Source organism: Lactuca virosa, chromosome 2 (assembly GCF_052849685.1).
Source record: "Lactuca virosa cultivar CGN04683 chromosome 2, Lactuca_virosa_CGN04683_v6, whole genome shotgun sequence".
NCBI classification, from domain to species: domain Eukaryota; kingdom Viridiplantae; phylum Streptophyta; class Magnoliopsida; order Asterales; family Asteraceae; genus Lactuca; species Lactuca virosa.
Window position 1 is genome coordinate 240,056,838 of NC_136427.1, and position 72,089 is coordinate 240,128,926.

The window sequence follows — 72,089 nt, forward strand, 5'->3', positions numbered from 1 at the left end:
GGCAGATTTTCCAGATGAACTTCCAGATCCCTACTTAGATTATGCTTCCCTTCATCAGTCATCCCCATGGTAATTTTGCTCTTTTTAGATGGAGGCATCACCTTGGCAAAATCCATCTCTTCAACAACTTTGTCTTGTTGGGATTCATTCACAGGGATTTTCTTTTCAATGGGTTTCCACCTTTGCTCAAAAAACTTACTGAGGGCAACTGCCTTGACATGGACATGATTGCCTGGAGGGTTATATGTCATGGCGTTGGCGAAAGTAAGTCTTACATCAGCAAGGAAGTCCATTGGGCTTGAATATTTGTCTGATCCAAGTTTTTCTTTTATAGTCCCAAAATCCATGGGATTCTTGATCACATTAGTAATCTGGAATGTTGAATTCAATAATATCAACAGGTTTATTGAACACCCAACCATGTCGATGCAACATCAGCTTCTTCAACAAGTTCTCACACTGTTTCCTAAGAACCGGACTGAAAGTCCCCTTGTTCTTTGCACCTTGAGGTTGCATTCTTGAAGATGAAATTGTAACAGCATCAGCACTATGAAGGTCAAGTCTCTTATCAAGTGCCCTAACCTTGTCAAGCTCCATTGTCAACTGAAGTAACCATTTCTTCTTCTCAGCAAATGAAATCTTGTATAAAGGGACAACTTGCACCGGTAATGCATAGCGCAGCTTCATCCATTTCTTGCTGGTGGTACTTGAATCCCGGTGATCGGATATGTTCATGCTACCCTGCCCTGTCAACCCAGAACTACCTGCTCCGGTTGATTCAATGGTGGAATGAAATCCACCAGAATAAGCATCAGGAACTCTGCCCTTCTTTGTCATAATCCAAGTAAAACTTTACACCGAATTTACAATCAGTGTAAAGATTCTGTAATCAAAACCGATAACACTGTTCGTTTAACTCTAAACATAAACACAAGGAAAAGAAAGTACGTATTCGAATACTAATTCCCTCTACACTTAGAGCATTCGTCTCCTATTTGAATTGCTAAATGTTAGAAAATTTAAGCGTTTTGTTAGATTAATACTTTCGTTGGGGTTTTATACTGTGAGAAGGATAACGTATCACGTAATTGCTCTAAATCCAGAACGTTGATTTGCAAGAACGTTTGAGTCGTCGGTATAAACGACGCCTCTGAGGTATACCAGAATGACGTAAGCAATGACATAAGAAGCCATTAGACACATTATTGAAGACACGTGTCCTTTCGTTGTGGAAGGATGTATTTTATAATTTGTATATTATTTGTATTTGTTGGTATTTGTCATTGTCAGTAGATTAAGTGTCATATGTCGATAGGTTATATGTCACTATCGAATATGATGTCTAGTTTGTAGGATATGATTTAAAGTGTGTAACCCTCAATAGTCTAGGGGGCTATAATGTAAATAGGTTTGTCATATTGCAATCAAACGATTGCAGTTCTATTATTGTACTCGGCTCCTTTGAGCCTATAAATAGGGCATTTGCCCATATGAAATAAACAAGCTAAGTTTGAGTGTTTAAGATTTGAGTTGAGCTCAATCTTCTTCTGTTGAAATAGCTCGTCTATTTCTGAATAGCAGAACCCTATCCAAACATATCCATATATTCATATAAACATATCAAACCCAGACAATCAATTCATCGTCAATCCATTCCAACGCATCATTCAGGTATATTCTGTCTTATTTTTATTAATTCCGCCATGTCGTTAATTTTGGTATCAAAGCTACACACTTACGTTTTCATTTTGGTATCAGAGCTACACACTTACGTTTTCAATTTGGTATCAAAGCTAAGTAACGTTCTTATTATTCTTATTATCAGTTTGCATATTCAATCTATCGTTAATAAGAATATATGCATATGCAGCATCATAAACATGATAAACATCATAAACATGATAAGCATCATAAACATGATAAGCATCATAAACATGATAAACATCATAAACATGATAATGAATAACCATTGTTTTTAAATATTCATATTTAAAAAAAGTTATCAACAATTAAAATATTTATCGAAAGAAGATTTAATATCATAAATATGTCTCAAGATATTCTATTCAATTGTTATATTATTTCTCCATGATAATCTCATTCCGAGTTATTTTAACCATTAATTCTACAAAATTTGAAATTTTTATTAAAATAATACTCGTTCTTAATAATCAAATTAATCAAATTCATACTTGAAATATATATTTATGTCTAACAAAATTCTGATGAATTGTATTCCTAATAGAAATATTATTTTAAGAATACAACAAATCCAAGAATCTATAAATAATTCTAAGAAAAATCTCAAGGATTCTTACAAACCTAATAATCAAGGTACGATTTTAAACAGTAACCATATTCATGATGTTAGATATTTCATAAGAACTAGTATTAAAATCCGTTACAAGCAAATACGACGTCTAAAAACAAAACTATTTGTATTCTAAAACATATGTCTTTTAAACACTACTATTAAATAAATTTTAATCGTAACTTTAAATCTAAAACGAAACTAAACTATTATTATTATAAAATTATAATAATGAGTTTTTCAAGTCTAGATACAAATAAACAAGAATTAAAATTTTTTCGTAAAACATTGAAACAATCTAAAAAATTTCTTTTAGTCTTAAAAATAGATTCTGACATATCAATGATAAATTGTATATCTAATATTGAAGCAATACATATAATAAATAATAGTATAAATTGGAAACAAGAACAAATAAAAAATCTTGAAGATAAAATAACAAAATTAATTTGTTAAATATGATAGAAAAAACAACTACTTCACTAGAAAAAAGAAACTAAAAATTTTATATATGGAAACTTTACAAGAAAAAGTAGAAACACTAACTAAATTATTTGCAGCACTAGAAATTCCATCTGAAACGCAAGAAAATAATATAGAAATAGAAAATAATTCAGATGATAATGACGCAGAAGTAATATATGATTTTTCTTCAGATGATGAAAACCCTTATTCAAATCCATATAGAGATTCACAAAACAATTTTGGATTAAAACGAAAACAATCATATGTTGAAGATGATTATCAAAGTCAATATATTTATGGACCACCTTTATTAGAAGAAATTTTTTTATATAGACAAGGAATGGTTAAAAATAAACAAAACAAATGGGAAAAAATACCTCCTCAATACATACCTAAATTATTTACATTTCCAACAAATTCAGATATTCTTTTTATTGATTGTGACCAAAATCCTGAAGCAAAAATTCAAGAATGGAGTAATAAAATGGGAGTACAAATTCAGTTAACCGAAGAATTAAGAAATTTACACCCAAAACACTTTCTTAATTATATCATTCATAAAACACAAGGTAACGCATATCGTTTCCTTTCATCTCTTGATGAAACCGAAACAATGATGATAGCCACCACCGATGCTATGGAAACATTTAAAAATGTATTAAGCCGTCTTATTCAGGAATTCATAGGAAAACAAATTGAAGATAAAATCTCAAAAGAAGCTTTTCAATTAGAATCACTATGGCATTTAACTAATTTACGAATTTGTAATATGTGTTATTTAGAACCATTTATATGTGAATATTCTGAACATTATTATAATTTAGATTCCATTAGGAAAAAGGCAGCATTAGATATGTTTTATCAAAAATTACCATCATTAGTAAGCCAAAGTGTAATAAAAGATTTCCAAGAAGCATTATGAATGGAATGTTCTTCCATTCGGTTTAAAACAGGCACCAGCAATATATCAGCGATTCATGGATGAAACCTTAAATGGTTTAGATCATATTTGTCTTGCATATATTGATGATATAATTGTTTTTACAAAAGGAAACGAACAAACACACATTGATGCAGTCATCAAGGTTTTACAAAGAATTAAAGAGAAGGGTTTAGTTTTATCAAAAAAGAAATCAAAACTTTTTCAAACTACAGTTGAATATCTCGGTTTAAAAATTGGAGAAAATGGTCAATTATCGTTAACAGACAATATACGAGAAAAATTAAATATGTTTCCTAATAAACTTGAAAATAGAAAACAAATACAACGATTTCTTGGTTGTTTAAATTATATTGCAGAACAAGGATTTTTAAAAAATTTAGCAAAAGAAAGAAAAGTTTTACAAAAGAAAATATCAGAAAAAATACCTTGGTCTTGGACCAATACAGATACTATTTTAGTACAAAATATAAAACAAAACATTCAAGTTCTCCCTACTCTATATAATGCAAAAATAGATGATTTCTTAATCGTAGAAACAGATGCATCACAAGACACTTGGGCAGGATGCCTAAAAGCAATTATACGAGGAAAAGTATTATTGGGATTAGATAGTGAGGGAAACCTCATATCTAACTCATCAAAAGTATACAATGATAAAGCACACACTGGTATGAAAATACCATCTGAAGTAAACAATGATAAAGTATACAGTGATATGAAAATATCACCAAAAGCATACAGTGATATGAAAATATCACCAAAAGCATACATTGATACAGATGTATCATCTGAAGTATTAAAAACAGATAAATACGAGCAAAAACTATGCAAGTATATATCGGGAACATTTTCCCAAACAGAGCAAAATTACAGCACACATGAACGAGAAACACTAGCATGTCTCAGAACATTGAAAAAATGGAAAGTCGAGCTACTTCAAACCAGATTCGAATTACGCACAGATTCCAAGTATCTACTTGGCTTTTGGCGGTATAAGTTACAAGAAGATTACTGTCGAGGACGATTAATCCGGTGGCAATTACAATTACATCAATTTCATCCATATCTCAAGTATATCAAAAGCGCCAACAATCATATAGCAGACACATTGACAAGAGAATGGAAGCCATCATAGAGAAACAGTTAAAAACATTCCTACTCGATTATGAAAGAGGCACCATTCATGAAAGATTAACGTCAGCCATGACACAAGCAAACATTATTCAAAAAAACATGTCTTTTCGGAGGCGGGAGGAATGACGTAAGCAATGACATAAGAAGCCATTAGACACATTATTGAAGACACGTGTCCTTTCGTTGTGGAAGGATGTATTTTATAATTTGTATATTATTTGTATTTGTTGGTATTTGTCATTGTCAGTAGATTAAGTGTCATATGTCGATAGGTTATATGTCACTATCGAATATGATGTCTAGTTTGTAGGATATGATTTAAAGTGTGTAACCCTCAATAGTCTAGGGGGCTATAATGTAAATAGGTTTGTCATATTGCAATCAAACGATTGCAGTTCTATTATTGTACTCGGCTCATTTGAGCCTATAAATAGGGCATTTGCCCATATGAAATAAACAAGCTAAGTTTGAGTGTTTAAGATTTGAGTTGAGCTCAATCTTCTTCTGTTGAAATAGCTCGTCTATTTCTGAATAGCAGAACCCTATCCAAACATATCCATATATTCATATAAACATATCAAACCCAGACAATCAATTCATCGTCAATCCATTCCAACGCATCATTCAGGTATATTCTGTCTTATTTTTATTAATTCCGCCATGTCGTTAATTTTGGTATCAAAGCTACACACTTACGTTTTCATTTTGGTATCAGAGCTACACACTTACGTTTTCAATTTGGTATCAAAGCTAAGTAACGTTCTTATTATTCTTATTATCAGTTTGCATATTCAATCTATCGTTAATAAGAATATATGCATATGCAGCATCATAAACATGATAAACATCATAAACATGATAAGCATCATAAACATGATAAACATCATAAACATGATAATGAATAACCATTGTTTTTAAATATTCATATTTAAAAAAAGTTATCAACAATTAAAATATTTATCGAAAGAAGATTTAATATCATAAATATGTCTCAAGATATTCTATTCAATTGTTATATTATTTCTCCATGATAATCTCATTCCGAGTTATTTTAACCATTAATTCTACAAAATTTGAAATTTTTATTAAAATAATACTCGTTCTTAATAATCAAATTAATCAAATTCATACTTGAAATATATATTTATGTCTAACAAAATTCTGATGAATTGTATTCCTAATAGAAATATTATTTTAAGAATACAACAAATCCAAGAATCTATAAATAATTCTAAGAAAAATCTCAAGGATTCTTACAAACCTAATAATCAAGGTACGATTTTAAATAGTAACCATATTCATGATGTTAGATATTTCATAAGAACTAGTATTAAAATCCGTTACAAGCAAATACGACGTCTAAAAACAAAACTATTTGTATTCTAAAACATATGTCTTTTAAACACTACTATTAAATAAATTTTAATCGTAACTTTAAATCTAAAACGAAACTAAACTATTATTATTATAAAATTATAATCATGAGTTTTTCAAGTCTAGATACAAATAAACAAGAATTAAAATTTTTTCGTAAAACATTGAAACAATCTAAAAAATTTCTTTTAGTCTTAAAAATAGATTCTGACATATCAATGATAAATTGTATATCTAATATTGAAGCAATACATATAATAAATAATAGTATAAATTGGAAACAAGAACAAATAAAAAATCTTAAAGATAAAATAACAAAATTAATTTGTTAAATATGATAGAAAAAACAACTACTTCACTAGAAAAAAGAAACTAAAAATTTTATATATGGAAACTTTACAAGAAAAAGTAGAAACACTAACTAAATTATTTGCAGCACTAGAAATTCCATCTGAAACGCAAGAAAATAATATAGAAATAGAAAATAATTCAGATGATAATGACGCAGAAGTAATATATGATTTTTCTTCAGATGATGAAAACCCTTATTCAAATCCATATAGAGATTCACAAAACAATTTTGGATTAAAACGAAAACAATCATATGTTGAAGATGATTATCAAAGTCAATATATTTATGGACCACCTTCATTAGAAGAAATTTTTTTATATAGACAAGGAATGGTTAAAAATAAACAAAACAAATAGGAAAAAATACCTCCTCAATACATACCTAAATTATTTACATTTCCAACAAATTCAGATATTCTTTTTATTGATTGTGACCAAAATCCTGAAGCAAAAATTCAAGAATGAAGTAATAAAATGGGAGTACAAATTCAGTTAACCGAAGAATTAAGAAATTTACACCCAAAACACTTTCTTAATTATATCATTTATAAAACACAAGGTAACGCATATCGTTTCCTTTCATCTCTTGATGAAACCGAAACAATGATGATAGCCACCACCGATGCTATGGAAACATTTAAAAATGTATTAAGCCGTCTTATTCAGGAATTCATAGGAAAACAAATTGAAGATAAAATCTCAAAAGAAGCTTTTCAATTAGAATCACTATGGCATTTAACTAATTTACGAATTTGTAATATGTGCTATTTAGAACCATTTATATGTGAATATTCTGAACATTATTATAATTTAGATTCCATTAGGAAAAAGGCAGCATTAGATATGTTTTATCAAAAATTACCATCATTAGTAAGCCAAAGTGTAATAAAAGATTTCCAAGAAGCATTACAACAAAATAAAGTTGCAGACACCTTAGGAGCACGAATAAGCATATTAAAAGCATGGATGCAGAAAAAATGTTTAGAACAAAAAACAGCACAAGATGCAAAAATTGATTTATGTTGTGACATCCTTTCTAACAAAGTAAATCAATATGGTTGTAAAGAAAAACAACAAAGTAAAAAGAAAATTTGGAAAAAACAAACTTATAAACCCAAATATAAAGAATATTATAAACAAGGGGAAAGAAAATATTTCCGAAATAGAAAACAATATAAGCAAAAATATCAATCCAAAACAAATTATTGCCCATCGAATAAAAAAGACTGTAAATGTTGGATATGTCAAGAAGAAGGACACAAAGCTTATGAATGCCCGAAAAAGACTAAAAACGAAAAAGAAACAAATATATTAAAAATTGCATACGACCTTGGATACGAACCCATAGAAGATTCAGACATAAATTCAGATATAGATATTTATGCATATACAACTGATTCTGATTAAGATGCAGGTACATAATCCTATGGGAAAAGTATTATTGGGACTAGATAACGAGGGAAACCTCATATCTGACCCATCAAAAGTATACAGTGATATGAAAGTATCACCAAAAGCATACATTGGTATGAAAATACCATCTGAAGTAAACAATGATAAAGTATACAGTGATATGAAAATATCACCAAAAGCATACAGTGATATGAATATATCACCAAAAGCATACATTGATATGAAAATTTTCATATCAAACAATTTTCAGCAATTATTCAGGTACCCAAGAGACGCAAACATTCAATCCACATAAATACTGAAATGGAAGCAATCATGAAGCAAATCAAACACCAGTTCAAACAAAAAGAAGAGCAAGAAGCATCATTAGTCAGACAACTCGAAGCAGTCAGACGAGAAAAAGAACAACTACTACAAACAATACAAATTCTATCATCCCAATCAGTACCTAAAGAAGAAGCAGCTAGCAGTTCAACAACGAAGCAACCAAAAGAAGACATTCAAGAAATCTCATCCGATGATAGTCAGCCACAAACAATGCTCAAGTCAGAAAAACAACCTATAATACAAAATCCAGAAGAATACCCACCACTTCAAGCAGATCAAAATATAAAGAAATGGTACGTAATTTTCAACGGAGAAAACAAAGGAGTATATGACAATTGGGGAATTGCCAGTTCATATATTCTTGGAAGAAATATTATTCACAAAAGTTACAAAACAAAAAATGAAGCAGAAGCCGCATACAACGAAGCATACAAAGCAGTAATAAAAGATAACGTAGAATGTTCAAAAACAGTTCTCCTAACACCACAAAAATCTATGACCAGCTTCACACCACAAAAACCTGTATCCATCCCAAGATCCCTTAACCAATTAAATGCAAAAATTGCCCTTGAATCCATTCTATCAACCAAAGAAAAAGAAGCCATGAAAAAACCATCTGCCAAAAAATTTACCGAATTATGGGACAGCCTAATCTCATACACCGAAGTCCATTCTCTGATGGGCTTTTACCCAGTAGCCAGACGACCAGGTCCTAAAGCAGTTTTCTTAGCCGACTTATCAGATCCTATGACTTTATGGGATTATTTTATTCATGGGTTCATCGACACCATCTATCTAGAAGGCACCAATCTACACTGCATCAGCGAATTCCCTTCTGCTGTGCAAACTATCATCAGAAATTATAAAATACGCTTTGCAAAACAAGAAAGAGGATTATTCATCAAAATGCATTCTAGCTACCCAATTTTTGATGAAGAATCTCAACTAATTGTCCCAAGTATTACTTTTGCAAACATGGGAATAAGCAACGGCTCAAAACCAACAAAAGATGATCTACCCCATGAATCCCCAACACAAGAACATCTAATCTTTGCACTTGCCGGTGTTTATTTAGCATCATCACGCATTGGCAACGGTAAAGATCAAAGGTCAAGAAGCAGAGTAAATTATGCTAGTAAAACTTTCATTATCTACTCTTTAACAGACAATGAAATCACTCCGGAAGCAATGAAAGCAATTGAAACATTCGAACAACCTTTCGAAAAATTTTCTCATCAACTGGCTGAATTACCCGATGATATCAAGAAACAACTTTGCAAACATATTATGCATGCTCCAAGACACAATTGCAGTCACTGTTCAGAAAACACAGAAGAAACACCATTCATGGAAGATTAACGCCAGCCATGACACAAGCAAACATTATTCAAAAACATGTCTTTTCGGAGGCGGGAGGAATGACGTAAGCAATGACATAAGAAGCCATTATTAAAGAAGACATTATTGAAGACATGTGGCCTTTCAATATGGAAAGGAATTGTAATTATTTGTCATTTGTCTTTTATAATTATTATTGTCAAAAAGTAGTGTCTAGGATGTAACATAAAGTGTATAACCCTCAATAGTCTAGGGGCTATAATGTAAATAGGTTTGTCATATTGCAATCAAACGATTGCAACTTAATTATTGTACTCGGCTCCTTTGAGCCTATAAATAGGGCCTTTGCCCATATGGAAAAAACAAGCTAAGTTTGAGTGTTTAAGATTTGAGTTGAGCTCAATCTTCTTCTGTTGAAATAGCTCGTCTATTTCTGAATAGCAGAACCCTATCCAAACATATCCATATATTCATATAAACATATCAAACCCAGACAATCAATTCATCGTCAATCCATTCCAACGCATCATTCAGGTATATTCTGTCTTATTTTTATTAATTCCGCCATGTCGTTAATTTTGGTATCAGAGCTACACACTGATGTATTTTATAATTTGTATATTATTTGTATTTGTTGGTATTTGTCATTGTCAGTAGATTAAGTGTCATATGTCGATAGGTTATATGTCACTATCGAATATGATGTCTAGTTTGTAGGATATGATTTAAAGTGTGTAACCCTCAATAGTCTAGGGGGCTATAATGTAAATAGGTTTGTCATATTGCAATCAAACGATTGCAGTTCTATTATTGTACTCGGCTCCTTTGAGCCTATAAATAGGGCATTTGCCCATATGAAATAAACAAGCCAAGTTTGAGTGTTTAAGATTTGAGTTGAGCTCAATCTTCTTCTGTTGAAATAGCTCGTCTATTTCTGAATAGCAGAACCCTATCCAAACATATTCATATATTCATATAAACATATCAAACCCAGACAATCAATTCATCGTCAATCCATTCCAACGCATCATTCAGGTATATTCTGTCTTATTTTTATTAATTCCGCCATGTCGTTCATTTTGGTATCAGAGCTACACACTTACGTTTTCAATTTGGTATCAGAGCTAAGTAACGTTCTTATTATTCTTATTATCAGTTTGCATATTCAATCTATCGTTAATAAGAATATATGCATATGCAGCATCATAAACATGATAAGCATCATAAACATGATAAGCATCATAAACATGATAAACATCATAAACATGATAATGAATAACCATTGTTTTTAAATATTCATATTTAAAAAAGTTATCAACAATTAAAATATTTATCGAAAGAAGATTTAATACTATAAGTATGTCTCAAGAAACAGAAAACTCACCAATAGTTATTAATAACGAAGAAAATGAATCTGGATACACTTTTGATGCTTTAATTAATAAAAATAACATCAATAAAGACGCTATAAGAAAATCAAATTTCACACTATCCGAAAGACACAATTTTAGGTATAACACATTTAAAAATTTCTTTTCTAGAAAAAATATTATATATTATGGAAAAATTATAGGAGAACAAGCAATACCTATAGAATTAACTCAAGGAAATATTACTATACCCATAATAAATAAACAACAAATTAGAAATAGATTATCTCATATTAAAGAAACAGATAGAATAAAAATTGCTTATATTCATATATCAACTATTCAAATAATCTTAAAAAGTACTGTAAGTAATTTAAATACACCCATAGAATTAGAAATCAGAGATGATCGTATAATTAATAACCAAGAAAGTATTATTGCAAAAGGAGAAGGTAATTTAATTGAAGGAAAAATAAAATTTGATATTAATATTCAATTAGGATTAAGTCTTAAAGATAAAAATTTAAGTAATAGTATTACTGTACGATATAAATTATTAAGACAAAATTTTATGATAAAAGGTAATCATCCATTTACTATTACATATCAAATAAATTATGCATTAACAAATTCTCATCATAGTATTACATTTAAAACAGAAGATAGAATTTATATAGATAAATTATTTACCCCTTTATTATCCCTTGAATCACCAAATATGACTAATAATAGAATATTCAATGAAACTAATTTTCAACCAATAATAACTACTCCGTTAATAAAAAGAAGTCCAATTATAGAACCTCCATTTTCAACTATAATAGGTAGATCTTCTATTTCAGAATGTCAGCCTTCAACATCTAATGAAAATAACGATGAAAAGCTAGAAGATATTAAAGAAATGATTAGATCATTAAGTTTAAGAATATGACAGAATCATCTAGTAATTTTCTAAAATATTTTAAAACACTTGAAGGATCATATCAAAATACAAAACCATGTATACCAGATAAAGAAATGATTATAGAAATACCACAAAATTTACCACAAGGAACAATATATAACATCGGTCTTAATCCTGAAGAAGATAAATCAGTAGGAGAAAAATTAAACATAATTAATCAAAAATTAAATAATATTATAGAAGTAGAAAGTTTAATTGTATTAAAACAAATTCCTGAATTATTACAGAATTTAACTCAACAGAAAAATCTACTTGAAAAATATTTAAAAATAAAAACTATTAAAGAAGAACCACTTAATAAAAAACAGCTACTTAAAGAAAAAACCACTTACTATTAAACGACTTTTCACATGGTAAAATAAAAATTATGAGTAATAAAACTCAAGTATATTAGTTACGATAATAAATATAAAGTTGATATACTTAAAAAATTATGGAAAGATTTAGAAAAATCCACAAAACATTTAAAAGAAATTTATAAACTAATCCTAAAATGAGTAAAAGAAAAACAAATATTAACCCAAATAGTACCTTTATTACAACCAAAATACAAGATAAAGAATTAGTTTCATATATAGATACAGGAGCTACTTTATGTTTTGGAAGAAAAAAGATATTAAAAAATTGGGAAAAATTAGAAAAACCATTAAAAATAACAATTGCTGATAAATCAATTCACAAAATTTGGTTCGTAGGAAGAGATATAGATATAGTAATTGAAAAGGCACCATTTAAAACTCCAACTATATATCAACATGATTCAGGAATAGATTTAGTAATAGGAAATAATTTCCTTAAATTATATCAACCATTTATACAAACAAATGACGATATAAGTCTCAATCATCCAACAAAAGGTATTATAAAAACTGCAATTATCAAACATTATGATCTTATTAAAATAATCAAACAAGAGGTTGGCTTTCAATTACGCATATTACTAACATTTGCTAAAGAAATTGCTGAAAAACAACTCGAAGAAGTATGTAGCGAAAACCCGCTAGATCATTTAAAAAATAAAAATAATCAAGAAATAATAATATTATTAAAAAACCCTAATGATGAAGTTAATGTTCTAAATAAAATTCCATACAGCATAAAAGATGTTTCTGAATTCAAACAGGAATGCATTGAACTATTAGAAAAAGGAATCATTCGACATAGCAAGAGTCCTCATTCAGCACCTGCATTCTATGTAGAAAATAATAATGAAATAAAACGAGGCAAACGAAGAATGGTAATCAATTATAAAAAAATGAATGATGCTACTATAGGAGACTCATATAAATTACCACGAAAAGAATATATTTTAGAAAAAATAAAAGGAAATACACATTTTAGTACATTTGATGCAAAATCCGGATATTGGCAATTACGCTTACATGAAAATACGAAACCACTAACCGCTTTTTCATGTCCTCCTCAGAAGCATTATGAATGGAATGTTCTTCCATTCGGTTTAAAACAGGCACCAGCAATATATCAGCGATTCATGGATGAAACCTTAAATGGTTTAGATCATATTTGTCTTGCATATATTGATGATATAATTGTTTTTACAAAAGGAAACGAACAAACACACATTGATGCAGTCATCAAGGTTTTACAAAGAATTAAAGAGAAGGGTTTAGTTTTATCAAAAAAGAAATCAAAACTTTTTCAAACTACAGTTGAATATCTCGGTTTAAAAATTGGAGAAAATGGTCAATTATCGTTAACAGACAATATACGAGAAAAATTAAATATGTTTCCTAATAAACTTGAAAATAGAAAACAAATACAACGATTTCTTGGTTGTTTAAATTATATTGCAGAACAAGGATTTTTAAAAAATTTAGCAAAAGAAAGAAAAGTTTTACAAAAGAAAATATCAGAAAAAATACCTTGGTCCTGGACCAATACAGATACTATTTTAGTACAAAATATAAAACAAAACATTCAAGTTCTCCCTACTCTATATAATGCAAAAATAGATGATTTCTTAATCATAGAAACAGATGCATCACAAGACACTTGGGCAGGATGCCTAAAAGCAATTATACGAGGAAAAGTATTATTGGGATTGGATAGTGAGGGAAACCTCATATCTAACTCATCAAAAGTATACAATGATAAAGCACACACTGGTATGAAAATACCATCTGAAGTAAACAATGATAAAGTATACAGTGATATGAAAATATCACCAAAAGCATACAGTGATATGAAAATATCACCAAAAGCATACATTGATACAGATGTATCATCTGAAGTATTAAAAACAGATAAATACGAGCAAAAACTATGCAAGTATATATCGGGAACATTTTCCCAAACGGAGCAAAATTACAGCACACATGAACGAGAAACACTAGCATGTCTCAGAACATTGAAAAAATGGAAAGTCGAGCTACTTCAAACCAGATTCGAATTACGCACAGATTCCAAGTATCTACTTGGCTTTTGGCGGTATAAGTTACAAGAAGATTACTGTCAAGGACGATTGATCCGGTGGCAATTACAATTACATCAATTTCATCCATATCTCAAGTATATCAAAAGCGCCAACAATCATATAGCAGACACATTGACAAGAGAATGGAAGCCATCATAGAGAAACAGTTAAAAACATTCCTACTCGATTATGAAAGAGGCACCATTCATGAAAGATTAACGTCAGCCATGACACAAGCAAACATTATTCAAAAAAACATGTCTTTTCGGAGGCGGGAGGAATGACGTAAGCAATGACATAAGAAGCCATTAGACACATTATTGAAGACACGTGTCCTTTCGTTGTGGAAGGATGTATTTTATAATTTGTATATTATTTGTATTTGTTGGTATTTGTCATTGTCAGTAGATTAAGTGTCATATGTCGATAGGTTATATGTCACTATCGAATATGATGTCTAGTTTGTAGGATATGATTTAAAGTGTGTAACCCTCAATAGTCTAGGGGGCTATAATGTAAATAGGTTTGTCATATTGCAATCAAACGATTGCAGTTCTATTATTGTACTCGGCTCCTTTGAGCCTATAAATAGGGCATTTGCCCATATGAAATAAACAAGCCAAGTTTGAGTGTTTAAGATTTGAGTTGAGCTCAATCTTCTTCTGTTGAAATAGCTCGTCTATTTCTGAATAGCAGAACCCTATCCAAACATATCCATATATTCATATAAACATATCAAACCCAGACAATCAATTCATCGTCAATCCATTCCAACGCATCATTCAGGTATATTCTGTCTTATTTTTATTAATTCCGCCATGTCGTTCATTTTGGTATCAGAGCTACACACTTACGTTTTCAATTTGGCCTCTGAGGTAGCCGTGTATTTTGGACTGGGCCGACGATATACTAGCCTGTGAACTTCTTATATAAAGAGCCCAAGCTCCAATTCCTTAACCCTGGAGCGATGTGGGACTTATGTTCGGTTTCTGCTCACCTTCCTTTTATAAACCACTAACTTCTCTTATTTTTCTTCTGGCGAACGATGTGGGATAAGTTAAGCTAACGAAAAATATTTCACAGTCACAGACATTTGCTCAAATCTCTTATTATATTTAAACTTTTGGTTAATTTATTTTTATTATAAATATGAGATGTTGCATATTATATACATAAACAAAATATATATGGCGTCATCTGGTTTTTAAGAGCTGGTTAAACCCGTTAAACCATCGAACCACTAACACGACCGGTTTGATGTCCGCTTTGATTTTCAAAACATTATTTATTACTTATTCTTGCCACTATTACGGAGTTAAGGCTATACATAGTGCAGGAAAGGATTATTACATATAGAAGACGATCACATCAGCCAAACACCTTTCTATATGATTCTCACCAAGGTTAAGAAATGATGTTCATTCATACTCACCCGTGGGAAGCGAGAGATAGAGAGGAGAAGAAGAGTGAGATAGAGAGAGAGGGATGAAGGAGGAAGATTGTAACCTTCCGTAGCCGCACTCACGGACCATCATAATGTGGGATGTTGGGGGTGGTTTTTGGAGGTAACTCACACGTGACTTGGGGGTGCCTAGTCACACGTTACACATGAGTTTTTAACTCATTCCAGATAGCCTAAGCTATAGTCCATGAACTTCAACGAATTTAACCATTTTATGGATGTGTTATCAAATGGCCATAAACTGTTTGTTTCCTAATAAAGACTGTTAATAATTAATATATTAATTATAATTATTTTTGCAAACTATGGGACCAGGGCCGGTCCCGAGAATTCAAATGTCCAGGACGAGCCGGAAAAAAAGGCACTTAGGTCTTAAAGTGTAACGAATTAAAATTACATAAACTAATATTTTTCTAAAACGACAATAAACTTTATAGCAATAAACATAGCAAAATCATAGTATTTTAATGAATAATTACATATCGTAACAGTTAACCGACGATCCGTGAAGCTCTCCCCGCGTTCTTGATAGAAAATTGGTTGAGCAACTCTTCGTAGTCTATACTCTCTAAGATTTCGTTCTCGATAGATATCATCGCCAAACCACTAAGTCTTTCTTGGGACATTGTGGAGCGTAAGTAAGACTTCAATAACTTCAACTTAGAAAAACTTCTTTCTGCAGATGCCACCATTACTGGAATTGTCAACAATATTCTATATGCAATGCTTGCATTTGGGAAATAATCAAGTTCTTTCAAAAACTTCAAAACATCTATAGGGTTACTAAATTCATTGGTTTCCAATGTCTCAAATAATTTCAACTCCGTATAAAGTTCATCGGCATCAATATCCGATCTTTCTTCAAACTTTAGTGTTTTTTCAAGACGATGACAAGACGACTTAAGATTTTTATCTTCAATTCCCTTCAAATTATGTGGAAATAAAAAACCAAATACTTTGTGTTAGGAATCGGACCGGGTACACGCAGCGGAAACACTATCACCCACATAAACAAACTCACGAAATAAAAGCAAGAAGAACACAAGGATATTACGTGGTTCGGATTTGGTGCAAATCCTACATCCACGGGCCACAACTAGAGATATTTATTATAGGCTCAACAATAAGATTACAAGGATTGCTGTCAAGAGGTACAAGAAAACCGGAATACAAGGCTGCTATTTATAGCCATGGCACCAAAGTGGCAAAAGAATAAAACAGCTCACAAAAGTCCTTTCTGAGGTGTAAAGCTCAATTATTGTCACTAACCCACTTTGCCATTGTCCCCCACTAAGCCTTGACAACCAATTCAAGGTATTTTCTTCACATGGTCTCCACCAACCAACAATCTCCCACTTGGAGAAAATAACCCAACAATTCTTCAGTAATCTTAAAACAACCAAGTCTTCCAAGCCTCCAGTTCCAAAGAATAAGCTAAACTTAGTCTCATTTCTCTAGTTGCAGTCGCCCCTCATCATCAAGTACAAGAAGGGCCAGTTGAAGCTCCCACTAGCTCCAACTCAGCCGTGGCTAATCCCGCCACCGACTCATCCTCTGTCTCAACCGGTTTGGACACTCAACCAGCTCCAGAGATACACTGAGGACCACTAACACTCTCCAAGCTTAGCAAACATCCAACAGGAGAGAATTTTTCAGTCTTAGTTTTCAAAACCCAACGGCTCTTTGTAACTGTACCCGGAACACGCCCCATGCTCCCACTGTCACAAAATCTCCTTACTGGTTTAGACTTTCCGACTCGTTCAGCTAACATCCCCATGTCTCCAGAATTCATGTTTGCAAAATGAACTCTCTTAGCACTCGATTTAGCGAACCAGATTTTGTTACGCTTAACCGGGACGGTCAAATTTCCCTCAGCAGGTACCTCAACCATATATAACGACCCACGCTTCATACCATGAGCAATCACCAGATTACCATTGACCACCCTCCATTTACCACCACCAAACCTTACTTCCAGTCCTTGTTTATCCAGCTGACCAACATAAATCAATTTCTTCTTCAGCTCCGGAATCACCCTGACATTTTTCAGGTTCCATGTAGTTCCCAATGAAGTAACCAGATCAATATCTCCCATGCCCGTTACCTGAAGCATCTCTTTATTTGCTAACCGTACCTTCCCAAAATCTCCTTCTTTTAGATTCACCATCGTTTCCCCGTTGTCCATGGCGTGAAACGAAGCCCCTGAATCCATGACCCAAGAGTCTACAGAACTTTCCATACTGAGCATCAATGCATCATCCTCAGACACACTCTCAGCACCGGCAATGTTCAATTCTTTCTTTGGACATTGACTCTTAACATGTCCCACCTCTTGGCAGTTCCAGCACTTCACATTCTTCCAAGTTCTAGACGAACTTCTTCCCCGACTCCCACTGCTCCCACCATTCCTGCTATTCCCTCTACCTCTTCCGATATTTAATAACTCAGAAGAAGACGAGCCACCTTGATTCTTGCGTCTGATATCTTCGCCTAGAACCAAATCTCGAACCCCTTCAAACGTCATGCCACTGGTCCCCACATAACTCGTAACAGCGGTTACTGTTCCAGACCAGCTATCAGGTAGTGAAGCTAGTAGCAGTGATGCTTGAGTCTCATTATCAAATTTAATTCCCACAGATGATAATCTGGACAGAATTGAATTTAGATTGTTAATGTGAACCGTAACTGAGCCTTCCTCATTCATCCTTGTAGTGAACAACTCGTTAGCCGCCGATGGTTTCTCATACATATTTGACAGAGCATCCATCATACCACGCGCCGTGGTTTCATTCATGATGTTGAAAGCAACGCTCTTCGTCAACGACAATGTAATAACCGCCTTGGCTTTCTTGTCCTTTGAGTTCCACACATCTTCAACAGCTTTTTCCATTTTCTCCGGTTTGTCTCCGAGTACCACCTCCAAGTCCTTCTGACATAGCAATGCTTCTACTTGCATTTTCCACCAGCTAAAATCAGAACCGTTGAATTTCTCGATTACAACCTTGTCTCCATCCATTACGACTAACAAGATAAAAAACAGGTACACTTGTGTGTGACAGAAAACCCGACCGTACAACGACAACGATCGTACAGTACCCAAAACGGTCAACCTTGTTTCTGATGTGGCAGATCAGACTAAGCTGCAACCACAGAGCATAATACAAGATATGACCTCCTTCAACCTAATCTCTTATACCAGTTGTTAGGAATCGGACCGGGTACACGCAGCGGAAACACTATCACCCACATAAACAAACTCACGAAATAAAAGCAAGAAGAACACAAGGATATTACGTGGTTCGGATTTGGTGCAAATCCTACATCCATGGGCCGCAACTAGAGATATTTATTATAGGCTCAACAATAAGATTACAAGGATTGCTGTCAAGAGGTACAAGAAAACCGGAATACAAGGCTGCTATTTATAGCCATGGCACCAAAGTGGCAAAAGAATAAAACAGCTCACAAAAGTCCTTTTTGAGGTGTAAAGCTCCATTATTGTCACTAACCCACTTTGCCATTGTCCCCCACTAAACCTTGACAACCAATTCAAGGTATTTTCTTCACATGGTCTCCACCAACCAACACTTTGTCATACTCGTAATGAACTTTATCAATTGTTTCATTCAAGTTCAATCTTTTACGCATATCAAACCACTTATTCCTATTTGTGAGATGATCCAAGGAAATTTCGTGTTCTTTAACTCTACTGGTAACATGGTGCCAATCCGAATAACCTTCGTCACCTAATTTACCTTTAGAAATCCCTTTTCTAAACACTTTACAACAAAAACAAAATACCTTGTCTAGCTCTTTCGAATATACTAGCCATTCTCTATCACACTTCTCCAAATTTGGTAAAGTTCTTGTATATAAAGCTGCAGAAAATCGTCTACCAGATTTATCGTAAGGACCATACATAATACTAGTATCTCTTTTAGGACCCTTCTCAACCAAAAGTTTAAGCTCTCCATAATTAAGTTTTTCCCACCTTCTTGGATCACATATATCAACAAACTCTTTAACGAGCTCTTGCTCTTCTGCCTCTTCTACTTCTACATTTTCTTGGTGTTCAACATGCTCTTCAATAGGCTCTTCAACAGACTCTTCAACAAGTTGTCTATGAATAAACTTATCTAGAGCACCGACATCGACCTTTCTCTTTTCTTCTTCTAGTTTTCTCTTTTTTCGTTTTTGACTACCGGATGGTTGTTTAGACTTCATCACTACAAGTTCATTACTTTCAACTTTTAATATTCAACTAAATACAAAAAACATAATCTAATAATTTGATTTCAGCATCTGATAAATTTCAACATAATTTCAACATTCAATCAAATAAACAATTTCAGATTTTAGATAATATCATAATAATCACAATTTCAACATTCAACAGAATTTCAACACTCAATCATATAATTATTGATTTCAACTTAATTTCGATTTTCAATCAATAATCACATAAACAACATTCAATCTTAATTGAATTAGTAAATTTTGATTATGATTCAAGTTCAATTATTCTATAATGATTCAAGTTCAATTGCTCATCAATCCTCATTCAATTATACACTAATAAAACTATTAATATGATTATCTCAATAAATGAATAATCAATTAGACAATTACCTTATTTGAAGTTACAAACGATCAAACTTCGGTGCTTCTCTTCTGCCGCAGCCAATTGATAGTCAATCAATTAATCAATTAATCAATAATAAAATTGATGAATAATCTCTAAAGAATAAAACCCTTGCTGCCGCTGCCGACTTGCTGCCTTAATTTGTGTTGTGGACTAAGAAAACTAAATTGATTTGGGCTAAGACATTAAAAAATGGGCTACAATTGAAATATATTTAAAAAAAATGGGCCCATTAAAAAACCAGGCCATGTGCACAGGCCCAGGTTGCCCCCCTTTACCACCGGCTATGCATGGGACCGTATTTTATTCTGATCGTTTTTAAATTGTGTTATCGAATGGCCATAAACTGTTTTGTTTCCTAATAAAGACCGTTAATAATTACTCTATATTAATTATAATTATTTGTGCAAACCATGGGACCAAAACTGTATTTTATTCTGATCGTTTTTAAATTGTTAATATATTAATTATTAAAAAAACATTGGAAGCGGGAGATTTTAGAGAAAGAGAAGGATTTCAATTTTCACTGAAAGTGTGCCCTAACTCTGTCTTCGGCTTTTGTCTGTCTCGTTTGTCCCTTGGCTCTCTTGTCTCTTGTCTCTTTACACCCCGCTCCCGAGTTGAAGCAAAGAAAAGAAGAGAAGAGAAAAGAAAGCAAGGAGAGAAAAGAAGAGAAAAAAAAGCAAGGAGAGAAAAGAAGAGAAAAGAAAGGAAAACAAATTTGTCTTTTGTGCTCCCGAGTTGGAAAGAAATGAAGGAAAGTTAAACATTTTATTCTTTCTTTTCAAATCTTCCCAAATCGGAAGGAAAGTTAGGAGGGAAAGTGATCCTTCCATTTCCTTCCACTTCCTTCCTTTAATGAAACTCGCGAGCATCAATCTCTCTTACTTTCCTTTCATTTCCAATCATTTCCTTTCTTTTCTCTCCTTAAGTTAAACTCGGGAGCGGGGTGTTACTTTATCAGTTCAGCATTGTCATCCAGCTTGCAGGCATCCAACAACCTACGAGCACCGGTACCTAACCAGCCACGCCACAACACCACCAAACCATCGCTGATGGTCCCACCATCTCCGGCGAGAATCCAGCAGGCAGCAGCGGCCCTGCAGGAGGTATGTAATTTTTCTTTGTGTGTGTTTGTTTATACTTCTTGAAACACTCGTCATTTACCATTTCAAATCAGTTAGAAATTTCTGTGGCAATTTCCTGAAATCTCTCTGTGTTTGTTTGTAGAAATTTATTTGTGTTTATTCAGTAGCAATTTGCAGTAGCCTAACCTGAGTTTTTCCATTCCTGATATTTGCATAACCTGACTTTTTTCAGTAGCAATTTCCAATAACATAAGTTAATTTTTCATTAGCAATTTCCAGTACCAGTAGCTTAACCTCAATTTCTATGGACTTCCTATTTTTTTCTTTTCTTTTTTGACAATAGCAATTAGCAAATATTGTGTTTTAAAAATTAAGAGTATTTAAAACACACCTAAAAACTGCACCAAAGTTATGCAGTTTAAAGCCGCACCAAGTTACATGGATTGAAACCGAACAGTAATCGAATAAAACTGCACCACATAAAAAAAAAAAAACCGAAAAAATCACACCGCTCAGTCTAAGTAACTATACAAACCACCTTGGTTTTAAATAGCGTAAAGCGCCCTTAAGCGCTAAATGCTTTAAAGCACACAAAGCTTCCGTGAATTAAAAAAATATGAAAATATTTATAGATACTTATAAAATGCATAATGCATATCAATTTCAAAAGTGAAACTCATGTGAAACCCAAAGTATCTTAAATTCTAATTCCTAAGCCTTAAATCCTAATATTTAAAAATCCGCTAAACTATCATCCTCGTCAACTTGAACAAAATCATCTCCTCCCTCATCACTATTGACTCCAATATTTTCTTCCATCTCATCTGCATCCACCAAACCAACCGTCTGTGAGATAGTTGACTAGATATAAGACCTTTCCTATATCTCTTCCCGATGGTCAGACTCCATCATTTTGTACTTTTGATGCTCTAGTTAGATAACTAGGCTCATAAGCACCAAAGTTGTTAGCCACATCTCTCCAAATTAAATCTTCACGCACAAGTATTGCCTCATCATTATTCTGATCTTCCATTCTTCCCATCAACCGCTTGTTGCTTTCATCAATATCTTCTTAAATAACGGCCTAATGGGATTTTTCTCCTTATCTTTAGCTCGACGCTTCAAGGCACGATTGAATTTGACAAACACCATGGCATTCAATCTACATTGTCCCAATCTATTCATTTTCTTCGTGTGAAGCTACAAGAAAGAAAATTTAAAAAAAGAATTGTACAAGCATATTTTTATAAATAATATAAAAAACAGTTTTTCATCTTAAAAAACAGATTTTCAGTATACAAACCAGATTTCCAGCAACAAATAAAAATATATTTTAGTGAAAACAACAATTTTTTATTTAATTAAAGTATTAAACAGATTTTCAGTAAAAAACAGATTTTCAGCAATAATAAAAAACAGAATTTTAGTAAAAAAAGTAAAAAACAGAGAAAAAAACTTACGTGTTGAAAGACGCTCCAGTTTCTATCGCAACTTGTAGCACTACAAGTTGGACTAAGGGCCCGTATGGCAAACTTTTTTAGATTAGGAGCAAAAGATCCATAGGATGGCCAATAGTCAGCTATTAAAATAACAAAAGATAGACATAAACTCAGAATATAAGTTAGCAAAAAATATTCAGTTGTAATAACATTTCATAAACTCAGTCCTTGTGCAATCCATTATTTGTCCAACTCTTTTGAGATATTGTCTTGAATGTCTTGATCGGGAACAAGCCTCATAATGCAATCATACAACCCTTTTTCAACTTCTTCACATGATACCCAACCGCGCCATTGTAAAAGATCATTGGGTTCAAGAAGTGTCTTGCTGCATGTAAAGGTTTATGAAGTTAGACATTCTCATCTGTGATTTCAAAAGCTGTATTGTAGTCATCCGAGCTGGAAAAGCTATCACAAATTGTCTCCTTAGCTCTATCCATGGCCTCGTAAATGTAACCCGTAGCCTGATGTATTTCTTCATCAACCATCCGAAGAACTTTCACTGGGGACCCGTCAACTTAAAAGAATAATGATATTCTTCCTAAAAGTTTCTTGCATAAAGTAAATTTTAATTTTTTGTCCTATCTTATTTGTAGACCACTTGGATTTTTTTCCAGTACTCTTGAAAAAGCACCATCTTCATCAAATTAGTTCTTTGTTTGTGGATCTGGGCAAGAGTGATGAAGGATATGAAAAAATCTTGTTACCGCCAACCTATGCAAAAAACTTTTTGGTTGGTGAACTTTCTTATTATGTCAACCTATCATCCACCAAACGTTTGCGAGATGGTTGACTAGATACAAGAGCTTTTCCTTTATCACTTATCGATGGTCCGACTCCGGGCGTGTTTGTCACGGAGCGTTTAGGAGTTTCTAGCTTCTAGCATTTGACAAAACGTTCTGTTATGAACAAAAAACCTCATTTTGCACTACAAGCTTTTAGCGTTTAGTTTAAACAAAATGCTCCAAATCTAAAAGCAATCTCACATAGCGTTTAACAAAATGCTACCAGCTAGTTTTGCCGAACACGCCCTCCATTTTGTACTTTTGATGCTCTAGTTAGATAAATAAGCTCATAAGCACCAGAGGCGTTAGCCACACCCCTCCAAGTTAAATCTTGACCTACAAACATTACCTCATCATCATTCTCATCTTCCATTCTTACCATCAACCACTCATTGATTTCATCAATATCTTCTAAATGAATGGGATCGTTCTCCCTATCTTTAACTCAACCCTCCAAGACACGATTGAATTTGATAAACACCATGTCATTCAATCTAGTTTGTGTTAATCTATTCCATTTCTTTGTGTGAAGTTACAAGAAAAAGAATAAATGAAAGAAAGAATTGTAAAACGGATTTTTTTTTGCAATAATATTAAAAAAATAGTTTTTTAGCTCAAAAAACAAATTTTTAGTATGAAAACCAGATTTCTAGCAATAAAAAACAATTTTTTAGTAAATAACAAGTTTTCATTAAATTAAACAGATTTGCAGTAAAAACAAACTCCTAACAATAATAAAAAAAATAGAGTTTCAGTAAAAAAAAATAGGTATAAAGAAAAATTTATGTGTTGAAAGACACTCCAGTTTCTCTTGCAACTTGTAGCCCTACAAGTTAGACTAAGGACCCGTATGACAAACTTTTTGGATTAGGAGCCGAAGATCCATCCGCAGGGCCGGCTCAACGAGTTTGGGGGCTCTAAGCGAATCAAAAACAAAAATTTGAGGCCTTTTGATTAACCCTAATTGAGATTCAGAGATAATACCGTGGATTAATAACTTATCGTGGTTTTGAGTGGGAGTTTTAGATATCGGCATATGTAGTCTGCCAATGTCAAAATTCCATGCTGCAATCAAATGGTCCATGGATTAATAACTTACAATAAAAAATCTGTGGTTGTTTAAACCACTAAACTGTAATGTCCATTGTCAAAACTCAAAAGATTAACCCTAATTGAGATTCAGAGATAATACCGTTTCTTTGTTTCAGTGAGAGCAGATTAGAATTGAGAAGAATAGTGGCAGTCCAGAATCCGGATCGCCACTCTCCAGATCATCAACATCAACAGAAACCGAGAATGAAGATTGAAGAAGCAAGAAGAGCCGAGGAGTGAAGAGTGAAGACAGCAGCAAATCAGCGATCGCTTGCTTGATTGCTGCCTTGAACGGTTGAACCCTTGAAGGCTTGAATCGCAGAATCGATTAGAGAAGGGAGGAAAAGAATAGAAGTTGAATCGCCGGGTGAGTGGGATGTGTATTGATTCGATCTTGCAGCATGATTTTTTGGAAACGAGAAGCTTATTGAAATTAAACGGGGCCCTTACGCCCTAAGCCCTATCTTAACTCATTACACTATAAGGTCGGGCCTGTCCATACGATGCCCACCAATCAGCTATTAAAAAACAAAAAAATAAACATAGATATTTAGAATATAATTTACCAAAAAAAATTCAGGTTATAGTAGTGTTTTTTTACCGGGTGATTTTGTCGTCATATGCCTAATAGCCGTGGGAAGAATGAAAAGTCCTTTTGTGTTCCGATATTTGTCTAACTCATCCGAAATTTCATCTTGAATTTCTTGGTCAGGAACAAGCCTCATAATGCAATCATACAAACTTTTTTCAATTACTTCACAAGCTACCCCAACAACGTCATTATAAAAGATCCCCGGGTTCAAGAAGTGTCCCACCGCATGTAAAGATTTATGTAGTTGGCACTCCCACCTACGATTTATGATTTTTAAAGTTCCCTTGTAGTTATTCGGGTTCGAAAAACTATCGCAAATTGCCTCCCTAGCCCTATCCATGGTTCGGTAAATGTAACCCATAGCCAAATGTTTTTCTCCATCAACTATTCTAAGAACTTTCACTAGGGGACCCGTTAACATGAGAGAATAAAGGACATTCATCCAAAATGTTTTTTGCATAAAGTATTTTTCTTTTTCACATCGTATCTGTAGTCTATAGACCACTTGGATTTTTCCCACTTAAATTGTTTGTGGATCTGGGCAAGAGTGATGAAGGACGTGGCAAATCTTGTTATCACCGACCTATGCAAATTTCTTTGGTTGGTGAACTTTCTTATCATGTTTACAAGAGGAACATGACTATATATACCCATTTGCTAAAACAGCCTTCGTCTTTCCTATTATTGTTTTTTGGTACTTTGATTTTGAGGATTACTTTGTGGCTTGAGTTGGAGTAGTTATAGTTATTAAGTCTCAATAAGGCCAAGGCATCAAGAACGCCTCTATTTAGGTTCAACCATATATGCCTTGAGTATCATGAAATTTACGCATGGATGATCCAACATAAGCACAAACGTTAGACATAAACAAGAAACAAAATGACCATAAGACATAGGTTCAGATGAGAGCAATTATGTAATTGAGAACGCGAGAACAAATCTAGGCCACATATTGGTTTTAAATAGCGTAAAGCGCTAAAGCCTTTGGGGGTCAAAGCACTAAGCTAAAGCGTTCACCTAGAGCACACGATGCGCCCCAAATTATATATATATATATATATATATATATATATATATATATATATATATATATATATATATATATATATATATATGGAAATACTTATAAATACTTAAAAATCCCCTAAAATCATAGTAGTATCATATTAAATCCTAAGTAATACTAAGTTATAACTAGAAGTCTTCTAAACTACCATCGTCAACTTGGACAACACCATCTCTTCCTCCCTCATCTGAACCCATTCTGTAAAAGTAACAAAACAAAAAACAGATTAAATGATTCATTAATGCATATAGAAACAAAATTACTGATTAATTGAGCTTGACTTAACAAAAAACAGTAAAAGTCATATGAACCTATTCATGTTTAATATGATCACAGTCAAAACAGAAAACAAAACACAGTTGACTAACAAATAAACATAATAATTGTTATTAAACCTATGACCTATCTATCAAGAAGAAAACAAGCAAAAACAACAAAAGGAAATACCAGATTATATGCCTATACTCACAACTTAACAATCAATTATATACTCAAAAGTTAAAACAGAGAGCAATGGAGTCAAAACAGAAAACAATTAAACACTTAACAAAATAATTATATACTCAAAAGTCAAAACATAACAATAAAACAATGTAACATACTAACATATATAACTATATTCTTGAAAAGTTGCATCATGTATGATAAAAAATAACTTATGAATCATGAATATGACTTAACAGTTAAGTAAAACAAGTTAACATTTAACAACTTAACTGAAAACATATAAATATAATGATCCAAGTTCAGACTTCATACTATCAGAGTTTAGAGTTTTAGACTTGAGAATAGAATTGGAGTTGGAATAGAATCAGTAGATTAGTAGAATGGAATGAAAGTAGAAAACATACCTTAATAGGAGCAGAGTTGATTTCCAATTACTTGGAGAAGAAGAGTTGGAGCGATGATACGATTTGCTCTGTTTTGTGTAATTGTGCTTATTGCCAAAGACGTTCGATTCTTCGTTTCCATCTTTATTTATTTATTTATTTAAACCTATTGGCCCACCTAACTTAATTAAAAGCCCATTTTCTATTAGTTACCCTAAGCGTTGAAGCGCAAAGCGGTAAAAAGCGGAAAACATGACCTACTAAGGGAATCACGTTGCATCTCATTACTTGAAGCGCTTTAGGTCATCGCCTGGGCGCCTAGCGCATTAAGCGCGCCTACTCGACGCTTTTTTAAAACTGGGGCAACATATTTCTTTTTGCTGTAAAACGCTCCAGCGTACTGGTGCGACGTGTAAATGTAATATTCATATGTGAATATAATGAAAGTATATTATCGTGTTTACCACCACCGCAACGACCACGACTACTGCTACCCCTGCGACCATCACCACCTCCGCCACCATCACCACCTCCACCAGCCGCTATATTCATATATGAATATACTTATTCATATATGAATAAGTACCAACACCTCTGCCACCCACTGTCACCATCACCACCACCACCGCTGCCACCATTTTCACCATCACTGCCAATACAACCCCCGCCACCGCAACCACCACTGTCACTGCCACCGCTACCCCTACCATCGCCATCACCTCCCCCACCTACCGTCATATTCATATATAAATAATCACTTGTGAATAGATACATACTTATTCATATATGAATAAGTATATACTTATTCATATATGAACATGATTATTCATATATGAAATATTATATGTTCCGTCGTCCCGGTATGTTGGAGCTTAAGCGGCAGATTCAAAATATGTGGCCTAGATTTTTTCTTTAGCATATCTTTTAGTTAAGTAATGAATGAGAATATTTTGGAGGAACATACATGGTTTCTGACATTAAATCCATCTAATATGTTTTTCCTACTCCGGTTCATATTCCATGTTGCATTGAATTTCGTTAAATTGGAATCAATCAATAAAAAGTATCATCAAACATTCTATCCATCGACTAGCTGCTCTTTTTTATATGCACAACTAAACGAATGCAAAGAGATGGTGCGAAGTAAGGTGTTACCTCTAAGAGATTATGGAGGCATTTTTTTGTGTTGGTCCAATTTAGTGTCCTCGTAAAATGTCTTGAGATAGTCAAGGATAATATAAGTTCCATTCGTGGAGGCAAATTGAGTAGTAAAACAACAAATGTTGGATTGCTTTAGATTAGATTTATGAAGAGGTTAGATGCACCTTATTCCCTTCTAACAAAATGGATTTGTTTGAATGACTTGGTGAATAAGCGTCATGCTAGAATTTATAATCAATGGACTTGTTAAGGAGAAAGAGAGGGAAGGGAAAGTGACAATGGGGGGAAGGGGATTTGGATACTTACCGAAGTGACGGCAATGAGGAGGGTGAGGAGGGGAAGAGACGGGGGTAGCAATGTTGAACGAGAAGAAGCAATAAGGTAAAATTGTTATAAAAGGGTAATATAGTTATTTTAAACTGAGCAGGACCAAAACCGCAAAATTCAAAACCAAAATCATGTTTTGTATCAACTTTTGGAAAGTTAGATTGAAACTGTGAATTTAATCAAACTATAGGGACCTTTTTTTAATCTTCAATTTTATTTTAGTCTTCGTTTAAAAACATCTACAAAAAAAAAAAAAAATTATGGAAAAGTTTTCTCTTTATATATATTTTTTAGTTTTCAATGATTATGATAAGTCCCATAATTATGCAACCGATTGTAATAGCTATTATATGCAAAAAAAAAAAAGGATCATCAATCAAATTTAGATTCATAAATAAGTTGGTAATTTTCTTTTTAATTTTTTTAACCAATGATAAAAACGAAAAAAAGTAACCAATCAACAATTGTGGAAATGCTTTAAAGACATGAAAATGAGATGATCAAAAGTAGGCGCGTTTGATATTTAAAGTACAAGACTGACAGAAGACAGAAGTTGGCGCCATCTCCAATTTTCTCAACCTCCGTCTAAAAAATTTCAAATCTCCCTCGAAAAGGCTTTAAGTTTCAAACCCGTGCCTTTTCTTAATTCTTACGATTGGTATGCTCTACTATGCTCTTTCATCTCTCTAATCCAAATTCCAATTTCCTTTGTCCAGGTAACCACTAATCTCTTCATTAGTTTCTCTGTACTTATTTCTTGTTCAGACATGCAACAGTGTCTGTGTGGCTGAATTGTTTTGATCAACTACTATTTCGGTTAATTTGTTGATCTGACTTTATATGTTTGTTTAGTTTAGTTTAGTTTGAGAGAGGGATTATTCCTTCGATTCAATTGGTAATAAGATTTGGGCTACAGCACTTGCATATCATTTCTCATAGTACCATTCTCGGATCATATCAAATTGATGTTTAAGAAATTGGTGTCTCACTTGGTTAAATAAATAGCAACCACCAGGTGTTTGACAAAATGTCACAAAGAAACATAGATGTTATTAACATCTAACTGCATACCGTCTTTAACTGATGCAAGGATAAATGATAAGATTTAAAAAATTGAGAACAGATAACTTGGTAAAATTGTAGTTATTTGCACTCAAACACATGTATTCACTTTGATAGGACATAGGTAATCCGTAGTCAAGTTTAACATACTGAAAGTTTACAAGCTATGTTGCGAACTATGTATGCTTACTTTATGTTCATTCAAAAAGTATAATTTCTATCCTTTTTTGTTCTCTGAAGATGATTTTTTTAATATTTAAATTCAGTTAAGGGGTTGAAGAACATGCATGCTTGCCATTTCACTCTGTCTAAGTTTTTGTAAGTTGATATATCTTTTTAGTTTATACTTATGAATCACTGAGGTTAACAGGTGCAAAAATGCTAAATGATAAAAAAAAAAATATGGATTCCAACTAAACAAAACTTTTTCACTGTAGAAATTTTGGAGCTGTAACTGTACAACGATCATTAAACCTCCGGTTTTCACTCAAGTGTTCTTCCCAAAAAGTTCACATGGAAAGTACTGGGCAAAGTGATGCAAGAGGTGCTCTTATTGTTCTAGAAGGTTTGGATCGAAGTGGGAAGACCTCACAGTCTGCAAGGCTTCTTTCACACTTGAATAGTCTTGGGTATGCAGTAGAATCATGGCGGTTTCCAGACAGAGATACTGCTGTGGGGAAAATGATTTCTTCCTATCTTACCAATCAATCTCAGTTGGATGATCACACAATTCATTTACTCTTCAGTGCAAATCGTTGGGAGAAAAGGTCAGTTTGACCTTGAGTTTGCTTTCATGGAGCATTTGAAACGATTCTTGATTTGATTGTTGTTCTTATACAGATCATTGATGGAGGCTAAGCTTAAAAGTGGGACTTCCCTGATTGTTGACCGGTATTCTTATTCAGGTGTGGCTTTCTCATCTGCCAAAGGGCTTGATATCGAATGGTGTAAGGTCAGATTCATAGGCTTAAATACTTAATCCTATTTTCCAAGTTGCTAGTGATTTTTGAAACACACTGTTGTTGCGGTGGTGCAGGCTCCTGAGGTGGGACTGCTGGCACCTGATCTGGTTATGTACCTCAACATACCTCCGGAAGTAATTTTTTTATTTTTAAAATTTTTTATGCATAAACTTTTAGATGGTTTTTTGTTTGGCAATATGTTTATGGTATGATGGGATTTTGTAGAAAGCTGCTGAAAGAGGTGGTTATGGAGGCGAGAGATATGAGCAGCTGGAGTTTCAGAAGAGTGTTGCCAAGTATTATGAGATGCTTAGTGATCCATCATGGAAGGTAACAAAACAAAGAAAGTTGTTTTAAAATTAAGGCTTTTGTTGTTTCACATTTGATTCTGATGAACATGCTCATGATTTCATAACAGATAATCGATGCATGCCTCCCTTTGGAAGATGTTGAGAAACAGATGAAGGAGATTGTTTTAGATTGTGTTGTCTCTTGCCAAAAAGGGAAACCACTTACTCACCTCTGGTTGTCGTAGTAATTTCATTTATGCCATGGGAAATGTATGTCAACGTGTTGAATAATCATATATCACTAGTCGCTACATCATTTATCTTGTCTAATTTCTTTCAAATTATGAGCTGTCATGTTTTAAATTTTAAATGATTCGAAAGTTATCGGTTTCTACTTTGAAGCTATTGTATACTTGATCTGTTTTTATGGCCAGAGAATGAGAACCTAGAGAGAGTCTACGTATATTGAAGGATCTTATGGTCACACCTACTGATGGTGACAGTGGTGGTCCGTGGTATATCTTTAATTATTCACGTATGACATCTGTCCAATATACAACACAGGATCCTATTCCTTTCCCTTTCAATTAAGTATAAGGGCCCACATTTACTTTTTCAGATGTGTCAAGATGGTACATCTGTCCCTCATCTATACTGGGTATATATTTCTTACTTTATGCTTGTTTAACATCAAGTACTTAAACTAAATAAAATGGGTTATGATATATTGAGTTACGTCAGTAGGTTGTGTCAAAAGCTAAGGTTTTCAAAAGCTTTTTTATGAAGTTGTCATGGTGTGTTATGACTTCAATGTTTTGTATTTAATGGTGTGTTATGACTTCAATGTTTTGTATTTAAGTGTTATGCTTTAACAAAATGTCATTTATGTACATAAAAATGAATAATAGTAGAATATATATATACATATATATACACACACAAAATTGTTGTCTCATGCCTTACAAACAACGTGATACGTCACGGCTCGTAAAAATTTGAGGCTTAATATTGCCGTCAAATAATGTTTAATGTTATTTAGAACTTTAAAAATGTCAAAGATAGGTTGTAGGAAAAAAAATGAAAGGCTTGAGTTGCATATTACTCATGCTTTTTTTTTGTTGCTGGAAAAAGAATTCCAATATTTCTATATGTAAAATGGCAGGCCAAGCTGGGATTTAGGGTATGCATCTCTATTATTACAGTATTGAATTGAATGGTTAAATTATATTATGACTTAAAAAATATTGTGACTTAAAAATGGCCAACTCATCATTCCACTAACATTTATCTATAATTAAATAATTTCTTTAATAATTATCTTTTTTCAATAGCTTTTTAAAATAAATATTTAACTAATTTATTATCATCCATCTAAAATGTTCTATTAAACCCTTTTAGTTAATTAGTTATATTCTCAACAAAATGTCACAACAAACAAAAATATAAATACAACTATGTTAGATTTTTATTTTATATACATAAAATACAAAAAAAATTATTAGATCATAGTTATAAAAAAAAGATTGAAAATATTATATAATCGATATAAAATTTATGTCTCATAAATGAATTATTATTAAATTTTTAATAGAAAGAATTAATTAGTAATTAAAGAAATAAATATCTAAAACTAAAACATAATTAAAGGATAAAATAAAATATAATTAAAGAATAAAATATTAGATGAACTAAGTATAAAAATATATTAACCATTTAACATACGTTAAATGATCAATAAAAATAAATCGCATGCTCAAATAATTTTAAGTAGCTAATAAAAAAACAAATACTAATAAGCTAAAAAAAAAAGCTTTCATCATCGAAGACGTTCTTAAAACAAAGTTAGGGAGATATTTTCAATCAATGTTACCAAAACAATGGACACGTGTCCAGATGTGACAACCTCAATCTCTGTGATCTTATCAAATCAGAACTATGGATAAGTGATCCTTGTTTATTTATTTGTTAGGTAAACATATATTTTTATACATATCTATCTCTCTTAACCAAGTTATGTAACATCTATATAAAACATACAAGCATGATCAATGATGTACACTTACTTTGTGTAAACACTGAAGTGAGAATTCATGTGGAGGGTACGTAACCACTTATTTATAAAATAACTTCCTCAACAAACATAATTTAGATATAACTTATATACGATCAATCATAGTAGATAAATCAGTTTTATGCATAAAAATACATTATCATATACTATTCTATTTTCTGTCAAGTCTGTATGCAGAAAATAGTTTGTTATATTATTATAAGATAATATGACTTTTAACTTTTAAGTCGAGTATTTGGCGATCTTGAAATGTGTTAATTTATGAACTTAGTAAAACAATCCCTTAGTTATTATCGAAAACGATTAAATAAGCAATAATTAAATGTTATTTTTTGATGAATCATACTATGTGATGACATGTGAAAACGATGTGATGTTATAGTAATGAGAGGGGAATACTAGGGAGAAGTAAATATATAAGAAATCAAATCCAAATGGCATACTAACTCTAGAGGTGTTCATTAAAGCATAAAAAAGAAATACTAAGAAAATCTGGAACCAATGATTATTGGATTTTAAAGACATCAATGGTGTTCAGTTCGGTCAAATGACACTCATTTCTAAAAATTTTGTGTATTATTCTCTCAATTTCCCAAATTAAATTTCTAACTTTATAATTTTTTTGAACCGGCAAATACAAATATATAATCTACTCCTAAACTAACACATAATTTCACCTATATCCACGACGGGACTTGAACCCTCGACCTCAAAGAGGGAGTACACCACCTGATACCGCTGGGCTAGAAGGGTTTTCTAACTTTATAATGATAGCTTTATTGCTATCTCTTTACCACCTAGCACTAGTCTTTTTATGTCTCATAACTATAAAATGTACTAAACGATCGATTTCATATATATGTAGCTGCTTCTTCTATTAATAACAAATGGTAAATATGTCACAAAGAGAAAAGTCTTCATGGCTCATGCCCCCGACCACGACCAAAATTTTCATACTTGTGTCCTCTCATGTTTCTCAGGTATGTTCATTCTAGCTAGCTGTATAGTTTTAGCCGGTTATAACTTATACCTAAAGTCATATATACATGCTTAAGTAAATGCCTTCTTTTTCCTTACTTCTGAATTTGTTTCATATATACAAAATGATGGTGTCAAGAAGTCTAATCAATTTCGTCATATGATTATATTGCACATTAAAACAAAACTACTTGGTGTCAAAAACAAATCATCATAAATATTTTATGCACTGTATATATTGTAACTTGTATATAGATAAACTTCAGGTAATGATATCAAATGTTGCATCTATATTAATTCTTTATCATATAAAGCCATATATTACATTAATTAGCAAGATAAAGGTCAGCAAAGAAACAAATGCAACTTAATATATCTTAAACATATATATGAAATCTCCAGTTTTGAGATTGACATTGAGATCATAAATACTATATTTAATTGAAGCTTGAACAAAGCAGCCAGTTTGTTCTTAACCTTGTTACAGATTTTATACTGTAGCTGACAATAATCCATGATTCAATTATTATCATATGCAGATATATAGAGAGAAAATATTGAACACAATCAAATAATCAATCGTTGAAAACTCATAGATTGAACAATTTTCAGCAACGATGGGTTAAGTTGGATCAACATCTGAAGAAGTTGATACGGATAGTCACCGAGTTCAATATTTTCTCATGGTATATGCATCTCTCTGATCTATATACTTGATTATGGAGGTATGGTATAAAGTTTTAATTCGATTGATCAAGTTACCTTTTGAGAAATTTGATTTTGATCGAATTAGTTAATTAATTCAATGGCCCCAAGCTCAAGGCAGATTTGACATCCAGCCGCCATGCAAAGCCACCGGAATCCATCTTGCAGACGTCGCAGGGCACCACCATCTGCGTCTTCTTCTCAGATAACCGGTACACAATTCTGACTCTGCATGAGAAAGCTGGCAGGTATTTTACCACCATGGATTTTTCCACTTTTACCCCCAGCCACACCGCCACCTCTGTCGCCGGTGCTCGACCTTCTGAATTCAGATCCAGCATCCTCCGGTATGCCGGATTCACCCACAGGACCTCATCGAAACTGTTCGATATGAAACCTGGACAGCTATCACTCTCTAGATTCTTCCATATCTCTTCATCCGTGTAGCCTAACAACCTCCGATCCTCACACGTACCGGTAACCGATTCCAGAGTGATCCAAGACTGCACTACCTTCCTTTGCTGCATCGCCGTCGCCAGATCTACGCCATGCAGATCTGATGACAATTGCTTCGACGGAGCAGAATCAATTAAATTATTCATAAAACCTTTTCTGTTGTTACCAGGTAAATCGAAACTGATCCAGTTCGAAACGTTCTGCAACGGATCTGAAACAACAAGCTCATTTCCTTTGGAATCCTCGAGCATCGCAACAGCTTTCTCCAAATCGAACCAGCTGCTTTTATTATCGTTTATCGTCAAACTACACCCAGTCGCGTTACTCTTCCTCTTCTTCACTCTCACGTACTTCCTCTTCACTCTCTTCCTCTTAATCATCCCATCTTTCGTCCGTAACGACTGACCGGAACTCTCAGCAGTAACCGGCCTCGGAGCGATCGGACGGTACTTCAACATGATCTGATCGATAATCAGATTATCCTTGCCACCAGCGGTGGCGACGCATCGGGAGTCAACGCGCCTCTTTCCACCATCCATACCTACCTTCCGAGCCTTATCTCTTCATCTATATTCTCTCTCTCTAGAAAAGAAACCGGAAATAATCCCGGGCGGAGGGCAATCATGATGGATTAAGATGAAAATCGGTCGCCGGTTACACGTGTCTAAGGCAACAAATAGCATCAGAAGGCCGTGATTGGTTGTTAGAGATTATTGTTGGGTCCCACAACCAAAAAGAAGCGTGTGAGGGAGCTGATTGGCTGGCGAACAGTAGAACAACACGTACCGGAGAGCACTTCCCCATAAAATAAGGACACGTATATGCTTTGCCATGAAACAAAGCGGTAAGTGCTTCTTTGTCAGACAAGAGACGCGTGTCCCCTATCAGTATATTTCAAATCCTTTTTATCTGTTGTACGCGCCCAATAAGGAGCGTGTGACGTGTGGATTTATTTAAATTTATTTATTCAAAATTTACACCTTGTTTAAGTCACAGTTGATATTATAAAATATAAAGTATAAAACTGTAAATAAAACAAACGGCTACTCTAGAAATTATGAATATCGTTTTTAAAAGAAATTATATATTATATTAGATATTCGTTGGACAAGTATCTTGCATGGGTTTTGTTTAAACATCTTTTAATGTGGACCGTTACATATATGTAGGTTATCGTTTTATTATTATCTTTTTTAGAAACATTAGAAGTTTAACTACAATATCAAATTCTACTATAATCTTTCCGAAGCAATTTTCCCTCGGCCGTAGTGGTTTCTCTGGTTTTGAGGTTATAGGTGAGAGGGGACTGTCATTGGAGATGAAATTAAGAACATTTACAATGGTGAGTTCAGTGAGAGAGTTGAATGCGATGTCAAATATATTTGTCATTTAATGGTTTAAACTTTATCATAGTGATATGCCACATTGATATTCAATGGATTTGGAGTTCAATAACCATTGAACTCTTCAATGAGAAAAATGAAAGTTTTTAATTTTTAAATATTTACTATAAATTAGTTTTTGTAATTTTTTATTGAAATTTGTAGAGTTCAATACATTGTACAAAAAAATTGATAGAGTTGTATGAAATTTAAGAAAATGATGTGACAATCCATTAAACTCTATAAAGTTCAATGCATTGTGGATGCCAACACATTTACCCATGGCCACTTCTAAATGATGTCCTCTTGATTCGAACTCATATCTCTAATGGTAGAGAGCTTGTTGTGTTTTATCATGTGAGCCATTAGATGATGGCTTATAATCCTTTCGGAAAACATAATGAATCAAACATATATATTGTTAGGATGTCAAACCCAATAAATAATAAATGTACAATAGACTCCAAATGCATTGCTATAATGCACTAAAAAGTAGTATAATGCAAGCAGGGCCGATCCTCAAAGATACAACGCTAATGTCTATATCTTTTTGCGCAAGATACAAATTAGTCACCAAAAGGGGGAGTTATGTTTGCAAGATATTAAAGAAATTACTGAATAAATGATAACCTGAAAGAGAATTCAAAAATGTAAAGGTTCCAATCTTATCTTTGACTATGTAGGTATTGCAATTCAATTATGAATTGACATTAACTTCAACTCCATCTAAGTTGGTACTTGAAAACATTAACAAACTCTAACACTTTCCATTCACCAAGTTGTTAAATTCAAAACATGCTCTTTGAAAATAACCTAGTCTTCTAATTAATGTCTAAACAAGCTTTTACATAAAAATCAAAAGAATGTATTAAGTTTTGTGTGAATGTTCCCAACAACATCCAATACTCATCATAAGCTCGAGAGAGAATATGTAAATAAGGCTCACATTAAAATCATTCATTAGAAATCAATTTAATGTTTGTTACTAGTTCTAAATCACAAAACAATTATGGATTTTGCAAATCAGTTAACATCTAACCCTAATTCAAGTAGCCAACAAGAATCAAAATTAAAATCAATTTAATGCTTGTTTGGGTTGCTGCCTGTAACATCCAGTTTTTCTAAGGTAAAATTTTTATAAATAATTCTTGAGCTATGGTTAACCACGACGTGGTGAAGGATCACCACGACGTGGCCATGCTAGAATGTTCGCGGGACTTTAATGAGCCCCCACGACGTGGCATTGTTGGACACAACGTGGTAAGCGACTGAAACGTTAAACCCTAATTTCTTGGGTATTTAAAGGAAAGAGGGAGGCTAGGGTTGCCCACCCTCAGCCTCTATCACTCTTAAACCTATGAGTTTGTAACCCTAATCTCCTTTGAAGCTTTTGAGCTCATTTGGGCCTTTGTGGGTGGCTTTTAACTCTTTCTTGAAGAAGAAGACTCCATTGGTGTGTTGTTTGGAGCAAGCAAGCTTCTTTCCATCATATTGTGTTGTTGTTGGACCTTTGTAAGTTGTCAAGCTTCTACCTTTCTCTTTCAAGCATGCAATATCTAGGCTTTTGTTCTTATTTCTTCATGTTGGGTTGAGTAAAATGCATGGAGTCCATAAAGTTGGCAACCTTATGGATTATTAAGGTCCCCTTGCTATCATATGTTTCAGATCTGGAGTTTAATGCTATTTTGAGTTCCATGCATGACTTTCTTAGTGATATTGCTTCATTTTGACCTAAGTTGGAATCTAGACTTGTTTTGGGCATGCATGTTTGAAAAAGCAATGATCTTTGGAATATTGTAGACCTTCATAAGGATTCTGGAAGGTTGGAAGGAAAGGGCTTAACAGACTAAGGGCTAGATATATTAAGATGTTACAACCAGTGGCGAGTTTAGAATAGAAAACCACATGGTTCACTAATTTTTCTATATACATTTTTCTATACAAATTCAAAGATTTTAAAAGGAAAGGTAGGTCCTAAATTTTTTTTAAGGTAGGTCCCTAAAAAAATTCTGTAGAAATTTTAGATAAATTAAAAAAATTAGGTGGGTCCTGGGACCCACCTTCCTTATACCTAGCCTCGCCACTGGTTGGAACCTAGTTCTCACGATGTGGCGTTTGGATGCCACGACATGGCGACCGGGGAAACACGACTATTTTGTCGAGAAGCGCCCACAACATGGAAATGTGAGGCCACAATGTGGTGATTTGTCCAGTTGACGTGGAACGTTGACTTTGACCATGATTTTGACCAAGTGTGACCTACGGGTATTTTGGGTATTTTGAGTGGATTGAGGTGAGTCTCCTCATAATACTTGTGGGTCGAAGGCACCAATGTCAACCCATTGGATTATGTTATAGTATGCTAGTTGTCTTTGTGACTATTGCATGTGTTGTCTATGTGTGTATGTATACCGGGCGGGTCCTGATGCCAGGCGGGGCCTGATGAATGTACCGAGTGGGGTCCGATGTCGGGCGGGGTCTGATAATGGGATGGGCCCAATGTATGTATGTATGCATGATATGTATAGTATGAGGTATTATGGGGAACTCACTAAGCTTTGTGCTTGCGGTTTATGTTTAACATGTTTCAGGTACTTCCGGTTCCAAGGGGAAGAGCTCGGGTTGATCGCATCGCACGCACCCATGATTTCCGCATGTTGACTATGATGTATTTATGAATGATTGTCATTATACTTTGATTTTCACATTATGGTTTTTTGTAATCAATGAATGGTTGGTGGTTTTATCTAATCTAAAAATCAAATTTTTGGTTATGAATTTTTGGGACATTACAAGTTGGTATTAGAGCCTTAGCTTGAAGGATTTGGGCATACCCTCTAGTGTATCTGAACTCAAACTGAGGATTCGGTAAGTTTTTCATAAAAAGAAATGGTTTTATAAAAAGGTTTCTAATGAAAGAAATGGATGTGTTGCATGCAATCGATCGAGCTTAAGTATGTTTTCCCAAAATACCCATACATGTGTTGTGATATGATTGGAATTGAGAAATTGTGAAACGCGTGCTAGATTAGGGCTAAGGATTGCATTATAGAATGCTAGGAGAGATGGCTTTATTTTCCTGTTGTATGAGCTTGTAGACTTGCATGCTAGTACTGATCAGTCAGTGATAGGATGGCCTGTTTAGGTTATGCTTTGATTCCGATTACTCAGTGCTCGAATGCTGCTTACTTTGTGCTTTTAGGAGTTCCCATTAACATTGTAACATCCCGAAATTCAGGTACAGCTATTTAACCCTTCTCTTTTGTCAAGTTGTCAAGATTAGTCCCTGAGTGGGAAAAGTTGCAAATGAGTACGCCGGGCGTACTGGAGAGTACGCTGCGCGTACTCATGCGCTTGAAATGGATGCGGACCCTTTAAGGTACGCTGGGCGTACCAAAGTTACGTTGGGCGTAACTGGTCCAGATGCAAACCCTAAATGAGACTTGTGCACTATATAAGGAATGATATGGCCTTATCCTCAGCCACCATTTCGAAGAGAGAAACCCTAAGAGAGCATTTCCTTCGTCCTAAAGCTTGTGTGTGAGGGTTTTGAGCTAAAAGTGCCTTTATGTGTTAGTGAAGAAGAGGAGGAGGTTCTTGTGAAGGCTAGAAGTTGGAGTACAAGCTTGGATCTGAGTTCTTCAGAGGAAGGAGCTTCACTTAGAGGTAAAAAGCTCAGAACTTTCCTCTTTATTTTGGTTTGGTGATTCATGGTCCATTTCTAGGGTTAAAGTCCCAAAGTTGGAGACTTTATGAGCACAAGGGACTCCATGGACCTAGATCTGTCCCATTTCAGTGATATATGTGTTGTAGATCCATAAAAATCCCAACTTGGTCGTCATTAGCGAGTCATGTTTGAGTTATGGGCTTTAAAGTGTTGGAAGTGGAATGATTTGGGTGTTGGTGACTCTTACAGCCATGCAAAGGCTTAAAGTCACCAACTTTATGGATTAAGAGGCTAAGGGGTAGTCAGATCTGAAAGTTGGACGTGTGTCTTAACTGTTTAAGACCCCAAAAGCTAAGGAGTCTGAAACTGGGAGTTACGCTGGGCGTAATCCCAGTACGCGCGGCGTAGGGGGTTGCGTTCCCCGTTTCTGTGAGGTCGCCGGGTACGCCCAGCGTACAGGTTCGGTACGCGCAGCGTAACCCGGAGAGTTGACTTTTGTTGACTTTTAGGGTTTGGTCAAACAATTGGACTTTTGGGACCGTTGAGGGGTAAAATGGTCTTTTAGCCTTCTGAGAGTGCTAAGAGAGGGAACAGTCTAGCCTTGAGAGTTGTATTGATCAGAGTGCTTATTCCATGTGATTAGGCGAAGGCTAGAGCAGATTTTACCGAGTTCGAGATTACCGAGTTACCCGAGGTGAGTCTTCTCACTATACTGTACCTAGAAGGGTACCTATGTGTGACCGGAAGGTCTTGTATGCTATGATGTATGTGTTATACGCGGTTATGTGATATGGGTGACCGGAAGGTCTTGTATGCTATGATGTATGTGCTATACGCGGTTATGTGATATGGGTGACCGGAAGGTCTTGTATGCTATGAGATGTATGTGCTATATGCGGTTATGTGATATGTATGTGCTATGTATGTTATGTATGGTATGGACCGGAAGGTCAAGATGACATGGACCGGAAGGTCAAGATGATATGGACCGGAAGGTCAAGATGATATGGACCGGAAGGTCAAGAGGTTACGGACCGGAAGGTCGATACGGGTAGGACCAGAAGGTCTACCGGGATTTGGGACGGAAGTCCCTGAGACACATGGATCGGAAGATCCTATAGAGTTATGGTCTGGAAAGGCGTATGTGTGGTATGTGGTATTTTGGGGAACTCACTAAGCATTTATGCTTACAGTTGTTATGATATGTGTTTCAGGTACTAGCGAGGATCGCGGGAAGGCGCCGACATGATTCGTACACACTTACGAAGTTTATGTTATTGAGATTTTGGGACATGTTTTGTTATGACAGTGAATACATTATGTTTTATGATTATCGTGTGATTGAAAGTATGATTAAAAAAATGAAAAATTGTTTTGAAAAAATTACGTCGTTACAAGTTGGTATCAGAGCCTTGGTTTGAGGGATTCGGGTGCATCTTCGGATGAATCTGAACTCAAACTGAGGAATTGAGAAAGTTTTTCATAAAATAAACAATTTTTCTAAAAGAGTAAAAGATTTTGAGAAAGGCAGAAGGAAGCAGTGTGTACGATCAGCCAGCGCCTGAACGGTGATTTCCCAAAATACCCTTACATTATGTGTTATGAGATATGTTATGATATGATATGCATGCTAGAGTAGGCTAGGTATTCATATTAGGACTAGAGTGGCCTGATTTGTGATGCCTTAGCCTAGGAAGGATTTTGTTGCTATGTGATGCTTGAGAGCGAGAAGGTAGCAGTGAGGAGATGAAGAGAGGTCTACCGAAGGGTAGCCTATGCCAGTAAGATATAGAGTACTTGTGATCTAGGATCCAAGGAGGAGGACTTAGGGTGAATACTGATGCGGTGTGGACGGTAGTATAGGGCCCGTACTACTGAAGACACCGGAGCAGTGCGCACTCTAAGTAAGAATCATTTGGGTACTAGAGAACAAGTAGGGTTGAGTGATCGAGTGCAAGTATGCTCAAGCGAGTCTCTGATATTATTATGTTGTATTTGAGAGACATCATGGTTGGGACACGTCACATACCTGAGCCAAGTGGCGTGAGTGACGAGGAGCTTCGTCAGATGATCCACGATGACGTGGCAGCGGCGATTCGAGCCGAGATTCCGGAGATGTTGGGTCTATCAAGACCACATTGATTGAGACTTTTGATGAGCGGTATGCAGCGGTAACTGAGGCTGCGGCTGCGGCTGCTGCAGCTACTGCAGCAGTGGCTGCTGCCAGACCTCAGGGAGGTGATTCGTTGTTGCTTCGAGAGTCAGCAACACGGAGCCACCAGAGTTTGATGGGACGCAGGATCCGATCGCTGCGATGAGATGGATTGCTGATATCGAGGGATGCTTCTACACGTGTTCATGTCCGGAGCATCTAAGGGTACGGTTCGCGTTGAACCAACTTCGCTTGGGAGCGAAGGATTAGTGGAAGTACGTGACGACGAGTTTCACTCTTGCAGAGATTTCAGTGGTGACCTGGGAGAGGTTCACCATCATGTTTAGAGATGAGTATGTTCCCCCTCTGGAGAGGGAACGGTTGGTTCAGGAGTTCTTGACCCTCAAGCAGGGTACTGATTCGGTTACTGTGGTTACCAGGAAGTTTCATGAGAGGGCGATGTTCTGCCCTGAGCAGGTGTCTACTGAGCAGGCACGCATGAGCCGGTATTTGGGCGATTTGAGGAGGGATATACGGGAGTTCGTGTCGAACTCGACTTACCGGACATTTGCTGAGCTTCAGGCAAATGCCCGGAAGAGGGAGATTGAGTTGGAGACTCAGGCCAGGGAGGAGACCGAGTCTCAGAGGATGGATCGGCGGCCGACACAGTCTCAGCCGGCAGCCAAGCGGGCAAAGTCCGCGGATACGAGATCTGGAGGCCAGAAGGGCCGCACTTGTTTGAAGTGCGGCAAGGGACATGATGGGGTCTGTCGATCGGGTGCTTGCTACAAGTGTGGCAAGGAAGGGCATATCGCCAAGGATTGCCTCAAGGGATTTATGATTTGCTTTCATTGCAACCAGACTGGCCATCGAAAGGCCGAGTGCCCGCAGCTACATCAGGAATCAGCACAGGGATCTGCACCTGCTGCTAGGGTTACCGAGGTTCGGCCAACGAAGGCCGAGGTACCGAAGGCTTGTGGGAGAGCTTTCCAGTTGACAGCGGAGGAGGTCCGCGCAACGCCCGATGTTGTGGCTGGTATGTATTCTTTATTGATTTATGATGGGATGAGATATTGTGCTATGCATAGGTACTTTTCTTGTGAGTTATGTACCTGCCTTAGTGTTATTTGACTCGGGTACGAGTCGATCATTTGTGTCGATAGCGTTTAGTCGACACATCAGTAGCCGCGAGAGGCGTTGAGACGACCTTTACGAGTTTCCATATCTGACGAGCGATTGGTGTATGCTACGGATGTGATTTGAGGATGTGTACTCGAGATCTTCGGCGTTGAGTTCCCGATAGATCTGGTCCCGATAGCGATGGGGGACGTATGTGTCATAGTGGGCATGGATTGGTTGAGCCGATTTGGGGCTGTCATAGACTGCGAGCGACAGTTGGTGACGATACGAGACCCCAGTGGGGGAGTACTTACGGTGTACGACGATGGTACCCGATGTGGGTCGGCATTTTGTTCTGCCGCCAGAACGAGACAGAGTTTGCAGCAGGGTTGCAGCGGGTTTGTAGCCTATGTGATGGACACACGAGAGGCCGCTGGGAGGCCAAGTTCGATGGATGACGTTCCGATAGTGCGTGAATTCCCGTATGTTTTTCACGAGGATTTGCCGGGTGTGCCTCCCGAGAGGCAGGTAGAGTTCCGCATTGATTTGGTTCCGGGGGCAGCGCCTATCGCCAAGGCGCCTTATCGCCCGCCGCTAGAGACGCAGGAGTTATCCTCGCAGCTTCAGGAGCTGCTGGGGAAAGGTGTTTTGTAATGGCGATTGCAGTCAGAGGTTGTTGTGATGCTACGGGAAGCCGTAGTACTCACTAGTCAGAGGTTGTTGTGATGCTACGGGAAGCCGTAGTACTCACTAGTCAGAGGTTGTTGTGATGCTACGGGAAGCCGTAGTACTCACTAGTCAGAGGTTGTTGTGATGCTACGGGAAGCCGTAGTACTCACTAGTCAGAGGTTGTTGTGATGCTACGGGAAGCCGTAGTACTCACTAGTCAGAGGTTGTTGTGATGCTACGGGAAGCCGTAGTATCCACTAGTCAGAGATTGTTATGATGCTATGGGAAGCCGTAGTACTAGCTAGTCAGAGGTTGTGGTGATACCGCGGGAAGCCGTAGTACTCACCAGTCAATGAGAAGTTGATGTGATGCTACGGGGGAAACGTAGTTCATGCTAGTCAGCGAGAAGTTGTCATTATAAAGTACTCTTTGATCAGAGCATGGCGCAGAGGAGTTTTAGGCATGGGATGGCCCTAATTTACGAGTTTTTGGGCACCTGGTGGTTGGACCAGGGGCGAGACCGGGGTCTCCTCAATGATAGGGAGTCATTATGGTCGAAGTGAGGTGTGGTCATCACAATCCGAAAGAATGGAATAAGTGAGGTACACATGGGTTACGAGAAATGAGTTCTGAGTTGAGTGCTTCGTTGGGACGAGTGGTTCCAACTCTTGGACGGACCAAACTCTCGAGTTGAGTTTGGCTCTGGTGGTGCATTGGATAGGCGAGATGAGATTCTGGATTCTGAGGTGGGTTCCATGTTGAGGAATATTGTTGTCATATGATGTCTTAGACCTGTATCGGTCAGTACTCAAGTACGGGTGGTACCGCAAGTTGCATGGAACGATGGGTATCAGATGATAGAGGTCGGGGTTGAGTCGATCTCCGGTTGGGAAGGTAGCATTCGCTTAGGGTTAAGCGAACTTCATGACTTGAGTGTCACTGGGCCGAGGTAGTTGTTGTATGGGAGGAGGTGTCGGACTCCCGTTTGTTGGGGAGAGGTAGGGCAGCGCGTGACGGGTAGCACTGAGATAGTGCTTCAGACGACAGAGCAGATACAGCAGGTTAGACAGAGGTTACTGGCGGCTCAGAGTCGTCAAAAGAGTTATGCGGATCGGCGACGATCCGAGCTGAAGTTCCAGGTGGGGGACTTCGTACTCTTGAAAGTGTCCCCTTGGAAAGGAGTGATCCGATTCAGGAAGAGGGGCAAGTTGGGGCCCCGGTACATCGGTCCGTTCAGGGTGACCGCGAGGGTGGGCAAGGTAGCATATCGGTTGGAGCTACCTGCGGAGTTGAGCCAGATTCACAATACCTTCCACGTGTCTCAGTTGAGGAAGTGTATAGCCGACGAGTCGGCGGTGGTACCACTGGAGGATATTCAGGTGGATGCGAGCCTGGATTATGCAGAGAGGCCAATCACGATTGTGGATCGAAAGATCAAGGTTCTGAGGAACAAGGAGGTGCCCCTGGTTCAGGTTCAGTGGCATCATCGGAGGGGGTCTGAGCTGACTTGGGAGACAGAGTCAGAGATGCGGGAGCAGCATCCGGAGTTGTTTACAGCATGAGACTTCGATGGCGAAGTCCGGTTCTAGTGGGGGAGAATTGTAACATCCCGAAATTCAGGTACAGCTATTTAACCCTTCTCTTTTGTCAAGTTGTCAAGATTAGTCCCTGAGTGGGAAAACTTGCAAATGAGTACGCCGGGTGTACTAGAGAGTACGTTGCGCGTACTCATGCGCTTGAAATGGACGCGGACCCTTTAAGGTACGCTGGGCGTAACTGGTCCAGATGCAAACCCTAAATGAGACTTGTGCACTATATAAGGAATGATATGGCCTTATCCTCAGCCACCATTTCGAAGAGAGAAACCCTAAGAGAGCATTTCCTTCGTCCTAAAGCTTGTGTGTGAGGGTTTTGAGCTAAAAGTGCCTTTATGTGTTAGTGAAGAAGAGGAGGAGGTTCTTGTGAAGGCTAGAAGTTGGAGTACAAGCTTGGATCTGAGTTCTTCAGAGGAAGGAGCTTCACTTAGAGGTAAAAAGCTTAGAACTTTCCTCTTTATTTTGGTTTGGTGATTCATGGTCCATTTCTAGGGTTAAAGTCCCAAAGGTGGAGACTTTATGAGCACAAGGGACTCCATGGACCTAGATCTATCCCATTTCAGTGATATATGTGTTGTAGATCCATAAAAATCCCAACTTGGTCGTCATTAGGGAGTCATGTTTGAGTTATGGGCTTTAAAGTGTTGGAAGTGGAATGATTTGGGTGTTGGTGATTCTTACAGCCATGCAAAGGCTTAAAGTCACCAACTTTATGGATTAAGAGGCTAAGGGGTAGTCAGATCTGAAAGTTGGACGTGTGTCTTAACTGTTTAAGACCCCAAAAGCTAAGGAGTCTGAAACTGGGAGTTACGCTGGGCGTAATCCCAGTACGCACGGCGTAGGGGGTCGCGTTCCCCGTTTCTGTGAGGTCGCCGGGTACGCCCAACGTACAGGTTCGGTACGCGCAGCGTAACCCGGAGAGTTGACTTTTGTTGACTTTTAGGGTTTGGTCAAACAATTGGACTTTTGGGACCGTTGAGGGGTAAAATGGTCTTTTAGCCTTCTGAGAGTGCTAAGAGAGGGAACAGTCTAGCCTTGAGAGTTGTATTGATTAGAGTGCTTATTCCATGTGATTAGGCGGAGGCTAGAGCAGATTTTACCAAGTTCGAGATTACCGAGTTACCCGAGGTGAGTCTTCTCACTATACTGTACCTGGAAGGGTACCTATGTGTGACCGAAAGGTCTTGTATGCTATGATGTATGTGTTGGGTTTTGAGCATTCTAACACTCCTAAGTGTACATGCAACCCTAAATACATTGGATCTATGTTTTCTCTATTATACATGCAAATATGAATTTTCCAAGGTATTCATCCTAACTAGCATAATAACACTGATTCAAATGAATATCTCAAGTTAGAATTACATACCTCTTTGATGTAGAATGTCTTCATGAAGGTTGAGTGCCTAGTTCCCCAAGTGTGACACCTCAAATGGTTCACACAACATCAAATGCACATGGAATGACTTGAGAGAAATTGGAACACTTCATAAAATCGGCTAGCCCTTTTTCCTCACACATAGTCACCGATTTCTTGAGCCATGGGATTCTTTTATATGGTGGCTATTAGGGTTACACCATGTAACTCATAACTTTACCCATTCCTTATGCTCCATGGATTTTAACCTCCATGGAGTATCCATGGGTCACCCCATGGACTTAGTCCAACATAAGGAATCTTGGATCACAAGCCCACATATAAAAGAATGAATGATTTACACAATCAACCCATATATTTAATTAGTCTCCTTTTGATCACTTAATTAATTCCAAATTAATTCTTGATCAATACTAATTAAATAACCTTATTAATATATTAGAACTTATAATATATTAATAAACCTTAAGTGTTATTTCTCTCATTTTAGTCTATCCAAATGCATGATGCCATGCAACCCAAATGGACCATGCCGGGTCGGGTCAAGTCTTACCAATTATAGTTATGGACTTAGACATTAATCCAACAGTCTCCCACTTGGATAAGTCTAAAACAATTATTGCGTACGACTTCAAGAACCGACTGGCAATCGTAGCTCTCAAAAGCTTCTGTCGAACTCTGACCTTTCCGATGATCTCTGACCTTTGTCAATGACTTGTCCATTAGATAAGGGATCATATATTCCTCCATTCTAGATATCATATGGACTGAGACACGGATTATAATCATTCTCTCTGTCCATTTGTTGTTTTCTGATTTCCGATTTATGACGACTGACTAATTGAACAAATCAAATCAGTCCAGGCCCGGCCGAGCACTTACATTTGTCATCACCAAATCATCGAGGGGCCCACAGATATCGCTTTTATCCCGAAGGTAAAAGGAATGGATAAACTTCGACTCATATGGCTTGTTCTACTACTTGTTGAATCATACACAAAGGCACGTTTTATAACATCGAGTTACCAATGCGTTTTCGTGCAATTAATGTATAACCAACTCATAGTAACAAATCATATCTCTATGTTTGAAGAATATAAGATATTATCGTCTCATGATCACTCGTGATAAAATCCATGAAGTGATTCCAATGAGCGCGGGTTGAATCCAATACTCAGAACTTATGAGCACTCATGAGTGTTCTAGCACCACCTTATCCCCACATCTTAGACCTCTACAAGCCCAACCCATGACAGTCTTGATTCATATCTACTTCCAACATATGACCGACTGTGGATGGTTTGAATAACTTAATCATTCAGGAAGAATGACCTAGTTATTCTGGAAGTCAAAACATGCAAAGTGAAACACAATAATAATCGAATCCAATATGGTCTCAGAACTTATGAATATAAATAAAACACCTTTTATTTATCACCATATGATTACACATTATTCATTGTATACTGTTTCAAACTATCAACTTTATACTTGAATTAAAACAATAGTTGTCCCATGCTCCAAGCATGTACACTATGTTTTCTAAACACTAGTCATGCCATACACCAAGTATGCATACTATGTTTGTCTATGATCTTTACTTTGTGAAATAGATCAATTGAACATAACTTCAATGATTCTCTTTTCACAGTCCCAAATCCTTACTGCAAATGCAAGAATTCCAAATTCATGCCATTTACTGAAATCTGTTAGATTCTAAACTTATATGCATTGATCCTCTTGTAATGATTATGCACAAAGTCACAAGGACTTGACAACAAACATTACAGAGTATTCCAAGGAGATCAACTCCTTGGAAACATCCTTCTTGCATTAAGTTTCCTAATCTTACACAGATTGAATAATTTCTAACTTTGAAACATTTCCATATTCCATTTTGACTATCACTTCTGAACAAGAGTTGCCTCCTTACAGATTATGTCAATATGGTCCTTCCAGAATTAACACTATACTTCCAACTGTCCTTGAGCAACCAATCTTTGGTAAACCTTAGATTGTCCTCGACAATTTCTTAATCCTTTTAGTCATATCCAGTTCTAGACCTTTTCCCTTCTTAATGCCCCAGACATTTGGAAAATTTTAGAAAGGATGAATATAACACATGTAATCGATCCTATATCCGAAGCATATGGGACACGATTCATGATGTCTCACATAAAGACTAAACCAGTCTTTTGCTATAATATTTCCATTTCAATTTGCCAAGTTCTCATAATTCAGATTATGAAAAGGGATGCCGTAATCATAATCGAATTTTAGAACGCAAATAATGGACCCATATATAGAATTTCCTTATGTTGAGCCATTCTAACATGAAATTCATATATATATATCCTTGACTAAATACGATTTAAAACCTCAATCTAAACTTTTAGATTTGAGATGAAGTATAATTTCCTCTCCCTTAATTATAGCAAAACAACTTTTTCCCAATTGAAACCTTTTGCTTTCTATAATTAACATTGCTAACTTGCAACCTTTATCATAATTATCATGCTCCCACTAACACGATGATTATTAGCATAACACTTATGCTCCCACTAGCTTTGACATGTACTCAGAAATAAAGTTCAGATTTCTGATACTAGATTGCTTTGATAAAACTTTATCAAAATCATACACCTTGCCTTAGATAGCACACTTGTGTGTCTAAACAATTTTAAGAACTATGAAAAGGGATGCCGTAATCATAGTCTCAGTTGTTTAGACCTTTGCCACTTCTCACAAGTCCATGTTAGTGTGTCGGTTAACCACACATGCTCCACTAACGACTTTGAGAATGCAAATATCACAATTGCTATCTAGCTAAAATCTACTTAGTGAAAGTGTTTCCTCACCATCATTTTCATGAATCGGAGAGAAACCTTATGACACTTAGATTTAATGGTGTATGTGTTCTTATCCATGTGAATTGTCAAAACCATAGTCACAAGACAAGGATAATGACAAATTCAAACTCATATGGACTGAACTCAATCTTAATTTCTTGCCATCTGGCAGCTCAAGGGTCTGCCATTGCTTCCAAGTTGCTGTGCAACCAATTGAGAACTCTAAGAACTCATATGTAAAGCCAACTTTAATTGGAATGGACACAGAAATAGTCAACACGATAGGTTATAAACCTCAAGTCGTGTGCTAGTGAAGAACTTTAGGTTTTACTCTTGATTAGTTCTTGAGACTTTCAAGACCTTTTAAGACTCCCACTGTCCTCTTGACATATAAGACTCTCTTGTCAAATATTCAAGAGATAGTGTGTATTCTAATCAAGACAAACACTTCACACAATTGGCCTTAGTTGGTCTTTGTTTTATCCAAAACATCACAACTTACCAATTTCAAATGTACAAGAGTAGAAACCTTTTACTCTTACATTTGACAAGTGTTTTTAAACCTTCTTTAAGACATGTCACTCAAGTTACAATCTTGGAGTATGACTCTAAGAATTGTTTTGGAATGAAATATGACTCATCTTCTTGATTTAACCACTTCAACAATTCATAACTCCTCTTCTTAACTACCAGAATGCACTTAGAGGATGAATTGTGATAAGGTATCTTAATCATTAAGATGATTATATAACATGATACTAAAGTACTCTCCCATCTTTTTAGATTTGAGAAACTTTTATCCTTCTGCCTAATTTGATTCTTCTCATTCGTTCCGCCATACACTGAAATGTTTTCCAATGCTTCAAAATTATACTTAAGCCTGTAAGTATAACCATATTTACTAAACTTTAGTAAATCATGACGAATAGTCTTATAGATCTTTTGTGGTGGACTTAATCAGTGCACAAGAATGTGTACTGGATCCCTTAGTCTGTTACTTAACTCACACATCCATGTGAACAAGTAGTTAGTCTTAATTTTTCCAATGCTTGAAGGTTCTCATTCATCATGCTCTACAAATTGCATGATTCCAAGTTTCGGTCCAATTGAAACTTGGGTGATGAGAATCTTTCCTTATTTGGTAAATTTAGACACTACCACAAATGAAAGAATCAAATTCATATTTCCACTCTTGCTCTTAATGGAATCTTATAAGCAACACAGTTTTTCATAAATGTCATTGTAAGGATATTTTAAAATAAATAAAATCAAAAGATTTACCTTTTATTTTAAAACTTTGCGGAAAAACTCATCCTTACAATCCATATGAAAACTTGTTGTTATCTATTCCTAAGCACAATATCATAACTCCTAAGAAGTAGCTCAAGAATCCGATCTTCAAACTATGTGATAGAAATCCATCTACGCGATCAGATTTAGCATATTCTTTCTTTAAGTTTCTTCACTTTTTCTTTGATTCTTAAAACATCACCATGTGACCCAGTCACATCATGTATCAAGAATCTCAGAATAGAAACTTAGAAGAGTTAGATAGTGGACTTTACCTGAAGTAGAGTCAAACTTATTGACTTTAACATCCTTAGGTAAATTTGGCAGCTTCGCAACCAATGCCCCTTTCTTTGGCAATGGACCCTTGATAATGGGACTATCTCAGACTTAGCCTTTCTCTTTACCATTTGGTCAACCGAGTTGACTATGGCCGATCCCTTTCCATTGGGAAGAGAGAGCTTTACTGGATATCCAATGTCATCATTGTCAATGTCCATAAAGTTTTAGGAAGTTGATCTTAGCAAATAGATAAGATCATTAAGGGTCTTGTCATAGTCTGTTTCATAGGAGTCCCAAAGGAACTCACTATGTGACTTAGAAAGTGATTGATCATCAACTTCCTCTAGACTTTGACACCCAACTCTCCCGGCTTGTCAATATGTGACTACATCTCCAAGATGTGATCACACATAGACCTTTGCTTGCCAATAGGGCTTGAGTGACCTTAAACTTTTCAGGAACTTGTGGGTTAGGGAGAATAATTGGAGGAGGTGAAAGAAGTATGATTTCCATGGGACATCATCTTCATTTTAGGAAAACTTGTTTCAAGAGATTTGGGAAGATCATCTTTTGGGAGATATTCAAGATAGTTGATTTAAAGTCCTTAATATAACACCCAATATGAAATATTAAGGCTAGGACCCAACACAATACTTTTATAACTTGGAAGAGGGATGCCGTAATCCAAGCTATAAAATATTTGAAGGTAGGTGAATGACGATTCACCAATTTCCACCAAGATAAACGAAATGTATTATTAGGTTTTAATTGGTTTCGAAACTCCTAGATTCTTTTGAGATTCATTGAACTGTTCAATGGCATGTTTCAATCTAGAGTGTGCCCTTCAGGTTTTGTGACTGGGATGTCGAGGATCACAAAACAAGATGTGAATAACCATGCAAATATACTTGGTACCCTTAAGTGTTTACCCCTCAATCGATGTGCCGGTTAACCACACACGCTCCATCGATACTATGATAAACATTAAGTTACCCTTTGCCTACCTTGTTAAATACGAGTTAGTGTGCCGGTTAACCACACACGCTCCACTAACCAACTTAAACAAAGTGCAAAGTGTAATTTCATGGGTTAGCACCAAATTCACATTTTCCTAAGTAACTAAGATTGGGAATTTATAAATGTTTAGTTACTTAGTATTTATCATTAATACTTTTAATGAAGGGAGAATATAGTCCTTGTCCTACCCGTTCGGCTAACGACCCTCCACCAGTCAAGGAAGCGGTGGGTGAGAGTGGACACCCATTAAACTGCCATTTTATAGGCAGTAACCTTATACCCCCCTTATAGACCGACTTCGTGAATGAGGCCTACTAACGGTAAGACTGACTTTCTCTTATACATATATATATATATATATATATATATATATATATATATATATATATATATATATATATATATTATTAACTTATAATATTATAAAGTATAAGGGTTGAATTTTAACTTTTAAAATTCTAAGGGCTTAACTTGGAATTAAAGTATTCATAAGAGAAAACTTTTCAAATTCCAAAACTTGAGGGCAAGTTTTGAAACTATTCAAAACTAATTAATTTCATAACTTATGTGTTTAAAGTAGTTTTAATTAAAAAAACTCTTCAAGTTCCATAACTTGAGGACAAGTTATGGAAGACTTTAAACTAATGAAAGAATGTAACTTTTCTTTATTTTTGTAACTTATGGAACTAATTAAGGTTACACATTTTATTACTTAATGAAGTGACTCTTGAACCTCCATAACTTGAGGACAAGTTATGGAGTCATAAAACCATTCAATGAAGACAAGACTCTTCATTTTGTAACCTTTGCCAACTTTTATGAGTTTTAAGAAACTTTAATGTGACTTTTCATGTAACTTGAGGACAAGTTACACAAACACATTTTAGAATCATCTCTTAGATTAAAATGGATTGAAAACAATAATTTCTAATAATTTTTCTATTAATCTAAGCAACTCATAAGAACAAGATAATTTAATCAAATTTTTTCATGTAATTAGACTAACCATTAAACTAATACAAAACATGAATCTATTGACAATTATCTTTGAAATTGGATTAGAATGAACATTACCACATCAAAAACAGGTTTATAGGTTCAAAAACAGCTTATGGTAATGTTTCTAGTCCATTTCTAGCCAAAAAACTCGAAGATATGCTGACAGGGGCTCCTACTCGTCGAGTGTATGAACCTACTCGACGAGTAGGATGATTTTCTTCATGGACTCGGCGAGTTCATCAGTGGACTCGGCGAGTCCAGTGCCCAGAATGCCCAAAATTCGACTTTTTCAGCATTTTTCAGCAATTTGCATCAAGTATAATTGAAAACAAGCCTAGGCTCTGATACCATTGTTGGGTTTTGAGCATTCTAACACTCCTAAGTGTACATGCAACCCTAAATACCTTGGATCTACGTTTTCTCTATTATACATGCAAATATGAACTTTCCAAGGTATTCATCCTAACTAGCATAATAACACTGATTCAAATGAATATCTCAAGTTAGAATTACATACCTCTTTGATGTAGAATGTCTTCATGAAGCTTGAGTGCCTAGTGCCCCAAGTGTGACACCTCAAATGGTTCACACAACATCAAATGCACATGGAATGACTTGAGAGAAATTGGAACACTTCATAAAATCGGCTAGCCCTTTTTCCTCACACATAGTCACCGATTTCTTGAGCCATGGAATTTTTTATATGGTGGCTATTAGGGTTACACCATGTAACTCATAACTTTACCCATTCCTTATGCTCCATGGATTTTAACCTCCATGGAGTATCCATGGGTCACCCCATGGACTTAGTCCAACATAAGGAATCTTGGATCACAAGCCCACATATAAAAGAATGAATGATTTACACAATCAACCCATATATTTAATTAGTCTCCTTTTGATCACTTAATTAATTCCAAATTAATTCTTGATCAATACTAATTAAATAACCTTATTAATATATTAGAACTTATAATATATTAATAAACCTTAAGTGTTATTTCTCTCATTTTAGTCTATCCAAATGCATGATGTCATGCAACCCAAATGGACCATGCCGGGTCGGGTCAAGTCTTACCAATTATAGTTATGGACTTAGACATTAATCCAACAGTATGTGCTATACGCGGTTATGTGATATGGGTGACCGAAAGGTCTTGTATGCTATGATGTATGTGCTATACGTGGTTATGTGATATGGGTGACCGGAAGGTCTTGTATGCTATGAGATGTATGTGCTATATGCGGTTATGTGATATGTATGTGCTATGTATGTTATGTATGGTATGGACCGGAAGGTCAAAATGACATGGACCGGAAGGTCAAGATGATATGGACCGGAAGGTCAAGAGGTTACGGACCGGAAGGTCGATACGGGTAGGACCGAAAGGTCTACCGGGATTTGGGACGGAAGTCCCTAAGACACATGGATCGGAAGATCCTACAGAGTTATGGCATGGAAAGGCGTATGTGTGGTATGTGGTATTTTGGGGAACTCACTAAGCATTTATGCTTACAGTTGTTATGATATGTGTTTCAGGTACTAGCGAGGATCGCGGGAAGGCGCCGGCATGATTCGTACACACTTACGGAGTTTATGTTATTGAGATTCTGGGACATGTTTTGTTATGACAGTGAATACATTATGTTTTATGATTATCGTGTGATTGGAAGTATGATTAAAAAAATGAAAAATTGTTTTGAAAAAATTACGTCGTTACAAACATCAGTTAACTAGTAAGCGAATACGCTAAGTTACATATTACCGAGATTAAATATTTTCAGAAGCTTAGGTTTAACTCTATTGCACAACTCTTGTTTGAGTCCAACCGTTGTAGTGTGAGACCTTTAATTCCAAGAATTATCGAGTGTCGGTGGTATGTAATTATATTCGTAAGCTAGTTAGAGGGTATTAGGGGGAGTTCCTTCTGCAACTGACAGCAGAGAGTGGTGTGATGGTAGCTGTAACACCCTGTTTTGAATTGTTTCCCATTTCGGGGTGGCGATTCGGGTTTGGGTATTAGCAAACTTAGGACCCTTGAAGCATTGAGATTTGGGTTCATTTGGAGGTGGATGATGTAATTTGTAACGACATAATTTTCAAAACAATTTTTCATTTTTCAACATAATAAAAACCCATATAAAATTCTCAAAATCTCATGTATCCATTGTCATCATAATAAAACATATCCCGGAATCTCAAAACATAATCCTCTGCCAGTGTGTACAAATCATGCCGACGCCTTCCCGCGATCCTCGCTGGTACCTGAAACACATATCACATAACACAGTAAGCATAAATGCTTAGTGAGTTCCCCAAAATACCACATACAACACATAAGCCACTCGAGGCTATAACTCGGTATGACCTTCCGGTCAATGTGTCTCAGCGGGACCCTCCAGTCCCGTAGCTCGTTGGACCCTCCGGTCCGGTCTAGCTCGTTGGACCCTCCGGTCCGGTCTAAATCGTTGGACCCTTCGGTCCGGTCTATATCACATAGCATACAAATATCACAATGCACATAAACTCAAACATACACATAACTCCTAAGACCCTCCGGTCTGCACATAGATACCACTCTAGGGAATGTATAGTGAGAAGACTCACCTCGGGTAACTCGGATAATCTCGAACTCGAAACACTGGTCTAGCCTCCGCCTAATCACACAAAATAATTATCTCTAATTAATACGGATCTCAAAGGCTAGACTAGTCCCTCCCTATATTATCTCATAAGGGTAAAAGACCATTTTACCCCTCCAATGGCCCAAAGGTCCAAATGTTGACTTAACCCTAAAAGTCAACGAAAGTCAACCCTCCGGAGTACGCGGCGCGTACCAGCTCTGTACGCTGGGCGTACTCGAAGGCTTCACAGAATCGGGGGGCTCAACCCCTTACGCTGCGCGTACTGGGATTACGCCCAACGTAAGTCCCAGTTTCACTATTTCCTCACTTATGGTCTTAATCAGTTAATACCTTGGCTCAAAATGCAGATCTGGACCCCTTACAGTCTCCTAATCCATAAAGTCGAAGACTTTACGCCTTTGCATGGCTGGTTTGGTCTTAAGCACTCAAAACCTTCATCCATTATCATTCTCAAGCCCATATCTCATGCATGGTTAGCTCTTAATGACCAAGATTGGATTTTTGTGGCTCTATAACACAAAATAAGCTGACAAGGGACAGATCTCAGACTCTAGGGGCTTATTAACTCATAAAGCCATCAACTTTAGGGACAAAAAACCTAAAACACCCCACACATGAACACAAACAAAAGAGTAGGAAAGCTTGAAGCTTTTTACCTCCAAGTGGAGCTTCTCTCACTGCTAAGCTTGGATCCAAGTGCTTGGGCTCTCACTCCTTCTTCTCCAAAGTTTCCTTTCCACTTCTAATGCTCAAGAACACACCAACAAGCTCTCAAAGACACTCTCTTGCTACAAGAACGAGGATTAGGGTTTTGGGGAGGTTAAGTCTCTGGAATGGTGGCCAACAAGGAGGCCATAACGTTCTTTAAATAGGAGGCTCACTTAGAATTAGGGTTTTGAGTCTGGGCCCATTACGCCCAGCGTAACTATGGTACGCCCGGCATACCGGGTAGGATCCACGTCAAATGCACGTCCATGGGTACGCGCAGCGTACTCTTCAGTACGCCCAGCGTACCCACTTGTCACCATTTTCTATTTTTGGGCTAATTTCGACAACTTGGAAAAGAAGAAGGATTAAAGAGATATACCTGAATTTCGGGGTGTTACATAATTGTTGGATTAGGTGTCTAAGCCCATAACTATTTTGGTATGTACTTGACCCGACTGTGAGCATGGTCCTTTTGGGTTGCCTTCACCATAGCAACTGATAGGATGAACTAAGGAGAAAGAGGATTAATTATGATTTATTAATATATTATATGAATAATATATTAAAAGAGAAATCATATTATTTAATTAATATTACTCAAGAGTTAATAAGAATTAATTTTGTGGCTAAAAGAGATTAATTAAATAAAGGGGACTGATTATGTAATTATAAGATAGTTGCATAAATGGGCTAATGGACTCCATAGAAGTTGGAGTGGACGAAATCTATGGGGAAACCCATAAGAATTCGTCCAAGGCTTCTAAGGAGGGAGTCCATGGGCTGCTTAGGGCCTAAGCAGTCAGATTAGGGTTTCCTGGTTGAAAACCCTAATAGTCTAACTATATAAGGAACCCCTAAGGCCCCAAAAATGTATGGAAGTAATCCCTAAGGTTTCTTGGACATTTTTTGTGCTCCTCCTCCTTCTCCTAGGTCATCTTGTTGCTCATGGTGTTTGTGACTCCATTAGAGGTGCAACATTTGAGGCACTAAGCTTTCAGAAGTCAATTACAAGAGGAATTGAGATTGTTATTGCTACATAACAATCAAGGTAAGATCTAAACCCTAATTCATATGTTAATTCGATTATTGTATGCTAGATCTAGGGTTTATGAGTTTTGGATGATTATTGCATGTATATTAGACAAACTAAATCCAAAGCTTTAGGGTTTGCATGTACACCATAGGATTGATGTAGTGCTCAAAACCCACCAGTAATTTGGATGATCCGGGTATTCGGTTTGTGTTTTGGAGTCAAAGGATATTTTGGATCGTCGGAATCGAATTTATACCGAAGAAGTTATGGCCTTCGGAATGTGTTATGGTTTGAAGGGAAACCCTAGTACACGGGGCATACCTAAGGAATACGCGGGGCGTACTGATGCGAAGGGTATTACATTGGGCGTAATGTAATGTACGCTTAGTGTACTGCGATGGTTGGATCGGGGGTGCGAGACCTCGTACGCTGCGTGTACGAGGAGTACGCGGGGCGTACGAGGGGTAAAGGAAAAACTCTAATTTTTTGATGTGTGCCCTATATAAGCACATTAAGTCTTTTGGGCCGGTCTCTTTACCAGCCTCCAAGTCCCCAAAACCCTAGAAATCGTCCCTTAGCCTAAATGGTTGTGTTTTTGAGCTCATGGTGTGCATCTTGGTGTGTTTTGGCTCACATTCAAGAAGAAGGAGTTTGGTGCAAGGGTGTGGATCAAGGAAGAGATTTTGGATCTGGATTATTGCTTCATTTCCAACTTGTTTGACGTAAAAAGCTTTGACCTTGTTCATTGTTGGCTTAGATCTATTATGTATGAGTTTTGGTCCCTTTTTGGCCCCAATAATGAGATCTAGTGGTTTGGTACCACTCCAGGAGCTATGAGTTGCCACTCTTGGTGTTTCTGAGGTTCTAGATGCATAAAGTTGTCTCCTTTAGGGTTTATAATCCCCCATGCGTGATATGGTCTCCATTTGGTGAAAGTATAGTGCTTTATCTTGAATATTGGTTCTTTTGGGGCATGCAAAGTCACCAAGTCAGCGACTTTATGGTTCTAGACACTTGTGTGGACTCAGATTTGTGGTTTGGACTTCTAGACTTAAGAATTAAGAGCTTAATGTCAATTTTCGCTTAATGGATGAGTACGTTGGGCGTACAAGTCTGTACGTGCAGCGTATAAGCCAAACAGCGAGTACGCTTAATGTACAGCTGAGTACACACCGCGTACTCAGTCAGGTGGGTTTTTGCATTTGGGCTTCGTGGTTGGGCTTCCTTTTTGGGCTTGGGTGTTTGAGTTCTTAATGGGCTATCTGAGTACAAGTGTTTTGGACTAGGAAAATTGGTTGGGCTTTAGGGTAAGGCCCATGTAAGGGGTTTGGGCCTAATTTGGAAAATTGGGCCATATTTGGGCCTTGGTTGATTATTTGACTTTTGGGCCTTTCAGATTGTGAGTTTGGGCCTTAGTCTTGGACCAAGCTAGGTTAGGGGTAAAATGGTCCTTTTACCCCGAGTATGGATTTATGGTTATGGAGTGGAACCCAATTGTTATTTGGGTGTTGTTTTGATATTAACAGTTTGGGGATCTGTCAGCCAGCAACCATGGATCGTCTGTGTGATTCGGTAGTGCGAGGTGAGTCTCCTCACTGGGCTTAGCGAGTCGAAGGCACCAATGTCGGCTCATTGTTTTTATGTTAGAATGCTAGATGTTTGCATAACTCTTGCGTGCGTTATAGGATGGTATGTTTACTGGGAAAGGCCCGCTGCCAGGCAGGGCCTGATGAGTATAGTGTATGCTGGTTATTAGTACCTGTTTTATGCCTACCGGGCGAGGCCCGATGCCTATATGGTATTCTATAGTCTTTGTGATAATTGCATGTGCTAGTAAGGTTATATGTTTATATTATTATACGGTTATATGATTATGTGTGTACCGGGCGGGGTCCAATGTCATGCGGGGCCTGGTGATTGACATATCTGTAATCCGAACGGGGCTCGATGTCGGACGGGGCCCGAGGCAGAGTGGGAATCGAGATCGGGCGAGGCTCGATGAAGGGCGGGGGCCCAGTATGTGATTTATGTATGTATGGTATGAGGTATCTTGGGGAACTCACTAAGCTTTGTGCTTACGGTTTTCAGTTTATGTTCCAGGTACTTCGGTTTTCAAATGGAAGAGCTCGGGATGATCGCAAAGCACACAACACATGTTTCCGCATTCAGTGAATTACTCTGATTTGATGATGTTTTTTCTAAATCTTGATTACCTTGGTTTTATGGAGATGTTATGTATTAATGATTTATTAATCTGAAAACAAAAATTTTATGTCATTATTTTGGGATGTTACAAGTTGGTATGAGAGCCTTCGTTTGAGGGATTCGGACATACTCTCGGGTGTGTCTGAACTCAAACTGAGGATTTGGTAAAGTTTTTCAAAAATGAAAGAAAAACGATTTAAAAGGGAAAAACAAGTTTTCTAACACAAGAAGGGGTGTGGTGCTAGAAATCGACCGAGCTCAAGTAAGTTTCTCCCAAAATACCCAAACATGTTATCTGGTGTGATTTGATTTATGAATATGTGAATCGCATGCTAGTTAGAGATAAGGATATGCTCAGTTTTTGCATGATAGAATGCTAGGAGAGATGCATTGTATGCCTATTGTATGAGCTTGTAGACTTGCATGCTAGTTCTGATTAGCCAGTGATAGGTTGGTCGGATATGTGGTGCCTGGTAGTCTAGGAAGCATGGGATGCTGGATTGAGTATAATTTGTATGCGTAAGTCAATCAGTAACGGGAGTGGGAGCCCCTAGTATGAGTTGTAATATGTGGGATTGGAGTGCTACTACTCGAATGTTGCTTGCTTTGTGATTTATGGAACTCTTAGGTGATGGGAGTCAACTACTAAGTGAATATGTCAAGTCACATGTGACAAAGTTTGGATAATCTCAGAGTGATGGATTTGACCCTATTGCGCAACTCTTGTCTGAGTCCATCCGTTGTAGCGATGAGTCTGTTACTCGAAGGATTATCTAATCTTTGTTGCAAGTGATTGTATTCATGAGGTGGGTGACTGGCATTATGGGGAGTTCTTCAGCAGCTGATGACAGTGTGAGGTCGGGAACCTAGGAAAGCCTAGGGATTGCATCAGTGGGTTTTGTTTTGCGGGTTAGCGAGTGTTAGTGTATGGATTTGAGAAGGTGACTTAGAGGATTCAGGAGGATTCTTGAGGAAAGTATGGATAGGTGTGGAAGGTAGTATTGGGCCCGTACTACTGAAAGCACATGATCCATACTCGAATCGGGGAGAGTCTTGGAGAATCTAGGAAGCTTGTGGGATGAGGATTCTTGGGTATAATCAGATCTTTTCCATGTTGTTTCGGTTTGGTGTTGAGCACTCAGGAATGGGGTCCAGGTTCTGGTTCCGGCTCAGTAGCAGGTACTGAGTCGATCGATGCGCGGATGCATGAGTTCATCTCATCAGAGATTACTCGCGGTATTTTGGAATGGACCTCGGTGGTTTATGGTTCAGGCAAAGAAGGGATTTTGGAGCTCTTGGATGGTCATCTTGGGGCCTTTCGGGCCGAGGTTGTAGTAGGGCAGTTGGGGGCTCATCTGGAGCCCAAAGCTTGCGGATCTACAGAATCCTTCGGGAAGAAGGATCATAACGTTAGTTCTTGTTATTTGGGATCAGATGGGAGTTTTGCACCATGTCCTCAGGATGGTCGGGGTAACTCAGGAGGAGGAAGTCAGGATTCCTTCAGATGCTTTTTCGGGTATGTCATCTTCTGTTTTCTTCTGGGTTGATATCGGGAATTTGTATTGCATTGAAATTTTTCTTAGGTGTGGGTAAGTTATATCTCGGGTTGGTTCGCTGCTATTTTATGGGTTATCATAGATTGTTATATGCCATTCTGCATGCCGAGAGTCATCGATGAATCTTCAGAGGGTCGTATCTTGATTGAGTGGGTTTCAGCATGTTCAGTTGTTGATCCGGGTCTTTGTCGAGATCAATTCAGGGGTGTTGCTTGGAAGATCTTTGGTCAGGGTTCAGTGGTTTTATAATCTGTTTTGGTATGATCGGCATTTGCCTATGGAATAACTTTTGGGTTCAAACCCTACCGTTACTTGGAGAGGAGCGGTAGCAGGAAGATGGTGGTGTCATTTGCGTGAGTTGTTTGATCATTGGATGTGTCAGGGGAGTTGTATTTTCTCATGGATTGTATTCAGTTAGAGTCCAGTGATTCTTTGAGAATGGAAATTGGAGTGGATGTTCGTCAGTGCATGGCAAGGGTTGTGATTTCTAGTCGCCAGCATAAGAACCCCAGGGAATTGGTATGATATCATGGGAGGTGATTTGGATTATCAGACTGGTTAATATTTCAAGGGCATTCTCCAGGATTTCAGGAGTGGGGTGATCTTTGAGTTTGGCTAGTAATGGAACGTTAGTAGTGATTAGCGCAAGTAGGCGATTCATGCTATATAAGGTTGATGGGTTGGGAATCCATCAGATTTAAGGAATGAGAAAGCTTCTTCGAATCCAAGTGAGGGAGAATCGATCAAGATTTAGGGAGTTAGAAAGGGTGTGGAATTAGGGCAAGTTTCACATCCTGGCCAAAAGGAGAGACGACCCAAGTAGCTGTTTAGATTGAGGTTGTGTAAGTGGGAGTTCAGGAAACTTCCAACCGCTGATCGGCGCCTCCTTTATTATGTATAGCAGGCTTGTGGGTGAGTCCAGGTTGAGGGCTTTGGAATTCAAAGTATGGCCCGCACACCTGAGTGGATGCAGTTGGATGCATGTTTCAGTTCAGGATGAGTGGGGTTGTGATGGTTAGGGTGTGGTTAGGCCATGGGTGGTAACCATGGTTGGTTTGTAGTGTTGTAAGGCTGCGATGGGATCGTAGCATTCACCAGTTCGAGGTAGACTATCGTTGGAGGTGGTCATGAGTGTAAAGGGGGAATCAGTTCATGCCTTGGGCACGCCGACCAGGATTGTCGAGGAGTATTTCTCTATTTTGGGTTGAGGACCATTGGGGTCCGAGGTAGACTATCGTTGGATTCACCAGTTCGAGGTAGACTATCGTTGGAGGTGGTCATGAGTGTAAAGGGGGAATCAGTTCATGCCTTGGGCACGCCGACCAGGATTATCGAGGAGTATTTCTCTGTTTTGGGTTGAGGACCATTGGGGTCCGAGGCGGAGTCGGGCCGATGTAGCTCTATACGGGTGGGACACGTAGGCGAGGCCGCTCCGTGGTATAGTTGGGTGGGACCCGTGGGCGAGGCTTGTGTGTCTATGGCAATACAGGTGGGACCTGGTGGAGACCGTTGGGTCAATGTTTTGGATCTTGAGTTGCAAGATCAAGTGGGTGGTCAGTATGTGACACATAGGGGTTTATAGGCTAGGTAGCCTTGTTATTTGGACTCTTGGGAACTTGGTGGTTGGACCAGGTGCGAGACTGGTAGTCTTAGCGATGGTTTGGGAACCTTTATATCGCAATCTAGTGAGGGTTTGTTGTGAATCAGAAGGTTTTGGGTGAAATGCAAGCGCAAATTCGTAGATCTCGAGTTATGAGTTAAGTATCAGGTTGTTTTTTGGGTGAGATCTCGAGTTGAGAATCGCGAGTGTTTTTGTGCAGGATTTTCTTTTCATGGGATAAGAATTTGGGGTATCTATATGCCGAGGGCATCAATCGAAGGGTTCAAGGGTAAGGAATGGATTCGCTTTTGATGATAGATCAAGCTCTTGTGATTGTGTCTTGGATTGGTTCCATTGGTTAAGGGCATCAAGATAAGTCAATGTAGTATTATTGATATGGAACTCGTGTGTGGAGTAGCTTGTTATTCGGAGGAGATGTTAGGTCACTTGCAATTGGGATTGGATAATCTTAGAGTAAATGATTTGACCATGTTGCGTAGCTCTCCTCTGAGTCTAACCATTGCAGGGATAAGTCTCCTACTCGAAGGATTATCTGAGTCTTCTGTCAAGTATAAGTGTTTTGCATGGATAATTGGTCTGTGATTATGTTTTCTAATAGGAACCTCAAGTTATCAGAAGTTGGGTAGTCATTGGGGTGATAAGTGGAATGGATTTAGCAATGGTTCAGTATGGGCGGTCTGTCAGGGAGTCAGACCATCTCGAGACTTCAGATTCCATGTTGAGTAGGCGTGGTTATTTAGCAAGGGATTATTTTAGGTTGAGAAATGATTCGTTCATCTTCGGGTTGGAGAGCCCTGCTAGGGTTGGTTTCGGTTGCCGTGGGAAGGTTGTGGTATGCTCGGGGTTGTAGTCGTGTTGTTCAGGTTATCTGGCATGTCGGGGATGGTAAGGAATGATTTCGAGGACGAAATCTAATTTAAGTGGGGGGAGTTGTAACACCATAATTTATAGACAATATCCCTCAAGAATGGTTAATACCATGGAGAAAACATTAGGTGTTGTTTTGCAATCACTATAAGAAAGAATGGTTAATACCCAGAGAATGATTAGCAATGCAGAGAGTAGTGTTTGTGTCTTTGTGACTAGTTGTTTAGTTGTAAATGTGATGAAAGAAGATATTTAATTTAATTTTTATTTGTTTAATTGTTTTCTATTTATAAATATACACTATTTGTTCGATGGATATTTGTTTTTTATTATTAGTGATAAAGTTAACGTTATCAAGACTAGACCATGGCACGATGCAATTCGAGTCATAATCCAAAGCTTATTTTTCCCAACAATGAAATATTTGGGCATGTTCTTGATAGTTGGTATGATCAACCTCCTCTATTTCGATGAAAATCGAAGGGACATTATTTCCTATAAGGTTAACATCACGGCAAGTTACTATTAATTTTCATTAATCTAAGCACTATTCACATAATCACATGTAGTTAAATTGAACAGAAAGTTTTATGGACTGTTATTTATTTATTTATTTATTTTAGAATGATGGCTCATACATATTTTAATCTACTTTTAAATTAATCCTAGTCCCACAAATGTCTTAAATAGTACTTGGACTTCAATCTCTTGAAGGATGACATTTCACCGTATTGTTACTCCATTAGACTAAAGGTATGTTGGTTTATGATCTACCGGAAACTTATGTGCACACTAATTTTTTATTGTTTAATGATGTATGATTAATCAAGTTTATCTTTGTCCTTGATTTGTTCTTCTAAAAGTTATTGTAAAGTTTCTCTGTATTTGGTTTTGTAAGCAAATTATTTTAGTGATTCTTTATTTTCACAAGCTCCTTGTTAATCTGAAATTGTGAACATTATATGTATATGAAATGCAAACACTTGAGCTTTAAGCCTCTAACTCAACTTAAGCTTATTCAATTTGAACTTTATATAACTTGCTTAATTAAACCGATATGTAATGTATATTTTTGAGTTATTCTAGATTTTGAACTCGAGGTAAACCTCATGCATCTCCATAGTTTTTTGCTTGATTACTCTTTTGTTGGGTATTCTTTTTCGAAACTTATAAAACGGCCAGTGAAGTAGGCAAAATAATATAGGGTTATTGATGTGTTAGAATGATGGACTTTTGTGCGAGTCAACCAAGTTTTGTTAAAAAAAATATATTATACGTAAATAGTTGGTGATATGGCGACAGACAAAACATCGTACATGAGAAATATAAAAAAGACGTCGTCTCAAGTTAAACGTAGGAAAGGTGGTAATGTGTTTTTACCAACCCTATTAAAGAAATGACAATTTTGGTGGTCCTTGAAGTTATTTAATTTGTAGGAATGGCACAGCTTTTAAGTTTTAGTTGCAAGTGGGTCCTTCTTTACCTGGCAACCAATCGCTGATGATATGACCCATGATGTGCTACTTTTTTAAATAAAGGAACGACCACCTATACAAGTACTCGTACTGTTTATCTATTTGATTCCTAAAGGAAGATATTTATGTCAGATCAATATTTTAAGAAAATATTATTGGTAGTTGAATTTAGTAACATGTTAAACTTTAAATGTGATATGTAACACATCTAACATAAAAATCTAACATAAAAGTATTAAAATAAAGTTTTGATTCAAACAATTATTTATATAAAAATAGACGAAAATAAGACTTGAAAGTGTTATATTAAAAATGTAACTTTGAAAGATAATAAGAGACTAAAATTATAATTTATAAAATACCAACAATTTAACTTTTTTTTTTTTGAAACGGCAAATCGAACTTACTCCTAAACTACACCTTAATTCACATATGTCCACGACGGGACTTGAACCCTCAACCTTAAGGAGGGAGAGCAACACCGGATACCGCTGGGCTAGAAGCCCTTTGGTAACAATTTAACTTTATGAATGATGAAAACTGTTCAAAATTTTTAGGAAAAAAATATAAATACATGTTATGACGAAAATGAGCGAGCAGAGAGAGCATAAAGAGCTTACTTATAAGGTACGAGCTTAGAGCCTTGCGTCAGTCTGGTATGTTAATCACTACAACAGCCGAAGGGCTTTCCCGCTTTCGCCTATATCGAATTCTGCTACTGTTTCTTCGACTCAAAGAACTGACATCTATCATTTATCCTGAAATGTCTAGTATGCTCAAGAGTCATATTAAAGTGATATTGCTAATTAACATATGATACTAATGGGTCACACTAACAACAACTTGACATAATTGATTATTTATTAGAAATTGGTTTTAATAAATATTCAATAAACTCTTATAATTAAATTGGAAATTATTTATTTCATGAAAATAATAATTTTCATTAGCAAGTAACAAAATATATATATATATATATATATATATATATATATATATATATATATATCATATGGTATGATTTATTAAGTCATGTACACCATTTTGGATCAAAAAGACTTTTTGTCTTTTACCAAAAGGTTAAGGTTTATATTTTATAAAAGAGTTTACCAAGTTTGACTTTCTTTTTTATATAAAATCCGAGAGCATGCTTGCATATATGCAAATTATGGGTCTTGATTATTTAAAGGAAAAGAAATCATGCTTTAGAAGCATGCATGGACACTCTTATGGTAATAGGGACAAGGTTGCTTAAAGTACTAAGACCTTATGGTTAAAGACTTACTTTAAGACACTATATATATTTGAGGCTTGCATTCTTGAAATGTTGATCCATTCTAGTCTCTTAAAACCGTAACATGCTTAGAGCATGTTACTCTCTCCCTTTTGTTCTTGTTTTCTTCAAGATTACTTGCATTTCCATGCCCTCTTTAAGTTCATATTGGTTATGAACTTAAAGCTTAAGGGTTTAAGAGTTTATGGACTATCATCTACATCAAGTTGAGTCATTGTTGGTGTCTTAAAGGTTCCACATTCTTCATCAACTTCCAAGCCTCCCAAGAGGACCCAAAGAACAACAAAGGTTGAAATTTCTTCATCCGTTCTTTGGTTGGTGTTTAAATCTCTCTATAACTTTCAAGAAGATCCTTGGTGGGTATAAAATGTTATGTTATGTTCAAAATTTTAAGTCTTCCGTTGCCATATTTTTCAAGTTTATGAAACTATCTTTGAACTAAAACACAACAATTGGTATCAGAGTCAGGTTGCAAGTTTGGTTAGATTTTTTGATTTTGAAAATCTTAGTTTTTGGAGAATATGGATAACTTGTTTTTGTATAAAAATAAGTTCATACATATTTCCTGTGACAACTTTATAATTGTTATTTTTTTATGTGACAAAAGTTTCATGCATCTTTTGTCATTTAAAGTTGTCTTAGAAAAACAAAGATTGTTTTATATTTATATTGATGTATATGATGTGCATAAACTAGTCAATGGCCATTGTGTTTGTTGTGTTGTTGTGTTGGTTGTTTTATAAAAATGGTCGTAATAATTTATTTATTCATATGATATGTAATAAATTAAATAGATTAGTTTTCTTGTTTATTTTTGTAAAGTAATAGATTAGTTTTTAGAATTAATTTATTTGTACAAAAATGTAACAATAGATGAAGTTGGAAACATTTTTGAAGACAAAGGAGCAATTTTCAAGTCTAAAATGTGTGTAGGATTTTCAGTGACATTTTCTGAAAAGTGTCACTAATGTTGTTTACAAAGGGCTGTTGGACTTTTAGCGACAGTTGTTGAATTCTAGCCTTCAAGAAGTTTTTCCAATCTTTTGCAAGCAATTGGTGTTTACTCAAGTGGGAGTTTCTTCAACAACATTACAAGAAGATTTTTGGTCCCCTTAAATGTCCCTTTAGGAATGGACTTGACATCTTTGTATTGGCTCACAAAAAAATGTCATTAGTTGGCTATGTTTATGCACAAATCTTTTTATGCATGTTTTGTGTTGTTTATTTTATGTAATTATTATGTGTGATTGATAAATTAGTTTTTCACATGCTAAAATAATTCTGGACAAAATAAACATCACATGGAGTTTGAGTTTTTCAAAATTGGACATAAGATGTAACAAGTTATTATTTTAAAACAAAAATCGGTTTTATAAAATCGTTAATAACGACAAATTTTGAAATACTCCATTATAAGTTTTAAAATGGGGATTTTTGTAACTTATACAAACTCCAACTATATAAGTAATAAAAATGAAGTTTTATTAAAGATATAAAAAAAAGGTTCAAATGCATTCAAACTTAATACCGGTTATTAAAATTGAATTGTACGTGTCAACTTATATAAAAACTAGCTTTTTATATAGAACCTTTAAAAGTGATTTCTTTTGAAAAATTTATACCATGGTTTATTATATGCATGTAATAACCATGATATCATATGTTTTTAAACTAGATTTATAAAACATATAATGACCATTTTTTATAAACCTCAAATATATGCAATCCTTTTGAAAAAAAAACACGCACATCTCTTGTATGCACTAGTGGGATAAGTGATACCTAACCACTTAGTGTTGTCTTTTGATGGCCGGGGTGTCTTCCCAATTTCTATAACCAAGTTATAGGCCGATTACACAAGTTTTTCAAATTGGATGATTTGATCGGAAATCTTTTGTGATAAAGGATACCTAAGCAAGAGATATCTGGGGCATAAATGAGATCAAACATGTCTAATTAAATTTGTTATTAGCGATCCCATAAATCTTGGAATTATATAGTGAGATATAATTGATAATCGATATCTACCGGGTTGAATTCAAATGGATGAGATAAAGGATACATAACCATTTATTTGTTTTGCAACTTGGATCCTTGACTTTGATAATTAATGTTTTTGGAAACTAACAGGGTATTAATTATTAAGGATTAAATATTGAAAATACTAAATGAATTTTGTTAAAATTTTGTAGTTAAATAATTCATTCTCATTATCATGAATTGTCATTTTCTGTAATGACTTAATGAAACAATAACATTCAATAGATACAACTTCAATGAATGGATTCATGTCTTGAAAGACAATCTCGTGAGGCATATGAAATTATATACACTTAAAGGTCCTAATCCTAAACTATTTGCTTTGAGCAATTAAACCTGAACATGATACCTAGTACTGTGATGCTAAAGATGCTTCTAAACATCAAGCAAGGAATAGTTATTCATGACTTCTAGAAACATCTTGGAAATTTAAACATATATCTGATGATATAACAGGTCAAGCAATGTTCCAATAAATACAATGATATTTTATTTAAAGCTAGTTTAAACATTGGAATAATACAATGCTAAAAGAATCACCCTGTGTGATCCAGGAGACCCATGTTTTATGGAGTGAACACCTTTAAGCCCATGAAATCTACTAAAGCCCACATAGATGGATCTTGTTTCTTTTGTGAAGAAATTGGACGCTGGAAGAGGATTTACTCTTCTTATTTGGAAAGAAAATCTGGAAGAGACTAGTACTTCTTGTATCTACTAGGTAGAACTCGTACTTTTCATGTAACACTTAGGTACTTGGTACTTAAATGTTAACCTAATATTTGTAAATGGCTTGCAAATATTTATTGAAGAGTAACCAGCTGAGCACAGTCAAGTTGGAACTATACTCTCGGAGTTTAGTTTATTATTTATGCTTAGAACATAAAGTACTTGTAATGTAAAATAATATTTGTTTTGGAACAATATATGTTTTAATTTAGCATGTCTAAATTTATGTCTCAGTTATTTTATTCAGATATTTGATCTTACTTAATCGTTTTTCATAACGATAATATTCATATTCTGAAATGATTAACTTCTGTTTATGAGACTAGATCTCTTAATAGAATTGCAAAGTAAATATCAACATTTTTATAAATAAAATCAAGTTCTATATACAAGCACTTTTGACTTAAACTTGTTTTAAATCAAACTCATCTTTGGCATTGTTATCTTTATTATATAAATGGCATTCACATATTCCAACTTCAAGAAAGGGATCTTTGAAGGCAAATAATGTAGTTTATTTGACATATGTGAACCTTATTTATATGTAAAGGATTCCTAATGATATTTTCACTAAAGTGTAGAGAAAATAATTAAGGAACTACACACTTTGGTGTATGACTTCCTTTCTAATGAATGTATGAGATTAAGAACAAGATACCAAATCAACTTTATTAACAACTATAGTAGTTTTAATTATATTTTACGTGGTAAAGCATAATTGTGAAATCTTTGTTGAAGGTTCCAAGATCGAGGCTGTGATGCGTTGGGAGGTTCCGAGGACCACGTCTAAGATTCGGAGTTTCTTAGGTCTTGCAGGGTATTATCGGAGATTTATCTCTCCAAGATTGTTGTGCCTTTGACCCGTTTGACAAAGAAGAATGTGACCTTTTGATGGGGGCCTGATCAGCAGTTGGCTTTTGAGACTCTGAGGCAGAGATTGTGTGAGACCCCGATTCTCGCGCTCCCTGAGGGTTTGGATGATTTTTTGGTTTACTGTGACGCCTCTATTTCAGGTTTGGGAGTTGTTCTTTTGCAGAGGGGTCACGTGATTGCTTATGCTTTAAGGCAGCTGAACCCTCATGAGGAGAACTACCCCACACATGATTTGGAGTTGAGGGTCGTGGTTTTTGCCCTCAAGATCTGGAGGCACTATTTGTATGGGGTCCGGTGTACTATTTGACACAGACCATCAGAGTTTGAGGTATTAAGTGGACCAGCCGAATTTGAATATACGGCAACGGAGATGGATGGATTTGGTAAAGGATTATGGTTGCGAGATCCTGTACCACCCTGGGAAGGCCAATGTGGTGGCCGATGCCTTGAGCTGCAAGGCGGCGAGTACTCCTATCAGATATGTTTTCTTGAGGATGGTTCTCACCTCACCTCTGTTAGATTTGATCAAGGAAGCTTAGGTGGAGGGTTTGAAAAAGGAGAATTGGAAGGTCGAGCGGATCAGGGGCAAATTCCCTTGTATTTCAGGGACAGTCGTGGTTTGTTGACAATGTGTGGTAGAGTTTGGGTCCCGACATTAGGTCGGGTGAGACAGACGGTTCTGGAGGAGGCGCATAAGTCAAAGTTTTCTATCCATCCGGGGGCCACGAAAATGTACAGGGATTTAAGGTTGAGTTATTGGTGACCCTGTATGAAAAGGGAAATAGCTTGGTTTGTTGAGCGATGTCTGACTTGCAGGAAAGTCAAGGCCGAGCATCAGAGACCGCACGGAAAGATGCATCCTTTACCCATTACCATGTGGAAGTGGGAGGAAATCACTATGGATTTCATCACAAAATTGCCAAGGAAGGCACATGGTGTTGATTCTATAAGGGTCATCGTGGACAGATTGACCAAGAGTGCGCATTTCATTCTGATTGTCGAGAGTATATCCGCAGATAAGCTAGATGATATTTATGTCTGGGAGGTGGTAGTTTGGCACGAGGTGCCAGTTTCGGTGGTATCGGACCAGGATGTTCGTTTCACGTCCAGGTTTTGGAGGAAGTTTCATGAGGAGTTGGGTACTCAGTTGCATT

General features: G+C 36.3%; 2 protein-coding genes, 1 long non-coding RNA gene and 1 pseudogene across 5 annotated transcripts; 1 reads left to right on the plus strand and 3 right to left on the minus strand.

The window, feature by feature from the left end:
• Positions 1-347, minus strand: part of LOC145158340 (transcription factor GTE8 pseudogene) — a 534-nt pseudogene extending 187 nt beyond the window's left edge.
• A 21,875-nt stretch (positions 348-22,222) lies between these two features.
• LOC145160589 (uncharacterized) lies at positions 22,223-25,460 on the minus strand. Its single transcript, XR_013738164.1, has 3 exons — positions 25,093-25,460; positions 23,077-24,965; positions 22,223-22,816 (listed from the first exon to the last, which is right to left on the minus strand). It is a non-coding gene; the product is annotated as an uncharacterized LOC145160589 (long non-coding RNA).
• Positions 25,461-29,467: 4,007 nt separating this feature from the next.
• Positions 29,468-31,694, plus strand: ZEU1 (P-loop containing nucleoside triphosphate hydrolases superfamily protein). Of its 3 annotated transcripts, none has more exons than XM_079079856.1 (7): positions 29,468-29,684; positions 30,297-30,348; positions 30,468-30,797; positions 30,871-30,982; positions 31,067-31,126; positions 31,218-31,322; positions 31,411-31,694. In XM_079079856.1, the coding sequence occupies exons 1-7, from the start codon at positions 29,639-29,641 to the stop codon at positions 31,525-31,527; spliced, it is 822 nt and encodes a 273-aa protein (XP_078935982.1). In that variant the 5' UTR covers positions 29,468-29,638; the 3' UTR covers positions 31,528-31,694. The 3 variants fall into 3 exon arrangements, with proteins under 3 accessions (XP_078935982.1, XP_078935983.1, XP_078935984.1); XM_079079857.1 differs by having other exon boundaries at positions 29,469-29,626; XM_079079858.1 differs by lacking the exon at positions 30,297-30,348 and having other exon boundaries at positions 29,471-29,684.
• Positions 31,695-34,717: 3,023 nt separating this feature from the next.
• LOC145160591 (uncharacterized) lies at positions 34,718-36,257 on the minus strand. The gene has a single exon (XM_079079859.1). It carries the CDS (start codon positions 36,029-36,031, stop codon positions 35,129-35,131), a length of 903 nt encoding a protein of 300 aa, XP_078935985.1. The 5' UTR covers positions 36,032-36,257; the 3' UTR covers positions 34,718-35,128.
• Between the last annotated feature and the right edge of the window lie 35,832 nt (positions 36,258-72,089).

Excerpts from the sequence above, each read along its gene's own strand:
- LOC145160591 (XM_079079859.1), bottom strand. The coding sequence starts at position 36,031 with ATGGATGGTGGAAAGAGGCGCGTTGACTCCCGATGCGTCGCCACCGCT.
- ZEU1 (XM_079079856.1), top strand. The coding sequence starts at position 29,639 with ATGCTCTTTCATCTCTCTAATCCAAATTCCAATTTCCTTTGTCCAG. Across the intron at positions 29,685-30,296 it reads TTCCAATTTCCTTTGTCCAG|TTAAGGGGTTGAAGAACATG; the intron begins GTAACCACTAAT and ends ATTTAAATTCAG. Across the intron at positions 30,983-31,066 it reads TTGATATCGAATGGTGTAAG|GCTCCTGAGGTGGGACTGCT; the intron begins GTCAGATTCATA and ends GCGGTGGTGCAG.